General features: G+C 39.9%; 6 protein-coding genes across 6 annotated transcripts in view; all 6 read left to right on the top strand.

Annotated features, from left to right (window-relative positions):
- The window catches only part of LOC148113658 (vomeronasal type-2 receptor 26-like), a 5,234-nt gene extending 3,124 nt beyond the window's left edge, over positions 1 to 2,110 (top strand). The window contains exons 3-4 of the mRNA XM_087893246.1: positions 936 to 1,062; positions 1,196 to 2,110. Of these exons, the coding sequence (XP_087749372.1) occupies positions 936 to 1,062; positions 1,196 to 2,094 (1,026 nt within the window). The 3' untranslated portion in view covers positions 2,095 to 2,110. The remainder of the gene's footprint in view (positions 1 to 935; positions 1,063 to 1,195) is intronic.
- Positions 2,111 to 12,598: 10,488 nt separating this feature from the next.
- On the top strand, positions 12,599 to 18,026 carry LOC148113657 (vomeronasal type-2 receptor 26-like). The gene is made up of 5 exons (XM_087893245.1): positions 12,599 to 12,795; positions 13,392 to 13,683; positions 14,132 to 14,171; positions 16,614 to 16,784; positions 16,921 to 18,026. Exons 1-5 carry the CDS (start codon positions 12,599 to 12,601, stop codon positions 17,817 to 17,819), a joined length of 1,599 nt encoding a protein of 532 aa, XP_087749371.1. The 3' UTR covers positions 17,820 to 18,026.
- A 7,043-nt stretch (positions 18,027 to 25,069) lies between these two features.
- LOC148113656 (vomeronasal type-2 receptor 26-like) lies at positions 25,070 to 30,378 on the top strand. The gene is made up of 4 exons (XM_087893244.1): positions 25,070 to 25,266; positions 25,864 to 26,155; positions 29,130 to 29,256; positions 29,393 to 30,378. Exons 1-4 carry the CDS (start codon positions 25,070 to 25,072, stop codon positions 30,289 to 30,291), a joined length of 1,515 nt encoding a protein of 504 aa, XP_087749370.1. The 3' UTR covers positions 30,292 to 30,378.
- A 5,223-nt stretch (positions 30,379 to 35,601) lies between these two features.
- On the top strand, positions 35,602 to 41,028 carry LOC148113655 (vomeronasal type-2 receptor 26-like). Its single transcript, XM_087893243.1, has 5 exons — positions 35,602 to 35,798; positions 36,394 to 36,685; positions 37,134 to 37,173; positions 39,616 to 39,786; positions 39,923 to 41,028. The coding sequence occupies exons 1-5, from the start codon at positions 35,602 to 35,604 to the stop codon at positions 40,819 to 40,821; spliced, it is 1,599 nt and encodes a 532-aa protein (XP_087749369.1). The 3' UTR covers positions 40,822 to 41,028.
- An 11,058-nt stretch (positions 41,029 to 52,086) lies between these two features.
- Positions 52,087 to 53,458, top strand: LOC148113654 (vomeronasal type-2 receptor 26-like). Its single transcript, XM_087894416.1, has 2 exons — positions 52,087 to 52,219; positions 52,353 to 53,458. The coding sequence occupies exons 1-2, from the start codon at positions 52,150 to 52,152 to the stop codon at positions 53,249 to 53,251; spliced, it is 969 nt and encodes a 322-aa protein (XP_087750542.1). The 5' UTR covers positions 52,087 to 52,149; the 3' UTR covers positions 53,252 to 53,458.
- Positions 53,459 to 60,110: 6,652 nt separating this feature from the next.
- Positions 60,111 to 66,203, top strand: LOC132709855 (vomeronasal type-2 receptor 26-like). Its single transcript, XM_060684850.2, has 3 exons — positions 60,111 to 60,212; positions 65,030 to 65,156; positions 65,291 to 66,203. The coding sequence occupies exons 1-3, from the start codon at positions 60,111 to 60,113 to the stop codon at positions 66,187 to 66,189; spliced, it is 1,128 nt and encodes a 375-aa protein (XP_060540833.2). The 3' UTR covers positions 66,190 to 66,203.
- Positions 66,204 to 70,579: the final 4,376 nt, after the last annotated feature.

Raw genomic sequence — 70,579 nt, 5'->3', positions numbered from 1 at the left:
TGTACCAGTGAGGAAAGGATAGATACGTGGATTTATGTGGTTTAAGTAGTGGACATAAAATATAATTGAAGGACCTGACATAATTCCAAAAGCCTATTTTCATTGTGCTTCAATTTATTTCTACCTTTCCTTAAAATAATATCAAATAAATAATGGAGTGGGCATGGAAATATACATGTCCATATTGATTATCAAATTTCTAAGCTTACATATTTATTAAGAGTTATTGGAATATAAAGAATGAGTGAATGAAATTTGAATATGTTGTTCTCTTCTCTGTTATATTGCTTTCAATTGTCTACCTCTTCTCTTTCAAGTAGCTTCATTCACTTCTTCAAGGCATTTCTTTCAACAATTCAGCTGGGGAGAGAGTGTTCCTGAATGAGAAAGGAGAAGCAGCAGGTGGATTCGACATCACCAACTTGATCACTTTTCCAAACAGATCTTTTCAGAGAGTTAGAGTTGGAAAGCTGGATTTAGAGGCTCCAAAAGGGAAGGAATTATTCATTGATGAAGATGTGATTTTCTGGAACCCAACTTTTAACCAGGTTTGAATTATGGTATTAAACATGCTTTAATCCATTATGTTCTGATATTGAAGTTAATCCCGTTAGAAATTCGATTTCTGTTTTTTTAAAATAAAGATTGGCACATTCTTTTCAAATTTTGTTGATGATCCAGCACTCATCAATGTGACAAAACGATATCACAATGCAAAAAGCCATGTTTCTATATTTGGTTTGCATTTCCATTTGAAATCACAAGAGTGGCCATGTTTCCATGAATTTATCATCCTGTGTAATTATCTGCTCTCCCTGCCCTTCAAACAGGACCTTTCCTACATCATTGCAAAACTAATTTCCCTATATAAAGGATAAAAAATACAAACAGTTTTAAATATCTCCCTTTTCAAATCCTTTTATGATTATCACCAGGTTCCTCCACTTTCTCGATGCAATGACCCTTGTTTACCTGGGTCCTGGAAGAAGGGGATTGAGGGGGATCAGTTCTGCTGCTATGACTGTATTCACTGCCCAGAAGGGAAGATTTCAAATCAAAATGGTAGGGTATAAATTCTACCATTTTTCCTTACATTTAAGCAAACATTAATAAGCTACTTAACGCATAAAATTGATAAGGCGATATTCAGTATTATGGAATGCATAGATGAAAAACTTCTTGACTTTTCTTATAGATATGGAAGATTGCTTTGAATGTTCAGAAGACCATCATCCAAATAAAGAAAAGAAAGGATGTATTTCAAAAGTGCTGATGTTTCTAACCTTTAAAGAAACCTTAGGAATTGGTTTATCCTCCATAGCTCTTGCTTTCTTCTTCTTGACATCTTGGGTACTTGGAACTTTTATTAAGTACAGGGATACTCCTATTGTCAAAGCCAACAATCGGTCCCTCACCTACACCCTTCTTGTCTCTCTTCAGCTCTGTTTTCTCTCTTCTTTGCTCTTCCTCAGCCAACCTGGCAAAGTGACCTGCCTTCTCCGACAACCAACTTTTGGCATCACCTTCTCTGTGGCCATTTCTAGTGTATTGGCCAAAACCTTCACTGTGGTTGTGGCTTTCATGGCCACTAAACCAGGTTCTCAGATGAGGAAATGGGTGGGGAAAAGATTGGCCTTTTCTATTGTCCTCTCCTGCTCTCTCTTCCAAGTATGTATTTCCATTCTTTGGTTGTCAACATCTCCCCCATTCCCTGAGTTGGACACACATTCACAGTCCCAAGAAATGATTTTACAGTGCAATGAGGGGTCAGCTTTCTTCTTCTACTGTGTCTTGGGCTACATGGGTATCTTGGCCATCGCCAGCTTTATTGTGGCTTTTTTTGCCCGTAAATTACCCGACAGCTTTAATGAAGCCAAGTTTATCACCTTCAGCATGTTGGCCTTTTGCAGTGTGTGGATCTCCTTCTTTCCAGCCTATCTGAGCACAAAAGGCAAAGCCATGGTAGCTGTGGAGGTCTTCTCCATCTTGTCCTCCGGTGCTGCATTACTGGGATGCATATTCCTGCCCAAATGCTACATCATTGTTTTGCGGCCACAGCTCAACCACAGGGAGCATCTCACAAAAAGAAATTAGTACTCCATGTGATCTTCTTTCCTCGAACAAATTGCTGACAAAAAAAGAAGAGAAGGATTTCTACAAGAATTTGTGGAGGATTATTGTTAACACTGATGTTTATTATAGATACACATTCCAAGAGAAGTACTTGGGTGCTTCCTGGTTGTTGAATATAACATTTTGTCTCTTTCAACACTCTATTTCAGCATGGCCAAGGTGGGCATGGCCAAGGTGGGCATGGCCAAGGTGGGCATGGCCAAGGTGGGCATGGCCAAGGTGCACATGGCTGGGCTGGGCAGGACCAGGGTGGGTGTGGCCAGCTTGATGTCAGTCCTGACAGGGCACCTATAGTGGCCTGTGCAGGGCTGGGGGGGGATACATTGTCTCCAGCGGAGGAAGGCGAGATCAGGGGGAAAGGCTGTGATGGCCTCCTACAGTCCTTTGCCAGCAAAAACAGAGCTTGGTAGGATGTAAATCTGGTGGCCCACGGGCTGGAGGCATCGCACCTAGGCCACGCCCACCCCAGCTCCCTGAATGGGAAAAATGTCGCGAAAGGTCATGTGATGTCAATGTGATGTAGTGATGTTTAACATCCATGGTTTAGAACAGGTGCTTAGATGTGGCCTGCAAGCCCCCCTGGTAACATCAAAGGACCGGCCTGGTGACAGAAGAGATCTGAGGCCACTACAGGTGCCCCCTAACATGAGTGACATCATGCTGGCCATGCCTATCCTGGCCATTCCCCCCCAGACCCTCCCCCAAGGTCAAACACAACTCTGATGCGACCCTCAATGAAATCGAGTTTGACATCCCTGGTTTAGAATAAGAAGTCTGGCATTTTTCACGAAAATCAGCTGAAATTCAGCTCAAATCCTAGAAAGAAACCTGGAGGAAAAATTTTGAGTGTTCACTAGATGGAGGTGACAGAAAGTTGTAAATTTATATAGGTAAACATGTAGATATATAGATGATAAACAGATAGGTAGGTAGGTAGGTAGGTAGGTAGGTAGGTAGGTAGGTAGATAGATAGATAGATAGATAGATAGATAGATAGATAGATAGATAGATACAGTAGACAGACAGACAGACATTTGATAGATGCTATGGATAGGAAAAATGGACCAAATTATAATGATAGTCCAACCCTAATTAAAAAGGAGTTACTCTGGACTTCTCTGCAAGTGATGCTTCTCCTGTTCTTATCATTGGTGACAGGATGTCCCACATAGTTTACCAGTTTTATACATTGAAATTTAAGGAATATCCTTATATAAAACCTTATGACATATCATTGTAAGGAGTATTCTTTTCTACTTATTTAAGAGAATTTATATGTTCACCCATTTACTGTCAGTGTCGCTGAGCTGCTTAAAGAAAAAATAAAAGAAATATACAAAGAATAAAAACACACCGCTGGGGATAACAATCAGTAAATCGATTGAGCCACTTCATAGGTTCCAACCCATTCTGGGTTCCACAAGCCAATTGACAAAACCAGATGCTCAGGGCTTTGCAAAAGAGGGTGAAAGTAGGGACCAATCTAGTATCAGTGTAGATGATGTTCCAGAGGGAGGGAGCCATCATGAAGAAGAGACTTCTTCTGGGTCCCCACAGATTTCCTTACTTAAGAGGGAGGACTCACATCGTTCGCTGCCTCCCTGCTCCACTGGATCACATGGATGTGATCAGGAAAAGTCAATTCTTCAAATAACCTGGTCCCAAGCCATGTAGCATTGAAAGGGGACAACCAGAACCTTGAATTGTACCTAGAAGCACATTGTCAGAAAATGCAACTCCCACAGCAAAGGTGACATCTGTGCCAAAGGTGCTTTATTTTTAACAGGCAAGGGGACTTTCTTGGGGTTTTTTTTTTGAAGATGTTCACCAGCCACCATCCCTTTCGGATCATCTTGGGATCAAAGAGCCTGAAACTTCAAATCCTATTATAAATTGGAAACCGGAACTCTGTCTTTTACAGCTTCAACTGATCAACTTGTCCAAGTACAAGCAGCAGACCAGAAGATCCATTGCAGTAACTGGCAGAAAACCCCAAAGGGGGAATTACCAAGTTACTGGTTAAATACACAGATTTTCCAGATTTTTTTGTTGGGGAAGAAGAAGCAGTCCTTCTCCCATGTAGAGACCACAACTTTTCTTTTGACCTAGTCCTGTGGGATGGAGCAGGGGTGAAATCCAGCAGGCTCTGACAGATTCTGGAGAACTGGTAGTGGTAATTTTGAATAGTTCAGAGAACCAGTAGCGGAAATTTTGAGTAGTTCAGAGAACTAGCAAATACCACCTATGGCTGGTCCCAGAGTGGGGTGGAAATGGAGATTTTGCAGTATCCTACCCCTGCCATGCCCACCAAGCCACACCCACAGAACTGGTAATAAAAAAAATTGAATTTCACCACTGGTAAAATAATAAAATAAAAAATAAAGTTAAAGAAAAATAAAGTAAAATAAAAATAAAGTAAAATTAATCTGAAGGATTAGAAGATGAAATGAGCAATGACATGATATAAATTCAATCTAATTTTTAACTGAATAGTGAGCTGCACAAAAGGATGTCATTTCAATGCCATCAATGATAAGTTTACTAATCAGCCTAAATTCTTTGGAGTGGATTCAGACAGCTGGATTAATTTGGCAGAAGTTGTCTATTTTTCAACCTCTCCTTGACTTGACTTCTACGTGTGTCTAGGTTCACTCTTTCCGATGTTCTTCTGGGAGATATATTCCTCTAGGAGTTTACTGATTTCATTCTCTGAATTTTGATTTGCTGGATGGAACAAAAATGCCCTGTCAGAATCAGCTTCCTGGTTTTGCTCAGAAGATCAGGCAAAGCTAGTCAGTGTGGTTCTCTGACACAATAATAGAATAGAATAACAGAGTTGGAAGGGACCTTGGTGGTCTTCTATTCCCTCTTGTTTGTGGCAACCCCTGAGATATTGGAACACGGCTATCATGTCTCCCCTAGTCCTTCTCTTCATTAAACTAGACATACCCAGTTCCTGCAGTTCATATGTTTTAGACTCCAGTCCCCTAATCATTTTTGTTGCTCTTTGTCAGGGCATTTATTAATCCCATGTTTGGCTCTGGGACTAATTACCCTGGTTTAGAGGAGGAGATGAATCGAGGCTTATTCCAAGTTGCACTATTCTGATAAAGAAACGCGAAGAAGGTTTCTAATAAAACTCAATTATTTGTTATAAAGAAAATAAAACACCTCACTAACTAAGAAAAGTTAATTGTTACATTTTTGAAGTAATTCGGGCCGGCTATCTTTCAGCCGGACCTTGCTGGAAAAAAGAACAAAGGAAAGAGTGTGAGAAGGAATGTGGGTGGATACGGAAACACGTAGCTTACTGATAAGAAGTTGGCAAAGCTACGGAGAGTCTGATAGTCCAGAAATAATGAGCTCAGCTGGTAAATAAAATAACGCAGTGACATTCCCCTTCTTTGCCAGTTGAGCGAATATCAGTTCATCATCAAATAAGGCACATCTTTTCACGCAGATACTCATGTTGAGCTGCTGGAAGTGGTTTGTTGAGCATATCAGCAATTTGATCATGTGTAGATACATATTGCATTTTGACAAAACCTTTTTTCACTAAATGTTTTATGTTTTGGTAACGGATGTCAATGTGTCTGGACCTAGAACCTGTGAAATGAGATTCAGAAATATAAACCACCGATTCATTGTCTTCCATCACTGTGATCGGTCGGATCGGCTGTGTCCAGATATCTGTGACTAAAGCATCAAACCAAGTTAGAGAATTACATGCATCTGAAACACAAGCATATTCAGCTTCAGTAGATGAACAAGAAACAAAATTCTGTTTACGTACTTGCCAATAAACAGGACATCCATTTAAGAACATCATATAACCTGAAGTACTTTTACGTGATTTCTTATCACTTGCCCAATCAGAATCTGCATAACAACATAATTCTGCATAATCAGTATGTGTTGGTTCTAACAATAATTTCATGTGTTTAGTGTATTTTAGATATCTCAATAATTTCTTAATACATGTCCAATGAAACTGTTTTGCTTTCCCTACGTGTCGTGATAAGAGGTTAACACTAAGTGCAATGTCGGGTCTGGTCCAACTACTAATGTATAACAGTGACCCTATGACTGAACGATAAAGTGTTTGATCCTCGAACTCAGGACTTTCTTCTTGTGTCAAGTTGTGAAAATCTGTTTGCATGGGTGTCTTTGTTGTGTTAGCATCTTTCATGTTGCAATGATGCAAAACTTGTTCAATTTTATCTTCTTGTGAAAGACTAAACCCCTTCTGTGTTTTTTCAATCTGAACACCTAAATAAGTGCTAATGTGACCTAATGATTTCAATGTGAAGTATCTCTGCAAAGCTTTGGCAAAAATTTCACTCATTTGCTTATTTGGACCAATATAAACAATATCATCAACATAAACAAGAACTATCTCATATGCATTGTTAGATCTTTTTGTGAACACGCACTCATCAGTTTCGGACTTAATAAAGCCCATTGAATTTAGTTTGTCAGTAAGACATAAGTACCACATCAAACCAGATTGTTTCAGACCATAGAGACTTTTGTTTAGGAACCAGGTATCCCCTTCTTGCTGTCGGAATCCTGGGGGACTTTTCACATAGATCTCTTCGTCTAGGTCTGCATGTAGATAAGCCGTGTCAACATCAAACTGGAAAACTTCTAAACCAAGGATAGTTGCAGTTGCTAAAGCAATTTTTACACTCTCAGTTCTGACTGTCGGTGAGTAAGTATTTGTGTAGTCCTCAGGATAACGTTGAGCGAAACCCTGAGCTACAAGTCTGGCTTTGTACAATGACTCACCATTTGGTTTCTTTTTGATTCTGTAGACCCATCGAGTGCCAATGACCTTTTTGTTTGCTGGAGGTTTTGCAGGTGTAAATACTTTAAGTTTCTTTAGACTGTCCATTTCAATCTGCATTGCATCATACCATTTGTCTTGCTCTGAATCAGGGAGCTGCTTGATTTGTGTGAAATTATCAGGTGGAAGTGTAACATTGCAAATCAAAGGCAAGGGTGCTTTTGTCAGTTGCCAAGAATATCATTGTGGAGGGATCCCTTTTGTGGCCCTCTTGGAACGTCTCGGGACAACTGTCCAGTCTTCTTCTTCTTCGTCCTCGTCCTCACTTTTGTCGCTAGCGTCAGCATCCGCGGCTTGCGAAGACGGAACATCGGGTTGAGAAGAATCAGTGGAATCTTGATCATCAATCCGCGTAACATCAGCAGTATCATCTCTGGGAAAATAAACTCCAGGATCATTGGAATGAATCCTGGACCAGTCAATATCTTCTTCAAAATTAGCAGATTGGGAAATCACAATTACATGTTTAGAGTCAATAAATTTGCTCCACTTTGAGTTATCATCAATACCCATAAATCTCAGTCTCTTTGCTGCTGGACCTCCTTTTCTTCTTTGAGCTAAGGGAATGTTCACCATAGCATATGAACCAAAAATATGGATGTTTTTAAGATCGGGCTTGTAGCCATACAACATGAAGAAAGGAGTCTGATTTGTTACACTGCTCCAAGTACGGTTGACAATGTAATTTGCATACTTGATAGCTTCACCCCAGTATATCATATCAAGATTGGCGTCTTCTAGGAGACAACGCATCATGGTTTGCAGTACCTCTCCGTTGTGAGCCGGTATGTCAGGGGGTGAAGTCTGATGAATAATTCTATTCTTACGCATCCAGTCCTGGAAACGCTGAGACATGAACTCGGCACCACGATCACTCTGGATTCTGGCGATGCGAACTTGGTATTGGGTAGAAACAAGGGTTGCAAAGTCTTTAAAGATCTGAAAAGTCTCTGATTTTTCTTTCATAGGATATACATATCCATATCTAGAGTAATTATCAACAATTGTTAGAAAATATTTTCTACCACCAAATGATGGCGGGAAAGGACCAACTATGTCAATGTGAACCAAATCAAAAATGCGTGTTGACAGGCGTGTAGCGCGTTTGGGAATGGCTGCTGCTTTGGATTTGGCCTTTTTGCATACAGCACAATCCAAAAACACCTTACACCCCTTTAGATCCAAACCTTTTGCGAACTCCGGCATCTTCCTAAGAACACGGAAACTGGCATGCCCCAATCTTCTATGCCATTTGTGGATACACCTGGAATGCAAAGGTTTACCAGTTAGTGAATTCTCAACATTGACATTTTTATGCGGAACCTCAGGCTTGTTCTGAGCAACCTGTTTACCAATTCTCTTTTTGTTGGCTTTAGGAGCCTTAGGGGTAGCAACAGGATCTCTCTCTGGAGCATCTCTCTCTGGGCCTGTGCTCTGCCCTTTTGGAGTTTGCATACTTGCCTGTGTTTGTGTTTTAGGCTTTGGCTTTAAGTAATAAACACCACCAATTAATATGGTTTCAGCAACAATATCTCCATCTTTAACTATGTAACTTGCTTTTTCAAGGTGGTGAACTTGGAACTTTAACATTCTAGACAAGTGACACTGACTAAGCAAATTACTGGTTGCTGTTGGTATGTAATAAACATCAGGAATGAATGCATCGAGCTCTTCAACATAAACAGTTCCTTTTCCTTTGACCTGACAAGGATGATTTGAAAAAGAATAAAGTTCACGTAGTTCTGGTTCAGGCTCGTGCATCTCTGTGAAAAGTTCCTTTCTGTAGGTAACATGCAATGCTGCACCACTGTCCAAAGTCCACAGGAGTCGTCTGTCGTACTCTGGTTGAGGTTGTGGATCATTGGTTAAAGCCAGTGTGGCGAGTGGAGTTTGTGGATCACACCGGGGACCACGACGACCTTGTCTTCCGCCTCTGCCTCTGCCTTTGGAATCTGTTCCTCTGGGCTGGTACGTGACGGTAGCTGGAACTCGTTGGGGACAATCCCGGGTGGTATGTCCCACACGATCGCAGGTGTTGCATCTTGGCATCCTTGGAGCGTAGGTCCTTCCTCGGAAGGGGCGTCTAGCTGGAGCTCTTGATGCGGGTGGTCCTCTCAAGTGTGGAGTAGCTAGCATGAATGCCTCTTCTTCAATTAAAAGTCTACAAACATTGTCCACTGTGCGTTGAGCAATAGGGACTTGGTTAATTTTTGTAACAGCATCTTTCCATTCATAATTCAAAGAGTTAATAATGATGCTGATCATTTGAATATCTTCAATGTTATGGCCTCTTTCTCTCAATTCTGTTCTCAGACCTTTCAGTTTGGTCAAATGTCCTCCAATTTGTTCACCAGGTTTCAATCTCGAACCGTGGAGTTCAGACATTTTTAGTTTTGACTCACCAGTTAGTGGAGAGACAGAAAATGCGTGGTAAGGGGCCTGCACTTGGTATGCTGGCTGTGCTGGCAGAAATGCCTGTGGTATTTGCTGTGCCTGTTGTGGACCTAAAAATGGTCTTGGTTGTGCCATTGGAGGTGGGCCAGGAGGTGGCCCTATTTGCACTTGTGGCTGGGGCACATATGCAGGCATTTGTAGCTGCTGTGGCTGATGCACTGGAATCTGCTGTATTCCAGTTGCCATTTGTGCTTCATCTGCAATATTGGCATGACCTGCTGGAGATGCAGTCATTTGCCTTTGCTGCATAAAGTTTAATTGTGTTCCATCTAAAAGGACACCAACACCACCAGGGGGTGTTTGAGTTTGGGCCTGTGGAAACACTTGTGGCATTTCAGCTTCCTGTAGTAAATTACTTTCGCCAGCAGATGGTGCTGCACCTTTGGGCAGCTTTGCATACGGGGCATTGTATGCTTTAGAGTAGGAGTGGTTATGTAAGACATGTGTAACTTGATCAGGGAGACTTTCATGTGACGTATGCAGTGCTCTTTGCCTTAATTGGCCTGACACAGAATCCACCAGGGGGAGTGTCTTTGGCTCTGAGCAAGAAGACAAGATGGCCTCTTTTGAAAATCTTAAGTTATCTCCCATATCTTGCTCAAGCATAGATATAGCCATTTTTGCCTGGGATAGCTGCTGTTCATAGAGTTTTATACGGTCACGATAGGCTTTCATGGCCAGCTGATCCAGGGTGAGCTTAGAGCTTCGAGGAGAATAATGAATTGTTTCTCTCTCTGCGTGGGAGGAATTTTGCTCAGCAGTGCTTGCACCGAGCTTTACAAATTCAGAAGGTTCTGGGGAGACTTTTTCAGAGCTTGGAAGATCAGAAGAAAATGTTACTGACCTCAGTCGTAAATCATCATCTTCAAAAACAGCTTCTGTCTTATCTCCGTCCATTTCTGTTCCCACGGCTTTTTCTTGTTCCAGGCGTGTGGCTGTAGTAAGGGGCTGGAAATCTGGAAACCTCCTGTCTGCCACCTCTTCGTTGGAAAGATCAATCAAATCATTTACGAAGAGTGGTCTTGGTTTCACTTTGCCTTTTTTCTTCTGTTTCGGCATCTCAGCAATATAATTAGCGTACCTCAGTAGCTAAAAACTAATTGCCTATGCGCTCTTATCAGAAGTAACAAAAACAAGGAAAAGCCATAAATCAGACCATCCTCGTGCTACCAGAATGTCAGGGCATTTATTAATCCCATGTTTGGCTCTGGGACTAATTACCCTGGTTTAGAGGAGGAGATGAATCGAGGCTTATTCCAAGTTGCACTATTCTGATAAAGAAACGCGAAGAAGGTTTCTAATAAAACTCATTTATTTGTTATAAAGAAAATAAAACACCTCACTAACTAAGAAAAGTTAATTGTTACATTTTTGAAGTAATTCGGGCCGGCTATCTTTCAGCCGGACCTTGCTGGAAAAAAGAACAAAGGAAAGAGTGTGAGAAGGAATGTGGGTGGATACGGAAACACGTAGCTTACTGATAAGAAGTTGGCAAAGCTACGGAGAGTCTGACAGTCCAGAAATAATGAGCTCAGCTGGTAAATAAAATAACGCAGTGACACTCTTTCTAGAGCCTCCGCATCTTTTTTACATCGTGGTGACCAAAACTGGATGCAGTATTCCAAGTGTAGCCTTACCAAGGCATTATAAAGTAGTATTAAGACTTCACGTGATCTTGGTTCTATCCCTCTGTTTATGCAGCCCAGAACTTTGTTGGCTTTTTTGGCAGCTGCTGCACACTGCTGGCTCATATCTAAATGGTTCCCCACTAGAACTCCAAGATTCCTCCCACAGTTACTACTATTGAGCAAGGTACCACATATATGGTACCTGTGCATTTTGTTTTTCGTTCCTAAATGTAGAACCTTACTTTTTTCACTGTTGAATTTCATTTTGTTAGATAGTGCCAAATGTTCAAGTCTGTCAAGATCCTTCTGTATCTTGAGCCTATCTTCTGGAGTGTTGGCTATTCCTGCCAGCTTGGTGTCATCTTTAAATCTGATGAGTTCCCCATCTATCCCCTCGTCCAAGTCATTGATGAAGATGTTGAAGAGCACTGGGCGTAAAACAGATACTATTAGTGATGGAGACAACTGTAACTTTATGGAGCAAATTGAGATTTTGCCCATGCCTTGCCCATGAGCTTCCTATTCCTGTGCAAGAAATGTGTTCTATTGGTTTTTGTCGGACTCCCAGGGGACTATGCAGGGGTCATAGCTCACTTTGTAGGCAGTCAGAATCAAGTTTGGTTGAACCTTGGACTGATATAATGTTCCTTGGTGCCATGTGGTTAGCTCTGCTGCAAGATGGATAGAGGGCTAATCCTATTATGTCCTGGGGAGGGATGGTCTTTTGTCTTGTAGATAGGCTGGACCAGTCTTTTTTCTTGTAGATAGGCTGGCACCAAAATATATGCTGGGGGCAGTGAGCTGAGGCTGAGTTTCTGTTTTAATGGAAATATTCTGCCTTTTTAATATTTCCTAAAATATTTCATTCTTCTAGTAAAGGGGAGGCTGTTAACTTTCTACAGTACATTGTGAAAGACATTCTAGGGAGATCTAGAAATAATGGAAAACTCCTTAAAATGAGGAAATGCCAAAACATCTATGCATGTTAATACTATAAAAGGAAGGTGAAATGCATTTAGCATTCATTGTAAAAACAACATAAATTTCAAAAGAAGAAGTCTATTTTGTGTGGCAAATTCCCCTTTGTACACTTTATTAGCAATTCTGCATTTCAAAAAGCATTTGAACAACAGACACTTATTCTTTCATCAAAATCTAAGTAATTATGTCCTACAGGAATCACCTTATTTTCTTCCCTAGGCAAAAACATCAAAGACTGCACAGAAGGTTATTTCAATTCAACAACAATCAACGTATCTTGAACCCCAGAGAGATTGGCACAAAAATAATAATGGCTGTGTGTCAGAGTCATTGCAATGAGTTTCCTCCCTCTATTCTCTTCTTCCAGTGTATCTGTTCAAACGCTGATTCTATTGAACACACAAATTTTCCCTCTCATGGATATCCAAATACCTATTGGTGAATTCTCTGATTAGGTCGACTCTCAGATATAAACCTTGAATAAATCACTGTATTAGCTATTGGAATAATGCAACCTTTATTGTAGGATGAGATGAAAGACAGAGACATTATCAAAATGTGGCTCCTTCTAGTGTTTGTGGTGAACAAAATAGTGACTCTGAGCTGCCCAGCAAGTGATGCTTTCCTTGTTCCACATGAGTGGTACCAACCTGGTGACCTCATCGTTGGTGGGATCATGTCCCACACCTATTACAACCTTCATGAAATTAATTTTAATGAACATCCTTATGAAACATCTTATGACACACCAAGGTAAGGATTCTTTTTTTCTTTTTCTAATGTTAATTAGTTTCCCAAAAATTGCTTTTGAGAGTAAAAGGTTCTCAGTAAAAATGTAGCCTTTATATCTAATCCAAGTCTATTTTTCAAATGTTTTTAGTTATGGAATAAACCTTTTTCTTTACTTTATGGTGAAGTGTTTGTCATATAATGTATGAAAATTTGGTTGAAATCATCTTTTGAAGAACATTTAGTAAGCTTAAGATAATGTGTTTTTTTTTTAAAAAAAATCGGTATTGTCACTCTTAACAAAAGATGCATACAATAAATGACTGATACATGCTGGAATTATTCATATTCCATTCCTTGGGGGAAATTAGACACTAAATGAAGTTTCATGAAAAAGCACTATTTTTTATATTATTGTAGAGGATATTCGTTGCAAATCGTGCAATTACTGTAGAAAAGCAAATTTGAACTGTGTACAAATTATTCAGTATTTTAGAAAATCTACTACTTTCCTACCTTCATTAGAGAATGAAATGTTTGCTTTTTCATATAGAAATGATGCCACAATATGAGAATTTGCCAACTTCCTTTTTCAACTGAGGTATTTAAATCATTTGCAGTGTATTAATCAAATTCTACCAGCACATCCTTGCCTTGGCCTTTGCTGTGAAAGAGATCAATGAGGATTTTCAGATCTTACCTAATGTCACTCTTGGGTTCCACATCTATGACAGTTACTACGTTTCAAGGAAGACCTATCGCAGCATTCTGGACCTACTTTTTAAGTCCCAGGAATTTGTCCCTAACTACAAATGTGACACCCAGAAGAATCTAATGGCTATCATTGGGGGATTGAATTTTGTCACATCATCTTATATAGCTGAAATTACAGGATTGTTTAAGATTCCACAAGTAAGTTCTGAAAGGGTTGAGCAGAAAATTCTTAATTTTATGGTTGTTAACAGAATAATTAATGGGAATCAAACATTAGGCTTGGATTTCTGTTAAGATGTTCTACATGGCTTAAGTTCTACTACTTAGCCTTCTTTTCTGAAACTACAATGCCAGATACAGGAAATGAGTATCAAGGATCAATATCTGAGAGAAGATTTGAATGGCTTCTTTTAAAACAGTTGATCGAGTACATGTGTTTGAAATATTTTCACGCAATGAGAACATCCTCAGAATAACAGAGTTGGAAAGGACCTTGGAGGTCTTCTAGTCCAAGAAATTTATTATTAGATTCTTAGAAGAATGTTTGGGGGGGGAATACTCCTTGGATATATTTTATATGAAAACAAGATAGGAAAATTAAATTTAAACTAAAGACTCTAAAGAATGCTCCTGGAATTTCTTTCAGCTGACATATGGCTCATTAGCCCAAGAGGAATTTCAGACCAGTAAGCTCTCTTCACTATATTTCATGGTCCCCAAAGAGGACCATCAATACATTGGGATCATCCAACTGCTTCACCATTTCAGGTGGACGTGGATTGGGATATTTTCAATTGATAACAGCAATGGAGAAAATTTCTTACAGAAAATGCAGCCCTTACTTTCACAGAACGGAATCTGCTCAGCGTTTATAGAAAGGCTTGCTCAACAACTCCACTTGGAAAGATTCTTAGAACTTTCTCAAATGATCTCCATTATTTCCAATAATATGAGGAATAGCAAAGCCAATGTGTTTCTTGTCTACGGAGAAGCCTATATAATTATATGGCTAAGATTTGTCACATTTCTGGTAGATCCTGAAAGCAAGGAAACTGCATTATTAAAGAAGGTGTGGATCATGACTGCACAGATTGATTTTGTATTACCAGGCACTCATATCAAATGGGATCTGAAGATGTACAATGGGGCTATTTCCTTCACTGTTCACTCAACAGCAGTTGTAGGTTTCAAGGAGTTTCTTCAGACCATAAATCTTCTTTCAGACTACAGAGATGGGTTTCGGCAGAATGTTTGGGAACAATCATTTGATTGTTCATTTCCAAAACCAGAATTACAAGGAATGGACAATGCTCAGTGCACTGGCGAGATGAAGCTGGAGGATCTTCCTTCACCTGTGTTTGAAATGCAAATGACTGGCCACAGCTACAGTGTCTACAATGCTGTTTATGCTGTGGCTCATGCTTTGCAGGCTCTACACATGTTGGGGTACAATTGGAAGAAAAGTATGAGTAAAAACAATGATCTTCCAAATCTGCAGCCTTGGCAGGTATTCTCTTTGAATTGGACTCTTCTTTCATTTCAGTGAGCAGTTTGATGTAGAATTATGCTTTGAACCCATTCTGGAAAGTCTTAATATTTTCTGCATGTAGAATTATCTTAAGTATGAGAAAAACATAGAAATAAGGAAGAATGTCTTGATAGAACAATGAATTAATGCAAAAACTTGTCTTTGCTACATAACTGGAGATTTTAATGAAGTGATTGGAGAGTCATTTGTCTAAATTGTTGTAGGGTCTTCTCCTTGAGCAGAGTTGTGTACTAGAAGACCTCCAAGGTCCCTTCCAATGTTGTGTTGTATAAAACAGATACAGAAAAAGTGGTTTGTGTTCTTATTTTATCATTCAGGTATTCTGCTATTCTGATCACCCAGAAGCTACTATAAGAATCATGATTTAGGTATTAGTAGGAGTTATTTAATAAATCACCATAGATTGCACAATAAGCATTAGTTAAGATGATAATTGACATTACATTTCATTGTCTCTTCTAAAAAAAATAATCAATTCTCCAAGAACTTTTTGAGTGGCTCATGAACTTTTCATGAGTGACAAGCTGAGATTTCTGTCTCTATCAGAGATTTAGGGGAATGAAGTGGTCCTTCTTAGATGTGGCTTGCATAGTTTCAAACAACTCTATCTTTGCAATAGTCAAATAATGCCTAAGTCTCTGATTCTAAAATCTGGCTAAAAGAAATGAATCAGACTCCCAAATAGCTTTGTACCAGTGAGGAAAGGATAGATATGTGGATTTATGTGGTTTAAGTAGTGGACATAAAATATAATTGAAGGACCTGACATAATTCCAAAAGCCTATTTTCATTGTGCTTCAATTTATTTCTACCTTTCCTGAAAATAATATCAAAGAAATAATGGAGTGGGCATGGAAATATACATGTCCATATTGATTATCAAATTTCTAAGCTTACATATTTATTAAGAGTTATTGGAATATAAAGAATGAGTGAATGAAATTTGAATATGTTGTTCTCTTCTCTGTTATATTGCTTTCAATTGTCTACCTCTTCTCTTTCAAGCAGCTTCATTCATTTCTTCAAGGCATTTCTTTCAACAATTCAGCTGGGGAGAGAGTGTTCCTGAATGAGAAAGGAGAAGCAGCAGGTGGATTCGACATCACCAACTTGATCACTTTTCCAAACAGATCTTTTCAGAGAGTTAGAGTTGGAAAGCTGGATTTAGAGGCTCCAAAAGGGAAGGAATTATTCATTGATGAAGATGTGATTTTCTGGAACCCAACTTTTAACCAGGTTTGAATTATTGTATCAAACATGCTTTAATCCATGATGTTCCGATATTGAAGGTAATCCCTTTAGAAATTCGATTTCTGTTTTTTTAAAATAAAGATTGGCACATTCTTTTCAAATTTTGTTGATGATCCAGCACTCATCAATGTGACAAAATGATATCACAATGCAAAAAGCCATGTTTCTATATTTGGTTTGCATTTCCATTTGAAATCACAAGAGTGGCCATGTTTCCATGAATTTATCATCCTGTGTAATTATCTGCTCTCCCTGCCCTTCAAACAGGACCTTTCCTACATCATTGCAAAACTAATTTCCCTATATAAAGGATAAAAAATACAAACAGTTTTAAATATCTCCCTTTTCAAATCCTTTTATGATTATCACCAGGTTCCTCCACTTTCTCGATGCAATGACCCTTGTTTCCCTGGGTCCTGGAAGAAGGGGATTGAGGGGGATCAGTTCTGCTGCTATGACTGTATTCACTGCCCAGAAGGGAAGATTTCAAATCAAAATGGTAGGGTATAAATTCTACCATTTTTCCTTAGACTTAAGCAAGCACTAAAAAACTACTTGATGGATAAAATTAATGAGGTGATTTTCAGTATTATGGAATGCATACATGATGAAGAACTCCTTGACTTTTCTTATAGATATGGAAGATTGCTTTGAATGTTCAGAAGACCATCATCCAAATAAAGAAAAGAAAGGATGCATTTCAAAAGTGCTGATGTTTCTAACCTTTGAAGAAACCTTAGGAATTGGTTTGTCCTCAGTAGCTCTTGCTTTCTTCTTCTTGACATCTTGGGTACTTGGAACTTTTATTAAGTACAGGGATACTCCTATTGTCAAAGCCAACAATCGGTCCCTCACCTACACCCTTCTTGTCTCTCTTCAGCTCTGTTTTCTCTCTTCTTTGCTCTTCCTCAGCCAACCTGGCAAAGTGACCTGCCTTCTCCGACAACCAACTTTTGGCATCACCTTCTCTGTGGCCGTTTCTAGTGTACTGGCTAAAACCATCACTGTGGTTGTGGCTTTCATGGCCACTAAACCAGGATCTCAGATGAGGAAATGGGTGGGGAAAAGATTGGCCTTTTCTATTGTCCTCTCCTGCTCTCTCTTCCAAGTATGTATTTCCATTCTTTGGTTGTCAGCATCTCCCCCATTCCCTGAGTTGGACACACATTCACAGTCCCAAGAAATGATTTTACAATGCAATGAGGGGTCAGCTTTCTTCTTCTATTGTGTCTTGGGCTACATGGGTATCTTGGCCATTGCCAGCTTTATTGTGGCTTTTTTTGCCCGTAAATTACCCGACAGCTTTAATGAAGCCAAGTTCATCACCTTCAGCATGTTGGCCTTTTGCAGTGTGTGGATCTCCTTCTTTCCAGCCTATCTGAGCACAAAAGGCAAAGCCATGGTAGCTGTGGAGGTCTTCTCCATCTTGTCCTCCGGTGCTGCATTACTGGGATGCATATTCTTGCCAAAGTGCTACATCATTGTTTTCCGGCCACAGCTCAACCACAGGGAGCAATTCACAAAAAGAAATTAGTACTCCATGTGATCTTCTTTCCTCAAACAAATTGCTGACAAAAAAAGAAGAGAAAGTTTTCTACAAGAAAAATATATAAAAATATTTCTTTCAAAAGAGGATTTGTGGAAGATTATTGTTAACACTGATGTTTATTATAGGTGCACATTCCAAGAGAACTACTTGGGTGCTTCCTGGTTGTTGAATATAACATTTTGTCTCTTTCAACACTCTATTTCAGCAGTGTCAAACCTTATTTCATTGAGGGCCGCATCAGGGTTGCATTTGAGTTCGGGGGAGGGGCAGTAGTCATGGCCAAGGTGGGCGTGACTGGGCTTGTCATGGCCAGGGTGGATGTGGCCAGCTCAATGTCAGTCATGAGGTGGCCTGGGCAGGGCTGGGGGGGATCCATTGTCTCCAGCGGAGGAAGGCGAGATCAGGGGGAGAGGCTGTGATGGCCCGCTACAGTCCTTTGCCAGCAAAAACAGAGCTTGGTAGGATGTAAATCTGGTGGCCCACGGGCTGGAGGCATCACACCTAGGCCACGCCCACCCCAGCTCCCTGAATGGGAAAAATGTCCTAAAAGGTCATGTGATGTCAATGTGATGCAGCAATGTTTAACGTCCATGGTTTACAACCATGGTGCTTAGATGTGGCCTGCTAGCCCCCCTGGTAACATCAAAGGACCGGCCTGGTGACAGAAGAGATCTGAGGCCACTACAGGTGCCCCCTAACATGAGTGACATCATGCTGGCCATGCCTACCCTGGCCATTCCCCCCCAAGCCCCCCCCAAGGTCAAACACAACTCTGATGCGACCCTCAATGAAATCGAGTTTGACATCCCTGGTTTAGAATAAGAAGTCTGGCAAATCAGCTGAAATTCAGCTCAAATCCTAGAAAGAAACCTGGAGGAAAAATTTTGAGTGTTCACTAGATGGAGGTGACAGAAAGTTGTAAATTTATATAGGTAAACATGTAGATATATAGATGATAAACATATAGGTAGGTATTTAGGTAGGTAGGTAGGTAGGTAGGTAGGTCGGTAGGTAGGTAGGTAGGTAGATAGGTAGGTAGGTAGGTAGGTAGGTAGGTAGGTAGGTAGGTAGGTAGGTAGATAGGTAGATAGATAGATAGATAGATAGATAGATAGATAGATAGATAGATAGATAGATAGATAGATAGATGATAGATAGATACAGTAGACAGACAGACAGACATTTCATAGATGCTATGGATAGGAAAAATGGACCAAATTATAATGATAGTCCAACCCTAATTAAAAAGGAGTTACTCTGGACTTCTCTGCAAGTGATGCTTCTCCTGTTCTTATCATTGGTGACAGGATGTCCCACATAGTTTACCAGTTTTATACATTGAAATTTAAGGAATATCCTCATATAAAACCTTATGACATATCATTGTAAGGAGTATTCTTTTCTACTTATTTAAGAGAATTTATATGTTCACCCATTTACTGTCAGTGTCGCTGAGCTGCTTAAAAAAATAAATAAAAGAAATATACAAAGAATAAAAACACACCGCTGGGGATAACAATCAGTAAATCGGTTGAGCCACTTCATAGTTTAGTTTAGTTTAGTTTATTTGATTTGTATACCGCCCTACTCCCAAAGGACTCAGGGCGGTGAACAGCCAACAATAAAATACATAAATGCACAAAATTTAAAAACCTGATAAAATCAAATTAAACTTTTTGGCCCAGACAAATTAAAATACCCCAATAATTTAAAAACAGATTAAAATTTACATATTTAAAAAGGGAAGAGATCAGGCCAAGCCCGCTTGATGGAATAAAAAGGTCTTCACAGCACGGCGGAAGGAGCGCAGATACGGGATCCTCCGTATCTCCGGGGGGAGCTCATTCCAGATGGTAGGTGCCCCCACAGAGAAGGCTCTCCCCCTAGGGCCGCCAGTCGACACTGTTTGGCTGACGGCACCCGGAGGAGTCCCTTTCTATGAGAGCGTACTGGCCGGTGGGAGGCTATTGGTGGTAGTAGGCAGTCCCGTAAATAACCAGGCCCTAAGCCATGGAGTGCTTTAAAGGTGGTAACCAAAACCTTGAAGCGCACCCGGAAGACCACCGGGAGCCAGTGCAGCTCGCGCAGGAGAGGTGTTACATGGGAGCGCCATGTCGCTCCAATTACCACCCGCGCGGCCGCACTCTGCGCCAGTTGGAGCCTCCGGGTGCTCCTCAAGGGGAGCCCCATGTAGAGAGCATTACAATAGTCCAGGCGGGAGGTGACGAGGGCATGAGTGACCGTGCGTAACGAGTCCCGATCCAGAAAGGGACGCAACTGGCGAATCAGGCGGACCTGATAAAAAATCCTCCCGGTCACGGCCATCAAGTGCTCTTCTAAAGACAGCCGTGAATCCAGGAGGACGCCCAAGTTGCGAGCCCTCTCCGTGGGGGCCAATGATTCCCCCAATAGTCAGTGATGGCGTCAACTGGCTATATCGGGATGTCGGAAACCACAGCCACTCGGTCTTGGATGGGTTGAGCCTGAGCCTGTTCCTCCCCATCCAGATCCGTACGGCCTCCAGGCACTGGGACATCACTTCAAGGGCATCGTTGGGGTGATCCGGGGTGGAGATGTACAGCTGTTTGTCATCAGCGTACTGATGGTACTCCACCCCGAAACCACGGATGATCTCGCCCAGCGGCTTCACATAAATGTTGAACAGGAGAGGTGAGAGGACCGACCCTTGCGGCACCCCACATGTGAGGGGCCTCGGGGTCGACCTCTGTCCCCCTGTCAACACAGACTGCGACCGGTCAGAGAGAAAGGAGGAGAACCACCACAACACAGTGCCTCCCACCCCTAACTCTTCCAACCGGTGCAGCATGATACCATGGTCGATGGTATCAAAAGCCGCTGAGAGATCTAACAGGACCAGGACAGAGGAGCACCCCCTGTCCCGAGCCCTCCAGAGATCATCAACCAACGCGACCAATGCCGTTTCCGTGCTGTACCCGGGCCTGAAGTCCGACTGGAACGGATCCAGATACGTCGTTTCATCCAGGTGCTGGGGGAGCTGTTGCGCAACCACACTCTCAACAACCTTCGCCACAAAACGAAGGTTGGAGACCAGACGATAATTTACCAACATTGCCGGGTCCAGGGAAGGCTTCTTGAGGAGAGGCCTCACCACCGCCTCTTTCAAGGCGGCAGGAAAGACACCCTCACCCCGCGAAGCATTTATAATCCCGTGGAACCAGCCTCGTGTCACCTCCCGAGAAGCCAGCACTAACCAGGAGGGACACGGGTCCAATAAACAAGTGGTCGCGTTCAGTCTACCCAGAATCCTGTCCACGTCCTCAGGGGTCACAGGATCAAACTCATCCCAGATTCTCAAGACCTGCCCCAGTCCCTCCCCCTGAGACTATCCAGTCGGAGTCCAGATCTTCCCGAATCTGAGCGATTTTGTCATACAGATATTGAACAAAATCCTCGGCTCTACCCTCCAAGGGGTCCTCCCGCGCTTCCTGGTGGAGCAAGGAGCGGGTCACCCTAAACAGGGCGGCCGGGCGATTATCTGATGATGCAATAAGAGCAGCAAAATAGCTACATTTTGCTGCTTTTATCGCCACTAGGTAATTCCTAATATGAGCTCTTACCAATGTCCAGTCAGATTCAGAAAGACTGGCCCTCCAACTACTCTCTAGGCGTCTTTTCCAGCGCTTCAACTCCCTCAGCTCCTCAGTGAACCAAGGAGCTAAATGAGATCGGCGCCGGGTCAGAGGCCGTAAAGGCACGACCCGATCCAGAGCTCCAGCAGCCACCCTATCCCAGGCGGCCACTAGGTCTCCAGTCGAGGTGTGTGCCAGAGCCTCAGGGAATGGCCCAAGCTCCATCTGGAACCTATCCGGTTCCATCAGGCGGGTGGGGCGGAACCATCTTACCGGCTCCGCCTCCCTGCGGTGGGGTGTAGCGGTTCGAAGGTCGAGACGAAGGAGAGAGTGATTAGACCATGACAAGGGCTCGGTGACTATATCCCCTATCTCGAGATCACTCAACCACTGTCCAGAGACAAAAATCAGATCCAACACATTCTGGGTTCCACAAGCCAATTGACAAAACCAGATGCTCAGGGCTTTGCAAAAGAGGGTGAAAGTAGGGACCAATCTAGTATCAGTGTAGATTATGTTCCAGAGGGAGGGAGCCATCATGAAGAAGAGACTTCTTCTGGGTCCCCACAAATTTCCTTACTTAAGAGAGAGGACTCACATCGTTCACTGCCTCCCTGCTCCACTGGATCACATGGATGTGATCAGGAAGAGTCAATTCTTCAAATAACCTGGTCCCAAGCCATGTAGCATTGAAAGGGGACAACCAGCACCTTGAATTGTACCTAGAAGCACATTGTCAGAAAATGTAACTCCCACAACAAAGGTGACATCTGTGCCAAAGGTGCTTTATTTTTAACAGGCAATGGGACTTTCTTGGGGTTTTTTTTTTGAAGATGTTCACCAGCCACCATCCCTTTCGGATCATCTTGGGATCAAAGAGCCTGAAACTTCAAATCCTATTATAAATTGGAAACCGGAACTCTGTCTTTTACAGCTTCAACTGATCAACTTGTCCAAGTACAAGCAGCAGACCAGAAGATCCATTGCAGTAACTGGCAGAAAACCCCAAAGGGGGAATTACCAAGTTACTGGTTAAATACACAGATTTTCCAGATTTTTTTGTTGGGGAAGAAGAAGCAGTCCTTCTCCCATGTAGAGACCACAACTTTTCTTTTGACCTAGTCCTGTGGGATGGAGCAGGGGTGAAATCCAGCAGGCTCTGACAGATTCTGGAGAACTGGTAGTGGTAATTTTGAATAGTTCAGAGAACCAGTAGCGGAAATTTTGAGTAGTTCAGAGAACTAGCAAATACCACCTATGGCTGGTCCCAGAGTGGGGTGGAAATGGAGATTTTGCAGTATCCTACCCCTGCCATGCCCACCAAGCCACACCCACAGAACTGGTAATAAAAAAAATTGAATTCCACCACTGGTAAAATAATAAAATAAAAAATAAAGTTAAAGAAAAATAAAGTAAAATAAAAATAAAGTAAAATTAATCTGAAGGATTAGAAGATGAAATGAGCAATGACATGATATAAATTCAATCGAATTTTTAACTGAATAGTGAGCTGCACAAAAGGATGTCATTTCAATGCCATCAATGATACGTTTACTAATCAGCCTAAATTCTTTGGAGTGGACTCAGACAGCTGGATTAATTTGGCAGAAGTTGTCTATTTTTCAACCTCTCCTTGACTTGACTTCTACGTCTGTCTAGGTTCACTCTTTCAGATGTTCTTCTGGGAGATATATTCCTCTAGGAGTTTACTGATTTCATTCTCTGAATTTTGATTTGCTGGATGGAACAAAAATGCCCTGTCAGAATCAGCTTCCTGGTTTTGCTCAGAAGATCAGGCAAAGCTAGTGAGTGTGGTTCTCTGACACAATAATAGAATAGAATAACAGAGTTGGTAGGGACCTTGGTGGTCTTCTATTCCCTCTTCTTTGTGGCAACCCCTGAGATATTGGAATACGGCTATTATGTCTCCCCTAGTCCTTCTCTTCATTAAAATAGACATACACAGTTCCTGCAACCTCTTCATATGTTTTAGACTCCAGTCCCCTAATCATCTTTGTTGCTCTTTCTAGAGCCTCTGCATCTTTTTTACATCGTGGCGCCCAAAACTGGATGCAGGATTCCAAGTGTGGCCTTACCAAGGCATTATAAAGTAGTATTAACACTTCACGTGATCTTGGTTCTATCCCTCTGTTTATGCAGCCCAGAACTGTGTTGGCTTTTTTGGCAGCTGCTGTGCACTGCTGGCTCGTATCTAAATGGTTCCCCACTAGGACTCCAAGATCCCTCCCACAGTTACTACTATTGAGCAAGGTACCACATATATGGTACCTGTGCATTTTGTTTTTCATTCCTAAATGTAGAACCTTACTTTTTTCACTGTTGAATTTCATTTTGTTAGATAGTGCCAAATGTTCAAGTCTGTCAAGATCCTTCTGTATCTTGAGCCTATCTTCTGGAGTGTTGGCTATTCCTGCCAGCTTGGTGTCATCTTTAAATCTGATGAGTTCCCCATCTATCCCCTCGTCCAAGTCATTGATGAAGATGTTGAAGAGCACTAGGCGTAAAACAGATACTATTAGTGATGGAGACAACTGTAACTTTATGGAGCAAATTGAGATTTTGCCCATGCCTTGCCCATGAGCTTCCTATTCCTGTGCAAGAACTGTGTTCTATTGGTTTTTGTCGGACTCCCAAAGGACTATGCAGGGGTCATAGCTCACTTTGTAGGCAGTCAGAATCAAGTTTGGTTGAACCTTGGACTGATATAATGTTCCTTGGTGCCATGTGGTTAGCTCTGCTGCAAGATGGATAGAGGGCTAATCCTATTATGTCCTGGGGAGGGATGGTCTTTTGCCTTGTAGATAGGCTGGACCAGTCTTTTTTCTTGTAGATAGGCTGGCACCAAAATATATGCTGGGGGCAGTGAGCTGACGCTGAGTTTCTGTTTTAATGGAAATATTCTGCCTTTTTAATATTTCCTAAAATATTTCATTCTTCTAGTAAAGGGGAGGCTGTTAACTTTCTACAGTACATTGTGAAAGACATTCTAGGGAGATCTAGAAATAATGGAAAACTCCTTAAAATGAGGAAATGCCAAAACATCTATGCATGTTAATACTATAAAAGGAAGGTGAAATGCATTTAGCATTCATAGTAAAAACAACATAAATTTCAAAAGAAGAAGTCTATTTTGTGTGGCAAATTCCCCCTTGTACACTTTATTAGCAATTCTGCATTTCAAAAAGCATTTGAACAACAGACACTTATTCTTTCATCAAAATCTAAGTAATTATGTCCTACAGGAATCACCTTATTTTCTTCCCTAGGCAAAAACATCAAAGACTGCACAGAAGGTTATTTCAATTCAACAACAATCAACGTATCTTGAACCCCAGAGAGATTGGCACAAAAATAATAATGGCTGTGTGTCAGAGTCATTGCAATGAGTTTCCTCCCTCTATTCTCTTCTTCCAGTGTATCTGTTCAAATGATGATTCTATTGAACACACAAATTTTCCCTCTCATGGATATCCAAATACCTATTGGTGAATTCTCTGATTAGGTGGACTCTCAGATATAAACCTTGAATAAATCACTGTATTAGCTATTGGAATAATGCAACCTTTATTGTAGGATGAGATGAAAGACAGAGACATTATCAAAATGTGGCTCCTTCTAGTGTTTGTGGTGAACAAAATAGTGACTCTGAGCTGCCCAGCAAGTGATGCTTTCCTTGTTCCACATGAGTGGTACCAACCTGGTGACCTCATCGTTGGTGGGATCATGTCCCACACCTATTACAACCTTCATGAAATTAATTTTAATGAACATCCTTATGAAACATCTTATGACACACCAAAGTAAAGATTCTTTTTTTCTTTTTCTAATGTTAATTAGTTTCCCAAAAATTGCTTTTGAGAGTAAAAGGTTCTCAGTAAAAATGTAGCCTTTATATCTAATCCAAGTCTATTTTTCAAATGTTTTTAGTTATGGAATAAACCTTTATCTTTACTTTATGGTGAAGTGTTTGTCATATAATGTATGAAAATTTGGTTGAAAACATCTTTTGAAGAACATTTAGTAAGCTTAAGATAATGTTGTTGTTTTTTGAAAAAAAATCGGTATTGTCACTCCTAACAAAAGATGCATACAATAAATGACTGATACATGCTAGAATTATTCATATTCCATTCCTTGGGGGAAATTAGACACTAAATGAAGTTTCATGAAAAAGCACTATTTTTTATATTATTGTAGAGGATATTCGTTGCAAATCGTGCAATTAGTGTAGAAAAGCAAATTTGAACTGTGTACAAATTATTCAGTATTTTAGAAAATCTACTACTTTCCTACCTTCATTAGAGAATGAAATGTTTGCTTTTTCATATAGAAATGATGCCACAATATGAGAATTTGCCAACTTCCTTTTTCAACTGAGGTATTTAAATCATTTGCAGTGTATTAATCAAATTCTACCAGCACATCCTTGCCTTGGCCTTTGCTGTGAAAGAGATCAATGAGGATTTTCAGATCTTACCTAATGTCACTCTTGGGTTCCACATCTATGACAGTTACTACGTTTCAAGGAAGACCTATCGCAGCATTCTGGACCTACTTTTTAAGTCCCAGGAATTTGTCCCTAACTACAAATGTGACACCCAGAAGAATCTAATGGCTATCATTGGGGGATTGAATTTTGTCACATCATTTTATATAGCTGAAATTACAGGATTGTTTAAGATTCCACAAGTAAGTTCTGAAAGGGTTGAGCAGAAAATTCTTAATTTTATGGTTGTTAACAGAATAATTAATGGGAATCAAACATTAGGCTTGGATTTCTGTTAAGATGTTCTACATGGCTTAAGTTCTACTACTTAGCCTTCTTTTCTGAAACTACAATGCCAGATACAGGAAATGAGTATCAAGGATCAATATCTGAGAGAAGATTTGAATGGCTTCTTTTAAAACAGTTGATCTAGTACATGTGTTTGAAATATTTTCACGCAATGAGAACATCCTCAGAATAACAGAGTTGGAAAGGACCTTGGAGGTCTTCTAGTCCAAGAAATTTATTATTAGATTCTTAGAAGAATGTTTGGGGGGGGAATACTCCTTGGATATATTTTATATGAAAACAAGATAGGAAAATTAAATTTAAACTAAAGACTCTAAAGAATACTAATGGAATTTCTTTCAGCTGACATATGGCTCATTAGCCCAAGAGGAATTTCAGACCAGAAAGCTCTCTTCACTATATTTCATGGTCCCCAAAGAGGACCATCAATACATTGGGATCATCCAACTGCTTCACCATTTCAGGTGGACGTGGATTGGGATATTTTCAATTGATAACAGCAATGGAGAAAATTTCTTACAGAAAATGCAGCCCTTACTTTCACAGAACGGAATCTGCTCAGCGTTTATAGAAAGGCTTGCTCAACAACTCCACTTGGAAAGATTCTTAGAACTTTCTCAAATGATCTCCATTATTTCCAATAATATGAGGAATAGCAAAGCCAATGTGTTTCTTGTCTACGGAGAAGCCTATATAATTATATGGCTAAGATTTGTCACATTTCTGGTAGATCCTGAAAGCAAGGAAACTGCATTATTAAAGAAGGTGTGGATCATGACTGCACAGATTGATTTTGTATTACCAGGCACTCATATCAAATGGGATCTGAAGATGTACAATGGGGCTATTTCCTTCACTGTTCACTCAACAGCAGTTGTAGGTTTCAAGGAGTTTCTTCAGACCATAAATCTTCTTTCAGACTACAGAGATGGGTTTCGGCAGAATGTTTGGGAACAATCATTTGATTGTTCATTTCCAAAACCAGAATTACAAGGAATGGACAATGCTCAGTGCACTGGCGAGATGAAACTGGAGGATCTTCCTGGGCCTGTATTTGAAATGGAAATGACTGGCCACAGCTACAGTGTCTACAATGCTGTTTATGCTGTGGCTCATGCTTTGCAGGCTCTACACATGTTGGGGTTCAATTGGAAGAAAAGTATGAGTAAAAACAATGATCTTCCAAATCTGCAGCCTTGGCAGGTATTCTCTTTGAATTGGACTCTTCTTTCATTTCAGTGAGCAGTTTGATGTAGAATTATGCTTTGAACCCATTCTGGAAAGTCTTAATATTTTCTGCATGCAGAATTATCTTAAGTATGAGAAAAACATAGAAATAAGGAAGAATGTCTTGATAGAACAATGAATTAATGCAAAAACTTGTCTTTGCTACATAACTGGAGATTTTAATGAAGTGATTGGAGAGTCATTTGTCTAAATTGTTGTAGGGTCTTCTCCTTGAGCAGAGTTGTGTACTAGAAGACCTCCAAGGTCCCTTCCAATGTTGTGTTGTATAAAACAGATGCAGAAAAAGTGGTTTGTGTTCTTATTTTATCATTCAGGTATTCTGCTATTCTGATCACCCAGAAGCTACTATAAGAATCATGATTTAGGTATTAGTAGGAGTTATTTAATAAATCACCATAGATTGCACAATAAGCATTAGTTAAGATGATAATTGACATTACATTTCATTGTCTCTTCTAAAAAAAATAATCAATTCTCCAAGAACTTTTTGAGTGGCTCATGAACTTTTCATGAGTGACAAGCTGAGATTTCTGTCTCTATCAGAGATTTAGGGGAATGAAGTGGTCCTTCTTAGATGTGGCTTGCATAGTTTCAAACAACTCTATCTTTGCAATAGTCAAATAATGCCTAAGTCTCTGATTCTAAAATCTGGCTAAAAGAAATGAATCAGATTCCCAAATATCTTTGTACCAGTGAGGAAAGGATAGATACGTGGATTTATGTGGTTTAAGTAGTGGACATAAAATATAATTGAAGGACCTGACATAATTCCAAAAGCCTATTTTCATTGTGCTTCAATTTATTTCTACCTTTCCTTAAAATAATATCAAAGAAATAATGGAGTGGGCATGGAAATATACATGTCCATATTGATTATCAAATTTCTAAGCTTACATATTTATTAAGAGTTATTGGAATATAAAGAATGAGTGAATGAAATTTGAATATGTTGTTCTCTTCTCTGATATATTGCTTTCAATTGTCTACCTCTTCTCTTTCATGTAGCTTCATTCATTTCTTCAAGGCATTTCTTTCAACAATTCAGCTGGGGAGAGAGTGTTCCTGAATGAGAAAGGAGAAGCAGCAGGTGGATTCGACATCACCAACTTGATCACTTTTCCAAACAGATCTTTTCAGAGAGTTAGAGTTGGAAAGCTGGATTTAGAGGCTCCAAAAGGGAAGGAATTATTCATTGATGAAGATGTGATTTTCTGGAACCCAACTTTTAACCAGGTTTGAATTATTGTATTAAACATGCTTTAATCCATTATGTTCTGATATTGAAGTTAATCCCGTTAGAAATTCGATTTCTGTTTTTTTTAAATAAAGATTGGCACATTCTTTTCAAATTTTGTTGATGATCCAGCACTCATCAATGTGACAAAACGATATCACAATGCAAAAAGCCATGTTTCTATATTTGGTTTGCATTTCCATTTGAAATCACAAGAGTGGCCATGTTTCCATGAATTTATCATCCTGTGTAATTATTTGCTTACCGTGCCCTTCAAACAGGACCTTTCCTACATCATTGCAAAACTAATTTCCCTATATAAAGGATAAAAAATACAAACAGTTTTAAATATCTCCGTTTGCAAATCCTTTTATGATTATCACCAGGTTCCTCCACTTTCTCGATGCAATGACCCTTGTTTCCCTGGATCCTGGAAGAAGGGGATTGAGGGGGATCATTTCTGCTGCTATGACTGTGTTCCCTGCCCAGAAGGGAAGATTTCAAATCAAAATGGTAGGGTATAAATTATATCATTTTTCCTTAGACTTAAGCAAGCACTAAAAAACTACTTGATGGATAAAATTAATGAGGTGATTTTCAGTATTATGGAATGCATACATGATGAAGAACTCCTTGACTTTTCTTATAGATATGGAAGATTGCTTTGAATGTTCAGAAGACCATCATCCAAATAAAGAAAAGAAAGGATGCATTTCAAAAGTGCTGATGTTTCTAACCTTTGAAGAAACCTTAGGAATTGGTTTGTCCTCAGTAGCTCTTGCTTTCTTCTTCTTGACATCTTGGGTACTTGGAACTTTTATTAAGTACAGGGATACTCCTATTGTCAAAGCCAACAATCGGTCCCTCACCTACACCCTTCTTGTCTCTCTTCAGCTCTGTTTTCTCTCCTCTTTGCTCTTCCTCAGCCAACCTGGCAAAGTGACCTTCCTTCTCCGACAACCAACTTTTGGCATCACCTTCTCTGTGGCCATTTCTAGTGTATTGGCCAAAACCTTCACTGTGGTTGTGGCTTTCATGGCCACTAAACCAGGTTCTCAGATGAGAAAATGGGTGGGGAAAAGATTGGCCTTTTCTATTGTCCTCTCCTGCTCCCTCTTCCAAGTATGTATTTCCATTCTTTGGTTGTCAACATCTCCCCCATTCCCTGAGTTGGACACACATTCACAGTCCCAAGAAATGATTTTACAATGCAATGAGGGGTCCGCTTTCTTCTTCTATTGTGTCTTGGGCTACATGGGTATCTTGGCCATTGCCAGCTTTATTGTGGCTTTTTTTGCCCGTAAATTACCCGACAGCTTTAATGAAGCCAAGTTTATCACCTTCAGCATGTTGGCCTTTTGCAGTGTGTGGATCTCCTTCTTTCCAGCCTATCTGAGCACAAAAGGAAAAGCCATGGTAGCTGTGGAGGTCTTCTCCATCTTGTCCTCCGGTGCTGCATTACTGGGATGCATATTCCTGCCAAAATGCTACATCATTGTTTTCCGGCCACAGCTCAACCACAGGGAGCATCTCACAAAAAGAAATTAGTGCCCCATGTGATCTTCTTTCCTCAAACAAATTGCTGACAAAAAAAGAAGAGAAAGATTTCTACAAGAAATATATATAAAAATATTTCTTTCAAAAGAGGATTTGTGGAGGATTATTGTTAACACTGATGTTTATTATAGATACACATTCCAAGAGAAGTACTTGTGTGCTTCCTGGTTGTTGAATATAACATTTTGTCTCTTTCAACAGTCTATTTCAGCAGTGTCAAACCTTATTTCATTGAGGGCCGCATCAGGGTTGCATTTGAGCTCGGGGGAGGGGCAGAAGTCATGGCCAAGGTGGGCGTGACTGGGCTGGGCATGGCCAAGGTGGGCATGGCCAAGGTGGGCATGGCCAAGGTGCACATGGCTGGGCTGGGCATGACCAGGGTGTGTGTGGCCAACTCAATGTCAGTCATGACACAGCACCTACGGTGGCCTGTGCAGGGCTGGGGGGGAATCCATTGTTTCCAGCAGAGGAAGGCGAGATCAGGGGGAGAGGCTGTGATGGCCTCCTACAGTCCTTTGCCAGCAAAAACAGAGCTTGGTAGGATGTAAATCTGGTGGCCCATGGGCTGGAGGCATTGCACCTACGCCACGCCCACCCCAGCTCCCTGAATGGGAAAAATGTCGCAAAAGGTCATGTGATGTCAATGTGATGCAGTGATGTTTAACATCCATGGTTTAGAACAGGTGCTTAGATGTGGCCTGCAAGCCCCCCTGGTATGAGTGACATCATGCTGGCCATGCCTACCCTGGCCATTCCCCCCCAAGCCCCCCCCAAGGTCAAACACAACTCTGATGCGACCCTCAATGAAATCGAGTTTGACATCCCTGGTTTAGAATAAGAAGTGTGGCATTTTTCACGAAAATCAGCTCAAATTCAGCTCAAATCCTAGAAAGAAACCTGGAGGAAAATTTTGAATGTTCACTAGATGGAGGTGACAGAAAGTTGTAAATTTATATAGGTAAACATGTAGATATATAGATGATAAACATATAGGTAGGTATTTAAGTAGGTAGGTAGGTAGGTAGGTAGGTAGGTAGGTAGGTAGATAGATAGATAGATAGATAGATAGATAGATAGATAGATAGATAGATACAGTAGACAGACAGACAGACATTTCATAGATGCTATGGATAGGAAAAATGGACCAAATTATAATGATAGTCCAACCCTAATTAAAAAGGAGTTACTCTGGACTTCTCTGCAAGTGATGCTTCTCCTGTTCTTATCATTGGTGACAGGATGTCCCACATAGTTTACCAGTTTTATAAATTGAAATTTAAGAAATATCCTCATATAAAACCTTATGACATATCATTGTAAGGAGTATTCTTTTCTACTTATTTAAGAGAATTTATATGTTCACCCATTTACTGTCAGTGTCGCTGAGCTGCTTAAAGAAAAAATAAAAAAAATATACAAAGAATAAAAACACACCGCTGGGGATAACAATCAGTAAATCGGTTGAGCTACTTCATAGGTTCCAACACATTCTGGGTTCCACAAGCCAATTGACAAAACCAGATGCTCATGGCTTTGCAAAAGAGGATGGAAGTAGGGACCAATCTAGTATCAGTGTTGATGATGTTCCAGAGGGAGGGAGCCATCATGAAGAAGAGACTTCTTCTGGGTCCCCACAGATTTCCTTACTTAAGAGAGAGGACTCACATCGTTCGCTGCCTCCCTGCTCCACTGGATCACATGGATGTGATCAGGAAGAGTCAATTCTTCAAATAACCTGGTCCCAAGCCATGTAGCATTGAAAGGGGACAACCAGCACCTTGAATTGTACCTAGAAGCACATTGTCAGAAAATGTAACTCCCACAACAAAGGTGACATCTGTGCCAAAGGTGCTTTATTTTTAACAGGCAATGGGATTTTCTTGGGGTTTTTTTTGAAGATGTTCACCAGCCACCATCCCTTTCGGATCATCTTGGGATCAAAGAGCCTGAAACTTCAAATCCTATTATAAATTGGAAACCGGAACTCTGTCTTTTACAGCTTCAACTTATCAACTTGTCCAAGTACAAGCAGCAGACCAGAAGATCCATTGCAGTAACTGGCAGAAAACCCCAAAGGGGGAATTACCAAGTTACTGGTTAAATACACAGATTTTCCAGATTTTTTTGTTGGGGAAGAAGAAGCAGTCCTTCTCCCATGTAGAGACCACAACTTTTCTTTTGACCCAATCCTGTGGGATGGAGCAGGGGTGAAATCCAGCAGGTTCTGACAGATTCTGGAGAACTGGTAGTGGTAATTTTGAGTAGTTCAGAGAACCAGTAGCGGGAATTTCAGAGAACTAGCAAATACCACCTATGGCTGGTCCCAGAGTGGGGTGGAAATGGAGATTTTGCAGTATCCTACCCCTGCCATGCCCACCAAGCCACAACCACAGAACTGGTAATAAAAAAAATTGAATTCCACCACTGGTAAAATAATAAAATAAAAAATAAAGTTAAAGAAAAATAAAGTAAAATAAAAATAAAGTAAAGTTAATCTGAAGGATTAGAAGATGAAATGAGCAATGACATGATATAAATTCAATCTAATTTTTAACTGAATAGTGAGCTGCACAAAAGGATGTCATTTCAATGCCATCAATGATAAGTTTACTAATCAGCCTAAATTCTTTGGAGTGGACTCAGACAGCTGGATTAATTTGGCAGAAGTTGTCTATTTTTCAACCTCTCCTTGACTTGACTTCTACGTGTGTCTAGGTTCACTCTTTCAGATGTTCTTCTGGGAGATATATTCCTCTAGGAGTTTACTGATTTCATTATCTGAATTTTGATTTGCTGGATGGAACAAAAATGCCCTGTCAGAATCAGCTTCCTGGTTTTGCTCAGAAGATCAGGCAAAGGTAGTCAGTGTGGTTCTCTGACACAATAATAGAATAGAATAACAGAGTTGGAAGGGACCTTGGTGGTCTTCTATTCCCTCTTCTTTGTGGCAACCCCTGAGATATTGGAACACGGCTATCATGTCTCCCCTAGTCCTTCTCTTCATTAAACTAGACATACCCAGTTCCTGCAACCGTTCTTCATATGTTTTAGACTCCAGTCCCCTAATCATCTTTGTTGCTCTTTCTAGAGCCTCCTCATCTTTTTTACATCGTGGCGACCAAAACTATATGCAGGATTCCAAATGTGGCCTTACCAAGGCATTATAAAGTAGTATTAAGACTTCACGTGATCTTGGTTCTATCCCTCTGTTTATGCAGCCCAGAACTGTGTTGGCTTTTTTGGCAGCTGCTGCACACTGCTGGCTCATATCTAAATGGTTCCCCACTAGGACTCCAAGATTCCTCCCACAGTTACTACTATTGAGCAAGGTACCACATATATGGTACCTGTGCATTTTGTTTTTCGTTCCTAAATGTAGAACCTTACTTTTTTCACTGTTGAATTTCATTTTGTTAGATAGTGCCAAATGTTCAAGTCTGTCAAGATCCTTCTGTATCTTGAGCCTATCTTCTGGAGTGTTGGCTATTCCTGCCAGCTTGGTGTCATCTTTAAATCTGATGAGTTCCCCATCTATCCCCTCGTCCAAGTCATTGATGAAGATGTTGAAGAGCATTGGGTGTAAAACAGAGCCCTGGGGTACTCCACTGCATACTTCCCTCCATGTAGATGCAGTTCCATTGGTGACTACATGTTGTGTGTGATTGGTCAGCCAGTTACGAATCCATCTGGTGGTGATGCTGTCTAACGCACATTTTTCTACTTTATCTAGTGGTAGGTTATGGTTTATTTTATCAAATGCTTAACTGAAGTCCAAGTAAATTAAATTGACAGCATTCCTCTTGTCCACTAATTTTGTCACTTTGTCAAAGAATGCAATAAGATTAGTCTGGCATGGCCTGTTTTTGATAAACCCATGTTGGCTTTTGGTTGTTACTTGGTTTGCTTCTAGGTGTTCCGTGATTTGTTGCTTGAATATCTTTTCCAGAATATTCCCTGGTATTGAGGTCAGGCTGATTGTTGTTGATGTTGTCAGCAGCACAGTGTCAGCAGCTGACAAGTTCAACTGAAGGGAAAACTCATTCTTGGCATTGTCTGAAGCAATGGTGGTGCAGCTGTAAAGATAAGCTGAATACGATTTGCTTCCATCATAGGGGTAGATTCCGCCAATCCATTGTAACCATTTTCCTGGAGGCTGACAGATCCAGTCCCAACCATAGATACTATTAGTGATGGAGACAACTGTAACTTTATGGAGCAAATTGAGATTTTGCCCATGCCTTGCCCATGAGCTTCCTATTCCTGTGCAAGAAATGTGTTCTATTGGTTGTTGTCGGACTCCCAGGGGACTATGCAGGGGTCATAGCTCACTTTGTAGGCAGTCAGAATCAAGTTTGGTTGAATCTTGGACTGATATAATGTTCCTTGGTGCCATGTGGTTAGCTCTGCTGCAAGATAGGTAGAGGGCTAATCCTATTATGTCCTGGGGAGTGAAGGTCTTTTGTCTTGTAGATAGGCTGGACCAGTCTTTTGTCTTGTAGATAGGCTGGCACCAAAATATATGCTGGGGGCAGTGAGCTGAGGCTGAGTTTCTGTTTCCTTTTAAAATTTTTATTTCTGTTTTAAGGGAAATATTCTGCCTTTTTAATATTTCCTAAAATATTTCATTCTTCTAGTAAAGGGGAGGCTGTTAACTTTCTACAGTACATTGTGAAAGACATTCTAGGGAGATCTAGAAATAATGGAAAACTCCTTAAAATGAGGAAATGCCAAAACATCTATGCATGTTAATACTATAAAAGGAAGGTGAAATGCATTTAGCATTCATAGTAAAAACAACATAAATTTCAAAAAAAGAAGAAGTCTATTTTGTGTGGCAAATTCCCCCCTTGTACACTTTATTAGCAATTCTGCATTTCAAAAAGCATTTAAACAACAGACACTTATTCTTTCATCAAAATCTAAGTAATTATGTCCTACAGGAATCACCTTATTTTCTTCCCTAGGCAAAAACATCAAAGACTGCACAGAAGGTTATTTCAATTCAACAACAATCAACGTATCTTGAACCCCAGAGAGATTGGCACAAAAATAATAATGGCTGTGTGTCAGAGTCATTGCAATGAGTTTCCTCCCTCTATTCTCTTCTTCCAGTGTATCTGTTCAAACGCTGATTCTATTGAACACACAAATTTTCCCTCTCATGGATATCCAAATACCTATTGGTGAATTCTCTGATTAGGTCGACTCTCAGATATAAACCTTGAATAAATCACTGTATTAGCTATTGGAATAATGCAACCTTTATTGTAGGATGAGATGAAAGACAGAGACATTATCAAAATGTGGCTCCTTCTAGTGTTTGTGGTGAACAAAATAGTGACTCTGAGCTGCCCAGCAAGTGATGCTTTCCTTGTTCCACATGAGTGGTACCAACCTGGTGACCTCATCGTTGGTGGGATCATGTCCCACACCTATTACAACCTTCATGAAATTAATTTTAATGAACATCCTTATGAAACATCTTATGACACACCAAGGTAAAGATTCTTTTTTTCTTTTTCTAATGTTAATTAGTTTCCCAAAAATTGCTTTTGAGAGTAAAAGGTTCTCAGTAAAAATGTAGCCTTTATATCTAATCCAAGTCTATTTTTCAAATGTTTTTAGTTATGGAATAAACCTTTTTCTTTACTTTATGGTGAAGTGTTTGTCATATAATGTATGAAAATTTGGTTGAAATCATCTTTTGAAGAACATTTAGTAAGCTTAAGATAATGTGTTTTTTTTAAAAAAAAATCGGTATTGTCACTCTTAACAAAAGATGCATACAATAAATGACTGATACATGCTGGAATTATTCATATTCCATTCCTTGGGGGAAATTAGACACTAAATGAAGTTTCATGAAAAAGCACTATTTTTTATATTATTGTAGAGGATATTCGTTGCAAATCGTGCAATTACTGTAGAAAAGCAAATTTGAACTGTGTACAAATTATTCAGTATTTTAGAAAATCTACTACTTTCCTACCTTCATTAGAGAATGAAATGTTTGCTTTTTCATATAGAAATGATGCCACAATATGAGAATTTGCCAACTTCCTTTTTCAACTGAGGTATTTAAATCATTTGCAGTGTATTAATCAAATTCTACCAGCACATCCTTGCCTTGGCCTTTGCTGTGAAAGAGATCAATGAGGATTTTCAGATCTTACCTAATGTCACTCTTGGGTTCCACATCTATGACAGTTACTACGTTTCAAGGAAGACCTATCGCAGCATTCTGGACCTACTTTTTAAGTCCCAGGAATTTGTCCCTAACTACAAATGTGACACCCAGAAGAATCTAATGGCTATCATTGGGGGATTGAATTTTGTCACATCATCTTATATAGCTGAAATTACAGGATTGTTTAAGATTCCACAAGTAAGTTCTGAAAGGGTTGAGCAGAAAATTCTTAATTTTATGGTTGTTAACAGAATAATTAATGGGAATCAAACATTAGGCTTGGATTTCTGTTAAGATGTTCTACATGGCTTAAGTTCTACTACTTAGCCTTCTTTTCTGAAACTACAATGCCAGATACAGGAAATGAGTATCAAGGATCAATATCTGAGAGAAGATTTCAATGGCTTCTTTTAAAACAGTTGATCGAGTACATGTGTTTGAAATATTTTCACGCAATGAGAACATCCTCAGAATAACAGAGTTGGAAAGGACCTTGGAGGTCTTCTAGTCCAAGAAATTTATTATTAGATTCTTAGAAGAATGTTTGGGGGGGGAATACTCCTTGGATATATTTTATATGAAAACAAGATAGGAAAATTAAATTTAAACTAAAGACTCTAAAGAATGCTCCTGGAATTTCTTTCAGCTGACATATGGCTCATTAGCCCAAGAGGAATTTCAGACCAGTAAGCTCTCTTCACTATATTTCATGGTCCCCAAAGAGGACCATCAATACATTGGGATCATCCAACTGCTTCACCATTTCAGGTGGACGTGGATTGGGATATTTTCAATTGATAACAGCAATGGAGAAAATTTCTTACAGAAAATGCAGCCCTTACTTTCACAGAACGGAATCTGCTCAGCGTTTATAGAAAGGCTTGCTCAACAACTCCACTTGGAAAGATTCTTAGAACTTTCTCAAATGATCTCCATTATTTCCAATAATATGAGGAATAGCAAAGCCAATGTGTTTCTTGTCTACGGAGAAGCCTATATAATTATATGGCTAAGATTTGTCACATTTCTGGTAGATCCTGAAAGCAAGGAAACTGCATTATTAAAGAAGGTGTGGATCATGACTGCACAGATTGATTTTGTATTACCAGGCACTCATATCAAATGGGATCTGAAGATGTACAATGGGGCTATTTCCTTCACTGTTCACTCAACAGCAGTTGTAGGTTTCAAGGAGTTTCTTCAGACCATAAATCTTCTTTCAGACTACAGAGATGGGTTTCGGCAGAATGTTTGGGAACAATCATTTGATTGTTCATTTCCAAAACCAGAATTACAAGGAATGGACAATGCTCAGTGCACTGGCGAGATGAAGCTGGAGGATCTTCCTTCACCTGTGTTTGAAATGCAAATGACTGGCCACAGCTACAGTGTCTACAATGCTGTTTATGCTGTGGCTCATGCTTTGCAGGCTCTACACATGTTGGGGTACAATTGGAAGAAAAGTATGAGTAAAAACAATGATCTTCCAAATCTGCAGCCTTGGCAGGTATTCTCTTTGAATTGGACTCTTCTTTCATTTCAGTGAGCAGTTTGATGTAGAATTATGCTTTGAACCCATTCTGGAAAGTCTTAATATTTTCTGCATGTAGAATTATCTTAAGTATGAGAAAAACATAGAAATAAGGAAGAATGTCTTGATAGAACAATGAATTAATGCAAAAACTTGTCTTTGCTACATAACTGGAGATTTTAATGAAGTGATTGGAGAGTCATTTGTCTAAATTGTTGTAGGGTCTTCTCCTTGAGCAGAGTTGTGTACTAGAAGACCTCCAAGGTCCCTTCCAATGTTGTGTTGTATAAAACAGATACAGAAAAAGTGGTTTGTGTTCTTATTTTATCATTCAGGTATTCTGCTATTCTGATCACCCAGAAGCTACTATAAGAATCATGATTTAGGTATTAGTAGGAGTTATTTAATAAATCACCATAGATTGCACAATAAGCATTAGTTAAGATGATAATTGACATTACATTTCATTGTCTCTTCTAAAAAAAATAATCAATTCTCCAAGAACTTTTTGAGTGGCTCATGAACTTTTCATGAGTGACAAGCTGAGATTTCTGTCTCTATCAGAGATTTAGGGGAATGAAGTGGTCCTTCTTAGATGTGGCTTGCATAGTTTCAAACAACTCTATCTTTGCAATAGTCAAATAATGCCTAAGTCTCTGATTCTAAAATCTGGCTAAAAGAAATGAATCAGACTCCCAAATAGCTTTGTACCAGTGAGGAAAGGATAGATATGTGGATTTATGTGGTTTAAGTAGTGGACATAAAATATAATTGAAGGACCTGACATAATTCCAAAAGCCTATTTTCATTGTGCTTCAATTTATTTCTACCTTTCCTGAAAATAATATCAAAGAAATAATGGAGTGGGCATGGAAATATACATGTCCATATTGATTATCAAATTTCTAAGCTTACATATTTATTAAGAGTTATTGGAATATAAAGAATGAGTGAATGAAATTTGAATATGTTGTTCTCTTCTCTGTTATATTGCTTTCAATTGTCTACCTCTTCTCTTTCAAGCAGCTTCATTCATTTCTTCAAGGCATTTCTTTCAACAATTCAGCTGGGGAGAGAGTGTTCCTGAATGAGAAAGGAGAAGCAGCAGGTGGATTCGACATCACCAACTTGATCACTTTTCCAAACAGATCTTTTCAGAGAGTTAGAGTTGGAAAGCTGGATTTAGAGGCTCCAAAAGGGAAGGAATTATTCATTGATGAAGATGTGATTTTCTGGAACCCAACTTTTAACCAGGTTTGAATTATTGTATCAAACATGCTTTAATCCATGATGTTCCGATATTGAAGGTAATCCCTTTAGAAATTCGATTTCTGTTTTTTTAAAATAAAGATTGGCACATTCTTTTCAAATTTTGTTGATGATCCAGCACTCATCAATGTGACAAAATGATATCACAATGCAAAAAGCCATGTTTCTATATTTGGTTTGCATTTCCATTTGAAATCACAAGAGTGGCCATGTTTCCATGAATTTATCATCCTGTGTAATTATCTGCTCTCCCTGCCCTTCAAACAGGACCTTTCCTACATCATTGCAAAACTAATTTCCCTATATAAAGGATAAAAAATACAAACAGTTTTAAATATCTCCCTTTTCAAATCCTTTTATGATTATCACCAGGTTCCTCCACTTTCTCGATGCAATGACCCTTGTTTCCCTGGGTCCTGGAAGAAGGGGATTGAGGGGGATCAGTTCTGCTGCTATGACTGTATTCACTGCCCAGAAGGGAAGATTTCAAATCAAAATGGTAGGGTATAAATTCTACCATTTTTCCTTAGACTTAAGCAAGCACTAAAAAACTACTTGATGGATAAAATTAATGAGGTGATTTTCAGTATTATGGAATGCATACATGATGAAGAACTCCTTGACTTTTCTTATAGATATGGAAGATTGCTTTGAATGTTCAGAAGACCATCATCCAAATAAAGAAAAGAAAGGATGCATTTCAAAAGTGCTGATGTTTCTAACCTTTGAAGAAACCTTAGGAATTGGTTTGTCCTCAGTAGCTCTTGCTTTCTTCTTCTTGACATCTTGGGTACTTGGAACTTTTATTAAGTACAGGGATACTCCTATTGTCAAAGCCAACAATCGGTCCCTCACCTACACCCTTCTTGTCTCTCTTCAGCTCTGTTTTCTCTCTTCTTTGCTCTTCCTCAGCCAACCTGGCAAAGTGACCTGCCTTCTCCGACAACCAACTTTTGGCATCACCTTCTCTGTGGCCGTTTCTAGTGTACTGGCTAAAACCATCACTGTGGTTGTGGCTTTCATGGCCACTAAACCAGGATCTCAGATGAGGAAATGGGTGGGGAAAAGATTGGCCTTTTCTATTGTCCTCTCCTGCTCTCTCTTCCAAGTATGTATTTCCATTCTTTGGTTGTCAGCATCTCCCCCATTCCCTGAGTTGGACACACATTCACAGTCCCAAGAAATGATTTTACAATGCAATGAGGGGTCAGCTTTCTTCTTCTATTGTGTCTTGGGCTACATGGGTATCTTGGCCATTGCCAGCTTTATTGTGGCTTTTTTTGCCCGTAAATTACCCGACAGCTTTAATGAAGCCAAGTTCATCACCTTCAGCATGTTGGCCTTTTGCAGTGTGTGGATCTCCTTCTTTCCAGCCTATCTGAGCACAAAAGGCAAAGCCATGGTAGCTGTGGAGGTCTTCTCCATCTTGTCCTCCGGTGCTGCATTACTGGGATGCATATTCTTGCCAAAGTGCTACATCATTGTTTTCCGGCCACAGCTCAACCACAGGGAGCAATTCACAAAAAGAAATTAGTACTCCATGTGATCTTCTTTCCTCAAACAAATTGCTGACAAAAAAAGAAGAGAAAGTTTTCTACAAGAAAAATATATAAAAATATTTCTTTCAAAAGAGGATTTGTGGAAGATTATTGTTAACACTGATGTTTATTATAGGTGCACATTCCAAGAGAACTACTTGGGTGCTTCCTGGTTGTTGAATATAACATTTTGTCTCTTTCAACACTCTATTTCAGCAGTGTCAAACCTTATTTCATTGAGGGCCGCATCAGGGTTGCATTTGAGTTCGGGGGAGGGGCAGTAGTCATGGCCAAGGTGGGCGTGACTGGGCTTGTCATGGCCAGGGTGGATGTGGCCAGCTCAATGTCAGTCATGAGGTGGCCTGGGCAGGGCTGGGGGGGATCCATTGTCTCCAGCGGAGGAAGGCGAGATCAGGGGGAGAGGCTGTGATGGCCCGCTACAGTCCTTTGCCAGCAAAAACAGAGCTTGGTAGGATGTAAATCTGGTGGCCCACGGGCTGGAGGCATCACACCTAGGCCACGCCCACCCCAGCTCCCTGAATGGGAAAAATGTCCTAAAAGGTCATGTGATGTCAATGTGATGCAGCAATGTTTAACGTCCATGGTTTACAACCATGGTGCTTAGATGTGGCCTGCTAGCCCCCCTGGTAACATCAAAGGACCGGCCTGGTGACAGAAGAGATCTGAGGCCACTACAGGTGCCCCCTAACATGAGTGACATCATGCTGGCCATGCCTACCCTGGCCATTCCCCCCCAAGCCCCCCCCAAGGTCAAACACAACTCTGATGCGACCCTCAATGAAATCGAGTTTGACATCCCTGGTTTAGAATAAGAAGTCTGGCAAATCAGCTGAAATTCAGCTCAAATCCTAGAAAGAAACCTGGAGGAAAAATTTTGAGTGTTCACTAGATGGAGGTGACAGAAAGTTGTAAATTTATATAGGTAAACATGTAGATATATAGATGATAAACATATAGGTAGGTATTTAGGTAGGTAGGTAGGTAGGTCGGTAGGTAGGTAGGTAGGTAGATAGGTAGGTAGGTAGGTAGGTAGGTAGGTAGGTAGATAGGTAGATAGATAGATAGATAGATAGATAGATAGATAGATAGATAGATAGATAGATAGATACAGTAGACAGACAGACAGACATTTCATAGATGCTATGGATAGGAAAAATGGACCAAATTATAATGATAGTCCAACCCTAATTAAAAAGGAGTTACTCTGGACTTCTCTGCAAGTGATGCTTCTCCTGTTCTTATCATTGGTGACAGGATGTCCCACATAGTTTACCAGTTTTATACATTGAAATTTAAGGAATATCCCCATATAAAACCTTATGACATATCATTGTAAGGAGTATTCTTTTCTACTTATTTAAGAGAATTTATATGTTCACCCATTTACTGTCAGTGTCGCTGAGCTGCTTAAAAAAATAAATAAAAGAAATATACAAAGAATAAAAACACACCGCTGGGGATAACAATCAGTAAATCGGTTGAGCCACTTCATAGTTTAGTTTAGTTTAGTTTATTTGATTTGTATACCGCCCTACTCCCAAAGGACTCAGGGCGGTGAACAGCCAACAATAAAATACATAAATGCACAAAATTTAAAAACCTGATAAAATCAAATTAAACTTTTTGGCCCAGACAAATTAAAATACCCCAATAATTTAAAAACAGATTAAAATTTACATATTTAAAAAGGGAAGAGATCAGGCCAAGCCCGCTTGATGGAATAAAAAGGTCTTCACAGCACGGCGGAAGGAGCGCAGATACGGGATCCTCCGTATCTCTGGGGGGAGCTCATTCCAGATGGTAGGTGCCCCCACAGAGAAGGCTCTCCCCCTAGGGCCGCCAGTCGACACTGTTTGGCTGACGGCACCCGGAGGAGTCCCTTTCTATGAGAGCGTACTGGCCGGTGGGAGGCTATTGGTGGTAGTAGGCAGTCCCGTAAATAACCAGGCCCTAAGCCATGGAGTGCTTTAAAGGTGGTAACCAAAACCTTGAAGCGCACCCGGAAGACCACCGGGAGCCAGTGCAGCTCGCGCTAGGAGAGGTGTTACATGGGAGCGCCATGTCGCTCCAATTACCACCCGCGCGGCCGCACTCTGCGCCAGTTGGAGCCTCCGGGTGCTCCTCAAGGGGAGCCCCATGTAGAGAGCATTACAATAGTCCAGGCGGGAGGTGACGAGGGCATGAGTGACCGTGCGTAACGAGTCCCGATCCAGAAAGGGACGCAACTGGCGAATCAGGCGGACCTGATAAAAAATCCTCCCGGTCACGGCCATCAAGTGCTCTTCTAAAGACAGCCGTGAATCCAGGAGGACGCCCAAGTTGCGAGCCCTCTCCGTGGGGGCCAATGATTCCCCCAATAGTCAGTGATGGCGTCAACTGGCTATATCGGGATGTCGGAAACCACAGCCACTCGGTCTTGGATGGGTTGAGCCTGAGCCTGTTCCTCCCCATCCAGATCCGTACGGCCTCCAGGCACTGGGACATCACTTCAAGGGCATCGTTGGGGTGATCTGGGGTGGAGATGTACAGCTGTTTGTCATCAGCGTACTGATGGTACTCCACCCCGAAACCACGGATGATCTCGCCCAGCGGCTTCACATAAATGTTGAACAGGAGAGGTGAGAGGACCGACCCTTGCGGCACCCCACATATGAGGGGCCTCGGGGTCGACCTCTGTCCCCCTGTCAACACAGACTGCGACCGGTCAGAGAGAAAGGAGGAGAACCACCACAACACAGTGCCTCCCACCCCTAACTCTTCCAACCGGTGCAGCATGATACCATGGTCGATGGTATCAAAAGCCGCTGAGAGATCTAACAGGACCAGGACAGAGGAGCACCCCCTGTCCCGAGCCCTCCAGAGATCATCAACCAACGCGACCAATGCCGTTTCCGTGCTGTACCCGGGCCTGAAGTCCGACTGGAACGGATCCAGATACGTCGTTTCATCCAGGTGCTGGGGGAGCTGTTGCGCAACCACACTCTCAACAACCTTCGCCACAAAACGAAGGTTGGAGACCAGACGATAATTTACCAACATTGCCGGGTCCAGGGAAGGCTTCTTGAGGAGAGGCCTCACCACCGCCTCTTTCAAGGCGGCAGGAAAGACACCCTCACCCCGCGAAGCATTTATAATCCCCTGGAACCAGCCTCGTGTCACCTCCCGAGAAGCCAGCACTAACCAGGAGGGACACGGGTCCAATAAACAAGTGGTCGCGTTCAGTCTACCCAGAATCCTGTCCACGTCCTCAGGGGTCACAGGATCAAACTCATCCCAGATTCTCAAGACCTGCCCCAGTCCCTCCCCCTGAGACTATCCAGTCGGAGTCCAGATCTTCCCGAATCTGAGCGATTTTGTCATACAGATATTGAACAAAATCCTCGGCTCTACCCTCCAAGGGGTCCTCCCGCGCTTCCTGGTGGAGCAAGGAGCGGGTCACCCTAAACAGGGCGGCCGGGCGATTATCTGATGATGCAATAAGAGCAGCAAAATAGCTACATTTTGCTGCTTTTATCGCCACTAGGTAATTCCTAATATGAGCTCTTACCAATGTCCAGTCAGATTCAGAAAGACTGGCCCTCCAACTACTCTCTAGGCGTCTTTTCCAGCGCTTCAACTCCCTCAGCTCCTCAGTGAACCAAGGAGCTAAATGAGATCGGCGCCGGGTCAGAGGCCGTAAAGGCACGACCCGATCCAGAGCTCCAGCAGCCACCCTATCCCAGGCGGCCACTAGGTCTCCAGTCGAGGTGTGTGCCAGAGCCTCAGGGAATGGCCCAAGCTCCATCTGGAACCTATCCGGTTCCATCAGGCGGGTGGGGCGGAACCATCTTACCGGCTCCGCCTCCCTGCGGTGGGGTGTAGCGGTTCGAAGGTCGAGACGAAGGAGAGAGTGATTAGACCATGACAAGGGCTCGGTGACTATATCCCCTATCTCGAGATCACTCAACCACTGTCCAGAGACAAAAATCAGATCCAACACATCCTGGGTTCAACAAGCCAATTGACAAAACCAGATGCTCAGGGCTTTGCAAAAGAGGGTGAAAGTAGGGACCAATCTAGTATCAGTGTAGATGATGTTCCAGAGGGAGGGAGCCATCATGAAGAAGAGACTTCTTCTGGGTCCCCACAAATTTCCTTACTTAAGAGAGAGGACTCACATCGTTCACTGCCTCCCTGCTCCACTGGATCACATGGATGTGATCAGGAAGAGTCAATTCTTCAAATAACCTGGTCCCAAGCCATGTAGCATTGAAAGGGGACAACCAGCACCTTGAATTGTACCTAGAAGCACATTGTCAGAAAATGTAACTCCCACAACAAAGGTGACATCTGTGCCAAAGGTGCTTTATTTTTAACAGGCAATGGGACTTTCTTGGGGTTTTTTTTTTGAAGATGTTCACCAGCCACCATCCCTTTCGGATCATCTTGGGATCAAAGAGCCTGAAACTTCAAATCCTATTATAAATTGGAAACCGGAACTCTGTCTTTTACAGCTTCAACTGATCAACTTGTCCAAGTACAAGCAGCAGACCAGAAGATCCATTGCAGTAACTGGCAGAAAACCCCAAAGGGGGAATTACCAAGTTACTGGTTAAATACACAGATTTTCCAGATTTTTTTGTTGGGGAAGAAGAAGCAGTCCTTCTCCCATGTAGAGACCACAACTTTTCTTTTGACCTAGTCCTGTGGGATGGAGCAGGGGTGAAATCCAGCAGGCTCTGACAGATTCTGGAGAACTGGTAGTGGTAATTTTGAATAGTTCAGAGAACCAGTAGCGGAAATTTTGAGTAGTTCAGAGAACTAGCAAATACCACCTATGGCTGGTCCCAGAGTGGGGTGGAAATGGAGATTTTGCAGTATCCTACCCCTGCCATGCCCACCAAGCCACACCCACAGAACTGGTAATAAAAAAAATTGAATTCCACCACTGGTAAAATAATAAAATAAAAAATAAAGTTAAAGAAAAATAAAGTAAAATAAAAATAAAGTAAAATTAATCTGAAGGATTAGAAGATGAAATGAGCAATGACATGATATAAATTCAATCTAATTTTTAACTGAATAGTGAGCTGCACAAAAGGATGTCATTTCAATGCCATCAATGATACGTTTACTAATCAGCCTAAATTCTTTGGAGTGGACTCAGACAGCTGGATTAATTTGGCAGAAGTTGTCTATTTTTCAACCTCTCCTTGACTTGACTTCTACGTCTGTCTAGGTTCACTCTTTCAGATGTTCTTCTGGGAGATATATTCCTCTAGGAGTTTACTGATTTCATTCTCTGAATTTTGATTTGCTGGATGGAACAAAAATGCCCTGTCAGAATCAGCTTCCTGGTTTTGCTCAGAAGATCAGGCAAAGCTAGTGAGTGTGGTTCTCTGACACAATAATAGAATAAAATAACAGAGTTGGTAGGGACCTTGGTGGTCTTCTATTCCCTCTTCTTTGTGGCAACCCCTGAGATATTGGAATACGGCTATTATGTCTCCCCTAGTCCTTCTCTTCATTAAAATAGACATACACAGTTCCTGCAACCTCTTCATATGTTTTAGACTCCAGTCCCCTAATCATCTTTGTTGCTCTTTCTAGAGCCTCTGCATCTTTTTTACATCGTGGCGACCAAAACTGGATGCAGGATTCCAAGTGTGGCCTTACCAAGGCATTATAAAGTAGTATTAACACTTCACGTGATCTTGGTTCTATCCCTCTGTTTATGCAGCCCAGAACTGTGTTGGCTTTTTTGGCAGCTGCTGTGCACTGCTGGCTCGTATCTAAATGGTTCCCCACTAGGACTCCAAGATCCCTCCCACAGTTACTACTATTGAGCAAGGTACCACATATATGGTACCTGTGCATTTTGTTTTTCATTCCTAAATGTAGAACCTTACTTTTTTCACTGTTGAATTTCATTTTGTTAGATAGTGCCAAATGTTCAAGTCTGTCAAGATCCTTCTGTATCTTGAGCCTATCTTCTGGAGTGTTGGCTATTCCTGCCAGCTTGGTGTCATCTTTAAATCTGATGAGTTCCCCATCTATCCCCTCGTCCAAGTCATTGATGAAGATGTTGAAGAGCACTAGGCGTAAAACAGATACTATTAGTGATGGAGACAACTGTAACTTTATGGAGCAAATTGAGATTTTGCCCATGCCTTGCCCATGAGCTTCCTATTCCTGTGCAAGAACTGTGTTCTATTGGTTTTTGTCGGACTCCCAGGGGACTATGCAGGGGTCATAGCTCACTTTGTAGGCAGTCAGAATCAAGTTTGGTTGAACCTTGGACTGATATAATGTTCCTTGGTGCCATGTGGTTAGCTCTGCTGCAAGATGGATAGAGGGCTAATCCTATTATGTCCTGGGGAGGGATGGTCTTTTGCCTTGTAGATAGGCTGGACCAGTCTTTTTTCTTGTAGATAGGCTGGCACCAAAATATATGCTGGGGGCAGTGAGCTGACGCTGAGTTTCTGTTTTAATGGAAATATTCTGCCTTTTTAATATTTCCTAAAATATTTCATTCTTCTAGTAAAGGGGAGGCTGTTAACTTTCTACAGTACATTGTGAAAGACATTCTAGGGAGATCTAGAAATAATGGAAAACTCCTTAAAATGAGGAAATGCCAAAACATCTATGCATGTTAATACTATAAAAGGAAGGTGAAATGCATTTAGCATTCATAGTAAAAACAACATAAATTTCAAAAGAAGAAGTCTATTTTGTGTGGCAAATTCCCCCCTTGTACACTTTATTAGCAATTCTGCATTTCAAAAAGCATTTGAACAACAGACACTTATTCTTTCATCAAAATCTAAGTAATTATGTCCTACAGGAATCACCTTATTCTCTTCCCTAGGCAAAAACATCAAAGACTGCACAGAAGGTTATTTCAATTCAACAACAATCAACGTATCTTGAACCCCAGAGAGATTGGCACAAAAATAATAATGGCTGTGTGTCAGAGTCATTGTAATGAGTTTCCTCCCTCTATTCTCTTCTTCCAGTGTATCTGTTCAAACGCTGATTCTATTGAACACACAAATTTTCACTCTCATGGATATCCAAATACCTATTGGTGAATTCTCTGATTAGGTGGACTCTCAGATATAAACCTTGAATAAATCACTGTATTAGCTATTGGAATAATGCAACCTTTATTGTAGGATGAGATGAAAGACAGAGACATTATCAAAATGTGGCTCCTTCTAGTGTTTGTGGTGAACAAAATAGTGACTCTGAGCTGCCCAGCAAGTGATGCTTTCCTTGTTCCACATGAGTGGTACCAACCTGGTGACCTCATCGTTGGTGGGATCATGTCCCACACCTATTACAACCTTCATGAAATTAATTTTAATGAACATCCTTATGAAACATCTTATGACACACCAAAGTAAAGATTCTTTTTTTCTTTTTCTAATGTTAATTAGTTTCCCAAAAATTGCTTTTGAGAGTAAAAGGTTCTCAGTAAAAATGTAGCCTTTATATCTAATCCAAGTCTATTTTTCAAATGTTTTTAGTTATGGAATAAACCTTTTTCTTTACTTTATGGTGAAGTGTTTGTCATATAATGTATGAAAATTTGGTTGAAATCATCTTTTGAAGAACATTTAGTAAGCTTAAGATAATGTTGTTGTTTTTTGAAAAAAAATCGGTATTGTCACTCCTAACAAAAGATGCATACAATAAATGACTGATACATGCTAGAATTATTCATATTCCATTCCTTGGGGGAAATTAGACACTAAATGAAGTTTCATGAAAAAGCACTATTTTTTATATTATTGTAGAGGATATTCGTTGCAAATCGTGCAATTACTGTAGAAAAGCAAATTTGAACTGTGTACAAATTATTCAGTATTTTAGAAAATCTACTACTTTCCTACCTTCATTAGAGAATGAAATGTTTGCTTTTTCATATAGAAATGATGCCACAATATGAGAATTTGCCAACTTCCTTTTTCAACTGAGGTATTTAAATCATTTGCAGTGTATTAATCAAATTCTACCAGCACATCCTTGCCTTGGCCTTTGCTGTGAAAGAGATCAATGAGGATTTTCAGATCTTACCTAATGTCACTCTTGGGTTCCACATCTATGACAGTTACTACGTTTCAAGGAAGACCTATCGCAGCATTCTGGACCTACTTTTTAAGTCCCAGGAATTTGTCCCTAACTACAAATGTGACACCCAGAAGAATCTAATGGCTATCATTGGGGGATTGAATTTTGTCACATCATCTTATATAGCTGAAATTACAGGATTGTTTAAGATTCCACAAGTAAGTTCTGAAAGGGTTGAGCAGAAAATTCTTAATTTTATGGTTGTTAACAGAATAATTAATGGGAATCAAACATTAGGCTTGGATTTCTGTTAAGATGTTCTACATGGCTTAAGTTCTACTACTTAGCCTTCTTTTCTGAAACTACAATGCCAGATACAGGAAATGAGTATCAAGGATCAATATCTGAGAGAAGATTTGAATGGCTTCTTTTAAAACAGTTGATCTAGTAAATGTCCTTGACATATTTTCACGCAATGAGAACATCCTCAGAATAACAGAGTTGGAAAGGACCTTGGAGGTCTTCTAGTCCAAGAAATTTATTATTAGATTCTTAGAAGAATGTTTGGGGGGGGGGAATACTCCTTGGATATATTTTATATGAAAACAAGATAGGAAAATTAAATTTAAACTAAAGACTCTAAAGAATGCTCCTGGAATTTCTTTCAGCTGACATATGGCTCATTAGCCCAAGAGGAATTTCAGACCAGTAAGCTCTCTTCGCTATATTTCATGGTCCCCAAAGAGGACCATCAATACATTGGGATCATCCAACTGCTTCACCATTTCAGGTGGACGTGGATTGGGATATTTTCAATTGATAACAGCAATGGAGAAAATTTCTTCCAGAAAATGCAGCCCTTACTTTCACAGAACGGAATCTGCTCAGCGGTTATAGAAAGGCTTGCTCAACAACTCCACTTGGAAAGATTCTTAGAACTTTCTCAAATGATCTCCATTATTTCCAATAATATGAGGAATAGCAAAGCCAATGTGTTTCTTGTCTACGGAGAAGCCTATATAATTATATGGCTAAGATTTGTCACATTTCTGGTAGATCCTGAAAGCAAGGAAACTGCATTATTAAAGAAGGTGTGGATCATGACTGCACAGATTGATTTTGTATTACCAGGCACTCATATCAAATGGGATCTGAAGATGTACAATGGGGCTATTTCCTTCACTGTTCACTCAACAGCAGTTGTAGGTTTCAAGGAGTTTCTTCAGACCATAAATCTTCTTTCAGACTACAGAGATGGGTTTCGGCAGAATGTTTGGGAACAATCATTTGATTGTTCATTTCCAAAACCAGAATTACAAGGAATGGACAATTCTCAGTGCACTGGCGAGATGAAGCTGGAGGATCTTCCTTCACCTGTGTTTGAAATGGAAATGACTGGCCACAGCTACAGTGTCTACAATGCTGTTTATGCTGTGGCTCATGCTTTGCAGGCTCTACACATGTTGGGGTTCAATTGGAAGAAAAGTATGAGTAAAAACAATGATCTTCCAAATCTGCAGCCTTGGCAGGTATTCTCTTTGAATTGGACTCTTCTTTCATTTCAGTGAGCAGTTTGATGTAGAATTATGCTTTGAACCCATTCTGGAAAGTCTTAATATTTTCTGCATGTAGAATTATCTTAAGTATGAGAAAAACATAGAAATAAGGAAGAATGTCTTGATAGAACAATGAATTAATGCAAAAACTTGTCTTTGCTACATAACTGGAGATTTTAATGAAGTGATTGGAGAGTCATTTGTCTAAATTGTTGTAGGGTCTTCTCCTTGAGCAGAGTTGTGTACTAGAAGACCTCCAAGGTCCCTTCCAATGTTGTGTTGTATAAAACAGATACAGAAAAAGTGGTTTGTGTTCTTATTTTATCATTCAGGTATTCTGCTATTCTGATCACCCAGAAGCTACTATAAGAATCATGATTTAGGTATTAGTAGGAGTTATTTAATAAATCACCATAGATTGCACAATAAGCATTAGTTAAGATGATAATTGACATTACATTTCATTGTCTCTTCTAAAAAAAATAATCAATTCTCCAAGAACTTTTTGAGTGGCTCATGAACTTTTCATGAGTGACAAGCTGAGATTTCTGTCTCTATCAGAGATTTAGGGGAATGAAGTGGTCCTTCTTAGATGTGGCTTGCATAGTTTCAAACAACTCTATCTTTGCAATAGTCAAATAATGCCTAAGTCTCTGATTCTAAAATCTGGCTAAAAGAAATGAATCAGACTCCCAAATAGCTTTGTACCAGTGAGGAAAGGATAGATATGTGGATTTATGTGGTTTAAGTAGTGGACATAAAATATAATTGAAGGACCTGACATAATTCCAAAAGCCTATTTTCATTGTGCTTCAATTTATTTCTACCTTTCCTTAAAATAATATCAAAGAAATAATGGAGTGGGCATGGAAATATACATGTCCATATTGATTATCAAATTTCTAAGCTTACATATTTATTAAGAGTTATTGGAATATAAAGAATGAGTGAATGAAATTTGAATATGTTGTTCTCTTCTCTGTTATATTGCTTTCAATTGTCTACCTCTTCTCTTTCAAGCAGCTTCATTCATTTCTTCAAGGCATTTCTTTCAACAATTCAGCTCGGGAGAGAGTGTTCCTGAATGAGAAAGGAGAAGCAGCAGGTGGATTCGACATCACCAACTTGATCACTTTTCCAAACAGATCTTTTCAGAGAGTTAGAGTTGGAAAGCTGGATTTAGAGGCTCCAAAAGGGAAGGAATTATTCATTGATGAAGATGTGATTTTCTGGAACCCAACTTTTAACCAGGTTTGAATTATGGTATTAAACATGCTTTAATCCATTATGTTCTGATATTGAAGTTAATCCCGTTAGAAATTCGATTTCTGTTTTTTTTAAATAAAGATTGGCACATTCTTTTCAAATTTTGTTGATGATCCAGCACTCATCAATGTGACAAAACGATATCACAATGCAAAAAGCCATGTTTCTATATTTGGTTTGCATTTCCATTTGAAATCACAAGAGTGGCCATGTTTCCATGAATTTATCATCCTGTGTAATTATCTGCTCTCCCTGCCCTTCAAACAGGACCTTTCCTACATCATTGCAAAACTAATTTCCCTCTATAAAGGATAAAAAATACAAACAGTTTTAAATATCTCCCTTTTCAAATCCTTTTATGATTATCACCAGGTTCCTCCACTTTCTCGATGCAATGACCCTTGTTTCCCTGGGTCCTGGAAGAAGGGGATGGAGGGGGATCAGTTCTGCTGCTATGACTGTGTTCCCTGCCCAGAAGGGAAGATTTCAAATCAAAATGGTAGGGTATAAATTATACCATTTTTCCTTACATTTAAGCAAACATTAATAAGCTACTTAACGCATAAAATTGATAAGGCGATATTCAGTATTATGGAATGCATAGATGAAAAACTTCTTGACTTTTCTTATAGATATGGAAGATTGCTTTGAATGTTCAGAAGACCATCATCCAAATAAAGAAAAGAAAGGATGTATTTCAAAAGTGCTGATGTTTCTAACCTTTAAAGAAACCTTAGGAATTGGTTTATCCTCAGTAGCTCTTGCTTTCTTCTTCTTGACATCTTTGGTACTTGGAACTTTTATTAAGTACAGGGATACTCCTATTGTCAAAGCCAACAATCGGTCCCTCACCTACACCCTTCTTGTCTCTCTTCAGCTCTGTTTTCTCTCTTCTTTGCTCTTCCTCAGCCAACCTGGCAAAGTGACCTGCCTTCTCCGACAACCAACTTTTGGCATCACCTTCTCTGTGGCCATTTCTAGTGTACTAGCCAAAACCTTCACTGTGGTTGTGGCTTTCATGGCCACTAAACCAGGTTCTCAGATGAGGAAATGGGTGGGGAAAAGATTGGCCTTTTCTATTGTCCTCTCCTGCTCTCTCTTCCAAGTATGTATTTCCATTCTTTGGTTGTCAACATCTCCCCCATTCCCTGAGTTGGACACACATTCACAGTCCCAAGAAATGATTTTACAATGCAATGAGGGGTCAGCTTTCTTCTTCTATTGTGTCTTGGGCTACATGGGTATCTTGGCCATTGCCAGCTTTATTGTGGCTTTTTTTGCCCGTAAATTACCCGACAGCTTTAATGAAGCCAAGTTCATCACCTTCAGCATGTTGGCCTTTTGCAGTGTGTGGATCTCCTTCTTTCCAGCCTATCTGAGCACAAAAGGCAAAGCCATGGTAGCTGTGGAGGTCTTCTCCATCTTGTCCTCCGGTGCTGCATTACTGGGATGCATATTCCTGCCAAAATGCTACATCATTGTTTTGCGGCCACAGCTCAACCACAGGGAGCATCTCACAAAAAGAAATTAGTACTCCATGTGATCTTCTTTCCTCAAACAAATTGCTGACAAAAAAAGAAGAGAAAGTTTTCTACAAGAAAAATATATAAAAATATTTCTTTCAAAAGAGGATTTGTGGAAGATTATTGTTAACACTGATGTTTATTATAGGTGCACATTCCAAGAGAACTACTTGGGTGCTTCCTGGTTGTTGAATATAACATTTTGTCTCTTTCAACACTCTATTTCAGCAGTGTCAAACCTTATTTCATTGAGGGCCACATCAGGGTTGCATTTGAGCTCGGGGGAGGGGCAGTAGTCATGGCCAAGGTGGGCATGACTGGGCTTGTCATGGCCAGGGTGGATGTGGCCAGCTCAATGTCAGTCATGAGGTGGCCTGGGCAGGGCTGGGGGGGATCCATTGTCTCCAGCGGAGGAAGGCGAGATCAGGGGGAGAGGCTGTGATGGCCTGCTACAGTCCTTTGCCAGCAAAAACAGAGCTTGGTAGGATGTAAATCTGGTGGCCCACGGGCTGGAGGCATCACACCTAGGCCACGCCCACCCCAGCTCCCTGAATGGGAAAAATGTCGTAAAAGGTCATGTGATGTCAATGTGATGCAGCGATGTTTAACGTCCATGGTTTAGAACCATGGTGCTTAGATGTGGCCTGCTAGCCCCCCTGGTAACATCAAAGGACCGGCCTGGTGACAGAAGAGATCTGAGGCCACTACAGGTGCCCCCTAACATGAGTGACATCATGCTGGCCATGCCTACCCTGGCCATTCCCCCCCAAGCCCCCCCCAAGGTCAAACACAGCTCTGATGCGACCCTCAATGAAATTGAGTTTGACATCCCTGATTTAGAATAAGGAGTATGGCATTTTTCACGAAAATCAGCTCAAATTCAGCTCAAATCCTAGAAAGAAACCTGGAGGAAAATTTTGAGTGTTCACTAGATGGAGGTGACAGAAAGTTGTAAATTTATATAGGTAAACATGTAGATATATAGATGATAAACATATAGGTAGGTATTTAGGTAGGTAGGTAGGTAGGTAGGTAGGTAGGTAGGTAGGTAGATAGATAGATAGATAGATAGATAGATAGATAGATAGATAGAAAGATAGATAGATAGAGTAGACAGACAGACAGACATTTCATAGATGCTATGGATAGGAAAAATGGACCAAATTATAATGATAGTCCAACCCTAATTAAAAAGGAGTTACTCTGGACTTCTCTGCAAGTGATGCTTCTCCTGTTCTTATCATTGGTGACAGGATGTCCCACATAGTTTACCAGTTTTATAAATTGAAATATAAGAAATATCCTCATATAAAACCTTATGACATATCATTGTAAGGAGTATTCTTTTCTACTTATTTAAGAGAATTTATATGTTCACCCATTTACTGTCAGTGTTGCTGAGCTGCTTAAAAAAATAAATAAAAGAAATATACAAAGAATAAAAACACACCGCTGGGGATAACAATCAGTAAATCGATTGAGCCACTTCATAGGTTCCAACCCATTCTGGGTTCCACAAGCTAATTGACAAAACCAGATGCTCAGGGCTTTGCAAAAGAGGGTGAAAGTAGGGACCAATCTAGTATCAGTGTAGATGATGTTCCAGAGGGAGGGAGCCATCATGAAGAAGAGACTTCTTCTGGGTCCCCACAGATTTCCTTACTTAAGAGAGAGGACTCACATCGTTCGCTGCCTCCCTGCTCCACTGGATCACATGGATGTGATCAGGAAGAGTCAATTCTTCAAATAACCTGGCCCCAAGCCATGTAGCATTGAAAGGGGACAACCAGCACCTTGAATTGTACCTAGAAGCACATTGTCAGAAAATGCAACTCCCACAGCAAAGGTGACATCTGTGCCAAAGGTGCTTTATTTTTAACAGGCAATGGGATTTTCTTGGGGTTTTTTTTGAAGATGTTCACCAGCCACCATCCCTTTCGGATCATCTTGGGATCAAAGAGCCTGAAACTTCAAATCCTATTATAAATTGGAAACCAGAACTCTGTCTTTTACAGCTTCAACTTATCAACTTGTCCAAGTACAAGCAGCAGACCAGAAGATCCATTGCAGTAACTGGCAGAAAACCCCAAAGGGGGAATTACCAAGTTACTGGTTAAATACACAGATTTTCCAGATTTTTTGTTGGGGAACAAGAAGCAGTCCTTCTCCCACATAGAGACCACAACTTTTCTTTTGACCCAGTCCTGTGGGGTGGAGCAGGGGTGAAATCCAGCATGTTCTGACAGATTCTGGAGAACTGGTAGTGGTAATTTTGAGTAGTTCAGAGAACCAGTAGCGGGAATTTTGAGTAGTTCAGAAAACTAGCAAATACCACCTATGGCTGTGTCAGGAATAAATGCCTCGCCTCTGATCCAGAGTTAGAGGCAGGGGGGCTGGACAAGCCAGCCCCCAAGGTCCACCCTAACCCAATAACCCCTCCTTACCTTAGCCACGCCCAGGGGGTACTTAAGGGTCAGCCATGCGGTCCTGCTCCAGTTCCAGACTTGTACCTGTAAAGACAAGATGCTTAATTAATAAACAATATCTGATTTAATGAATACCTGCTTATGTAGTTATTGGGCACGATCCTCGAACACATTTAACAGGTTGGTCCCAGAGTGGGGTGGAAATGGAGATTTTGCAGTATCCTTCCCCTGCCATGCCCACTAAGCCACACGCACAGAACTGGTAATAAAAAAAAATTGAATTCCACCACTGGTAAAATAATAAAATAAAAAATAAAGTTAAAGAAAAATAAAGTAAAATAAAAATAAAGTAAAATTAATCTGAAGGATTAGAAGATGAAATGAGCAATGACATGATATAAATTCAATCGAATTTTTAACTGAATAGTGAGCTGCACAAAAGGATGTCATTTCAATGCCATCAATGATACGTTTACTAATCAGCCTAAATTCTTTGGAGTGGACTCAGACAGCTGGATTAATTTGGCAGAAGTTGTCTATTTTTCAACCTCTCCTTGACTTGACTTCTACGTCTGTCTAGGTTCACTCTTTCAGATGTTCTTCTGGGAGATATATTCCTCTAGGAGTTTACTGATTTCATTCTCTGAATTTTGATTTGCTGGATGGAACAAAAATGCCCTGTCAGAATCAGCTTCCTGGTTTTGCTCAGAAGATCAGGCAAAGCTAGTCAGTGTGGTTCTCTGACACAATAATAGAATAGAATAACAGAGTTGGAAGGGACCTTGGTGGTCTTCTATTCCCTCTTCTTTGTGGCAACCCCTGAGATATTGGAACACGGCTATCATGTCTCCCCTAGTCCTTCTCTTCATTAAACTAGACATACCCAGTTCCTGCAGTTCATATGTTTTAGACTCCAGTCCCCTAATCATTTTTGTTGCTCTTTCTAGAGCCTCCGCATCTTTTTTACATCGTGGTGACCAAAACTGGATGCAGTATTCCAAGTGTAGCCTTACCAAGGCATTATAAAGTAGTATTAAGACTTCACGTGATCTTGGTTCTATCCCTCTGTTTATGCAGCCCAGAACTTTGTTGGCTTTTTTGGCAGCTGCTGCACACTGCTGGCTCATATCTAAATGGTTCCCCACTAGAACTCCAAGATTCCTCCCACAGTTACTACTATTGAGCAAGGTACCACATATATGGTACCTGTGCATTTTGTTTTTCGTTCCTAAATGTAGAACCTTACTTTTTTCACTGTTGAATTTCATTTTGTTAGATAGTGCCAAATGTTCAAGTCTGTCAAGATCCTTCTGTATCTTGAGCCTATCTTCTGGAGTGTTGGCTATTCCTGCCAGCTTGGTGTCATCTTTAAATCTGATGAGTTCCCCATCTATCCCCTCGTCCAAGTCATTGATGAAGATGTTGAAGAGCACTAGGCGTAAAACAGATACTATTAGTGATGGAGACAACTGTAACTTTATGGAGCAAATTGAGATTTTGCCCATGCCTTGCCCATGAGCTTCCTATTCCTGTGCAAGAAATGTGTTCTATTGGTTTTTGTCGGACTCCCAGGGGACTATGCAGGGGTCATAGCTCACTTTGTAGGCAGTCAGAATCAAGTTTGGTTGAACCTTGGACTGATATAATGTTCCTTGGTGCCATGTGGTTAGCTCTGCTGCAAGATGGGTAGAGGGCTAATCCTATTATGTCCTGGGGAGGGATGGTCTTTTGTCTTGTAGATAGGCTGGACCAGTCTTTTTTCTTGTAGATAGGCTGGCACCAAAATATATGCTGGGGGCAGTGAGCTGAGGCTGAGTTTCTGTTTTAATGGAAATATTCTGCCTTTTTAATATTTCCTAAAATATTTCATTCTTCTAGTAAAGGGGAGGCTGTTAACTTTCTACAGTACATTGTGAAAGACATTCTAGGGAGATCTAGAAATAATGGAAAACTCCTTAAAATGAGGAAATGCCAAAACATCTATGCATGTTAATACTATAAAAGGAAGGTGAAATGCATTTAGCATTCATAGTAAAAACAACATAAATTTCAAAAGAAGAAGTCTATTTTGTGTGGCAAATTCCCCCTTGTATACTTTATTAGCAATTCTGCATTTCAAAAAGCATTTGAACAACAGACACTTATTCTTTCATCAAAATCTAAGTAATTATGTCCTACAGGAATCACCTTATTCTCTTCCCTAGGCAAAAACATCAAAGACTGCACAGAAGGTTATTTCAATTCAACAACAATCAACGTATCTTGAACCCCAGAGAGATTGGCACAAAAATAATAATGGCTGTGTGTCAGAGTCATTGTAATGAGTTTCCTCCCTCTATTCTCTTCTTCCAGTGTATCTGTTCAAACGCTGATTCTATTGAACACACAAATTTTCACTCTCATGGATATCCAAATACCTATTGGTGAATTCTCTGATTAGGTGGACTCTCAGATATAAACCTTGAATAAATCACTGTATTAGCTATTGGAATAATGCAACCTTTATTGTAGGATGAGATGAAAGACAGAGACATTATCAAAATGTGGCTCCTTCTAGTGTTTGTGGTGAACAAAATAGTGACTCTGAGCTGCCCAGCAAGTGATGCTTTCCTTGTTCCACATGAGTGGTACCAACCTGGTGACCTCATCGTTGGTGGGATCGTGTCCCACACCTATTACAACCTTCATGAAATTAATTTTAATGAACATCCTTATGAAACATCTTATGACACACCAAAGTAAAGATTCTTTTTTTCTTTTTCTAATGTTAATTAGTTTCCCAAAAATTGCTTTTGAGAGTAAAAGGTTCTCAGTAAAAATGTAGCCTTTATATCTAATCCATGTCTATTTTTCAAATGTTTTTAGTTATGGAATAAACCTTTTTCTTTACTTTATGGTGAAGTGTTTGTCATATAATGTATGAAAATTTGGTTGAAATCATCTTTTGAAGAACATTTAGTAAGCTTAAGATAATGTTGTTTTTTTTTAAAAAAAATTCGGTATTGTCACTCTTAACAAAAGATGCATACAAGTTTCATGAAAAAGCACTATTTTTTATATTATTGTAGAGGATATTCGTTGCAAATCGTGCAATTACTGTAGAAAAGCAAATTTGAACTGTGTACAAAATATTCAGTATTTTAGAAAACCTATGACTTTCCTACCTTCATTAGAGAAAGAATTTTTTGGTATTTCTTAGAGAAAGGATGCCACCTTATGACAATTTGCCAACTTCTTTTTTCAACTGAGGTATTTAAATCATTTGTAGTGTATTAATCAAATTCTACCAGCACATCCTTGCCTTGGCTTTTGCTGTGAAGGAGATCAATGAGGACTCCCAGATCTTACCTAATGTCACTCTTGGGTTCCACATCTATGACAGTTACTACGATTCAAGGAAGACCTATCGCAGCACTCTGGACCTACTTTTTAAGTCCCAGAAATTTGTCCCTAACTACAAATGTGATAGCCAGAAGAATCTCATGGCTATCATTGGGGGATTGAATTTTGTCACATCATCTTATATAGCTGAAATTATCAGATTCTTCAAGATTCCACAAGTAAGTTCTGAAAGGGTTGAGCAGAAAATTCTTAATTTTATGGTTGTTAACAGAATAATTAATGGGAATCAAACATTAGGCTTGGATTTCTGTTAAGATGTTCTACATGGCTTAAGTTCTACTACTTGGCCTTCTTTTCTGAAACTACAATGCCAGATACAGGAAATGAGTATCAAGGATCAATATCTGAGAGAAGATTTGAATGGCTTCTTTTAAAACAGTTGATCTAGTACATGTCCTTTACATATCTTCACGCAATGAGAACATCCTCAGAATAACAGAGTTGGAAAGGACCTTGGAGGTCTTCTAGTCCAAGAAATTTATTATTAGATTCTTAGAAGAATGTTTGTGGGGGGGAATACTCCTTTGATATATTTTATATGAAAACAAGATAGGAAAATTAAATTTAAACTAAAGACTCGAAAGAATACTACTGGCATTTCTTTCAGCTGACATATGGCTCATTAGCCCAAGAGGAATTTCAGACCAGTAAGCTCTCTTCGCTGTATTTCATGGTCCCCAAAGAGGACCATCAATACATTGGGATCATCCAACTGCTTCACCATTTCAGGTGGACGTGGATTGGGATATTTTCAATTGATAACAACAATGGAGAAAATTTCTTACAGAAAATGCAGCCCTTACTTTCACAGAACGGAATCTGCTCAGAGTTTATAGAAAGGCTTCCTCAAAAACTCCACATGGAAAGATTCTCAGAACTTTCTCAAATGATCTCCATTATTTCCAATAATATGAGGAATAGCAAAGCCAATGTGTTTCTTGTCTACGGAGAAGCCTGTATAATTATATGGCTAAGATTAGTAACATTTCTGGTAGATCCTGAAAGCAAGGAAACTGCATTATTTAGAAAGGTGTGGATCATGACTGCACAGATTGATTTTGCATTACCAGGCACTCATATCAAATCGGATCTGAAGATGTACAATGGGGCTATTTCCTTCACTGTTCACTCAACAGCAGTTGTAGGTTTCATGGAATTTCTTCAGACCATAAATCTTCTTTCAGACTACAGAGATGGGTTTCGGCAGAATGTTTGGGAACAATCATTTGATTGTTCATCTCCAAAACCAGAATTACAAGGAATGGACAATGCTCAGTGCACTGGCGAGATGAAGCTGGAGGATATTCCTGGGCCTGTATTTGAAATGGAAATGACTGGCCACAGCTACAGTGTCTACAATGCTGTTTATGCGGTGGCTCATGCTTTGCAGGCTCTGTACACATTACGTTTCAATAGGAGGAAAACTATGATGGGTAAAAAAAATGATCTTCCAAATTTCCAGGCTTGGCAGGTATTCTCTTTAAATTGGACTCTTTCAAAGTTATTCCTTGTTTTTTCAGGTCTTGTACTGATTTTAATTCTCCTTTTGTTTCTCATAGATCTGCGTATCTCCCCATTATGTCTAGTACTGTGGTATTTGGATATATCATTGTTTCCATTGTAGCTAACCAAACTGGGACCTTCATATAATGGTTCTTTTTAATTTTTTCCCGTACTTTCAATAGTGCACCCCTTAACTTATGCTGTTGAAAGTACGTATGTGATTTGTGTTTCCCGTCCCAAAGAAAACCATGCCAACCAAGTTGGAGTTCATGGCCTTCTATTGTTAATATTCACTTATTTTTGAGTTGTATCCAGTTTTTGACCCATGTTAGGGATGCCGTTTGATAGTAGAGTTCCCATTCTGTTAAACTAAAACCTCCTTTTTTTCTACTGTCTTGCAATAATTTGAATTTGATACATGGTTTTTTTCCCCGAAGATATAAATTTCAATGTCAATTGATTTAACTGTTCAAAGAATTTGTTCCCTAATTTTATTGGTACTGTTTGGAATACATATAGTAATTTGGGCAATATGTTCATTTTGATCGTCAAAATTCTGCCAATTAATAATATTGGTAATTTAGTCCAATTTTCCTAATTTTTTTGTATTTGTAATAGGAGTGTATCATAGTTATCCCTCTACACCTTTCTGATAGCCAAATTCCTAAATATTTAATTTTCTTTGTTCTCAAGATTGCCAGCCCCTCCTCTAGTTCTTCACTCTGTCTATTGCTTAAATTCTTAGTCAATATTTTACTTTTGTCTTTATTCATTTTAAATCCTGCTACTGTGCCAAATTGGTTTATGTCTTGTAGTAAAGTAGGTCCAGATTCTAAAGGTTCCTCAATAATAAATGCCAAATCGTCTGCGAATGCTAGGACTTTATATTCTTGTGACTTAATTTTTAATCCCTTTATTGTCAGTGGCAATCAGCCCCATTTACCGTCCTGGGGTAATTGCCTGGATCGTGGCATTTTCCTTGTGTATACTTTTGAAAAATAAAACCGGAATACATTTTCTAATTAAACTCATATTTATTGTAAAAAGAAAATAAAACATCTTACTGATCTAATCGGTTACATTTTGAAATAAAGTTCATGCCAGCTGCTTCTCAGCAGCCGGAACTTTCTTGGCAAGAGAACAAAGGAAAGTGTGAAGGAATGTGTGTGGAGTACATGCACAGTTTAGCTTATTGATAAGGATTCTTGGCAAGCTACGGAAAGTCTGACAATCCAGAAATAATGAGCTCAGCTGGTAAATAAAAAAAAAACGCAGTGACATTTATTTCCAAATTATCTCTAATTTGAGACATTAGTATCTCCACAGACAGAATGAATAACAGAGGAGACAGCAGGCAACCCTGTCTTACTCCTTTAGTTATCCCAAAGCTTTTTGTTTGTCCCCATTAATTATTATTTTTGCCCTCTGTGTAGTATATATGGCTTTAATCATTTCTATGAATTTTTCTCCAAAATTCGTTCTTATTAATCAGCTGAAGAGGTTGTAGAAAAAATGCTTTTAAAAGCCTCTGACGATCCCAGCGGAGTTGCTTGATTGTCAGAGGCTTTTAAAAGCATTTTTTTACAACCTCAAAATCTGTATCTTCTTTAGGTATGAGTGTCACATATGCCTCTTTCCATGAATCTGGCATTTTAGCCTCTAATAATAATTCAAGGCACAAGACTATGAGGGGCATTTGGTTTACCAAATTGGGAATTATATTATCAAGCATCAGCATTGACATGATTGAAAGAATGGATTGAATTAAGAAATACAAGGTTGTTAACACTGGAAGGGCATGGTTTACAACTGGGATGGCATGCCTTTTTATGGAAAACTTAATAAAAAAAATTTATAACTTTTTGCTGTATATTGAATTGGAGGAGGAGCAAGTAAATGAAACGATGATAGGCTGGGGTAGAAATTTTGGTTATTCAATTGAGTTTGAAAAATAGCAACAACTATGGGAAGGGAACTATAAATTAACAATGTCCACAGCATATAAGGAAAATCAATATAAAATGTTTTATAGATGGCATATGCCACCGGAGAAGTTAGCAAAAATGTTTAAAGATAAATTGGCTACCTGCTGGAAATGTCATAAAACACCAGGATCTTATCACCATATGTGGTGGACATGTCCTGAAGCAAAAAATTACTGGTACAAGATTAAAATCTGGCTGGAAGAAATGATACAGCAACGTATTGAATTTAAACCAGAGTTGTTCCTACTGGGTATCTTTCCAGAAAAAATTAGTAAGGAAAATGTCTATTTGATCATACATGTAATAACAGCTGCAAGAATTGTGTATGCTCAAAATTGGAAATCAGAGAAAATACCTTTGGAAGAAGAAATAATAAAAAAAATTAGATTGTGCAGAAATAAATAGATTAACTCTGATGATTAGAGATAAGGAGGAATCAGAATATTTTAAAACATGGAATTATTTTTATAGTTGGTTGAAAAAGAGATATAAATGACTGATACCATAATTATGTACAAATGATGATTACAATATTGATTTAGCAATGAAATGTTAGAATGGTTTGGATGAAGATGAAGATAGAAGAAACTTACGGAAGATGGAGAAGAAGCCTAGAAGATAACACCGAGATGTCACAGGGAAGGGAGGATTGATGTATTAAATGTTTGTTTCTCTTAAAAAAAAATAACTAAAAATGTTTTTAAAAGAAAAAAAAACCTCTGACGATCAGGCAACTCAGCTGGGATCATCAGAGGCTTTTAAAAGCACTTTTTTTTACAACGTCTTCGGCCGAAGAGGTTGTAGAAAAAATGCTTTTAAAAATAAAATAAAAGCCTCTGATGATTGTGCGGCTCAGCTGGGCATGGGGGGGATGGCCGGGATTTTTGCTACCGGTTCTCCGAACCACGTGCTGCCATTGCTACTGGATCGGGCGATCCGGTCTGAACCGGGAGCATTTCACCCCTGGTTTGATGTAGAATTTCTTTTGAACCCATTCTGGAAAGTCTTAATATTTTCTACAAGTAGAATCATCTTAAATATGAGAAAAACAGAAATAAGAAGGATGTCTTGGTAGAACAATGAATTAATGCAAAATTCCTTTGCTACATAACTGGAGATTTTAATGAAGTGATTGGAGAGTCATTTGTCTAAATAGTATTAGGGTCTTCTCCTTGAGCAGGATGGTGTACTAGGTATTAGTAGGAGTTATTTAATAAATCACCATATATTGCACAATAAGAGTTAGGGTTAGGGTTAGGGTTACATTTCATTGTCTCTTCCAAAAAAATAATCAATTCTCCAAGAACTTTTGTGAGCTTATGAACTTTTCATGAGTGACAAGCTGAGCTTTCTGTCTCTATCAGAGATTTAGGGGAATGAAGTGCTGCTCCTTCTTAGATGTGGCATTCATAGTTTGAAACAACTCTATGTTTGCAATAGTCTCTGATTCTCATTTATCTATCAAAGAATGCTTATGTCTCAGATTCTAAAATCTGGCTAAAAGAAATTAATCAGACTCTCAAATAGCCTTGTACCAGTGAGGAAATATTAGATATGATTCATCTTGAATTAGTTGTTTAAGTAGTGGACATAAAACATAATTGAAGGACCTTACATAATTCCAAAAGCCTAATATCATTGTGTTTCAGTTTATTCCTACCTTTCCTGAAAATAATATCAAATAAATAATGGAGTGGACATGTACATTTCCATGCAATATTGATTATGAAATTTCTAAGCATACATATTTAATAATATTTATTGGAATATGAAGAATGAGTGAATAAAACTTGAATATGTTGTTCTCTTCTCTGTTATATTGCTTTCAATTGTCTACCTCTTCTCTTTCAAGTAGCTTCATTCATTTCTTCAAGGCATTTCTTTCAACAATTCAGCTGGGGAGAGAGTGTTCCTGAATGAGAAAAGAGAAGCAACAGGTGGATTCGACATCACCAACTTGATCATTTTTCCAAACAGATCTTTTCAGAGAGTTAGAGTTGGAAAGCTGGACTTAGAGGCTCTGAAAGGGAAGGAATTATTCATTGATGAAGATGTGATTTTCTGGAACCCAACTTTTAACCAGGTTTGAATTACTGTATCAAACATGCTTTAATCCATTATGTTCTGAATATTGAATGTAATCCCTTTAGAAATCTGATTTCTGGTTTTTTAAAATAAAGAATGGCACATTATTTTCAAATTTTGTTGATGACCCAGCACTCATCAATGTGACAAAATGATATCATAATGCAAAAAGCCATCTTTGCATATTTGGTTTGCATTTCCACTTGAAATCACAAGAGTGGCCATGTTTCCATGAATTTATCACATGGGTAATTATTTGCTTACCCTGCCCTTCAAACAGGACCTTTCCTACATCATTGCAAAACTAATTTCCCTATATAAAGGATAAAAAATACAAACAGTTTTAAATATCTCCCTTTTCAAATCCTTTTATGATTATCACCAGGTTCCTCCACTTTCTCAATGCAATGACCCTTGTTTCCCTGGGTCCTGGAAGAAGGGGATTGAGGGGGATCAGTTCTGCTGCTATGACTGTGTTCCCTGCCCAGAAGGGAAGATTTCAAATCAAAATGGTAGGGTATAAATTATACCATTTTTCCTTAGACTTAAGCAAACACTAAAAAACTACTTGATGGATAAAATTAATGAGGTGATTTTCAGTATTATGGAATGCATACATGATAAAACTCCTTGACTTTTCTTATAGATATGGAAGATTGCTTTGAATGTTCAGAAGATCATTATCCAAATCAAGAAAAGAAAGGATGCATTTCAAAAGTGCTGATGTTTCTAACCTTTGAAGAAACCTTAGGAATTGGTTTATCCTCAGCAGTTCTTTGTTTCTTCTTCTTGACATCTTTGGTACTTGGAACTTTTATTAAGTACAGGGATACTCCTATTGTCAAAGCCAACAATCGGTCCCTCACCTACACCCTTCTTGTCTCTCTTCAGCTCTGTTTTCTCTCCTCTTTGCTCTTCCTCAGCCAACCTGGCAAACTCACCTGCCTTCTCCGACAACCAACTTTTGGCATCACCTTCTCTGTGGCCATTTCTAGTGTATTGGCCAAAACTTTCACTGTGGTTGTGGCTTTCATGGCCACTAAACCAGGTTCTCAGATGAGGAAATGGGTGGGGAAAAGATTGGCCTTTTCTATTGTTCTCTCCTGCTCCCTCTTCCAAGTATGTATTTCCATTCTTTGGTTGTCAACATCTCCCCCATTCCCTGAGTTGGACATGCATTCACAGTCCCAAGAAATGATTTTACAATGCAATGAGGGGTCAGCTCTCTTCTTCTACTGTGTCTTGGGCTACATGGGTATCTTGGCCATTGCCAGCTTTATTGTGGCTTTTCTTGCCCGTAAATTACTTGACAGCTTTAATGAAGCCAAGTTCATCACCTTCAGCATGTTGGCCTTTTGCAGTGTGTGGATCTCCTTCTTTCCAGCCTATCTGAGCACAAAAGGCAAAGCCATGATAGCTGTGGAGGTCTTCTCCATCTTGGCCTCCAGTGCTGCATTACTGGGATGCATATTCCTGCCAAAGTGTTACATCATTGTTTTGCGGCCTGACCTCAACCACAGGGAGCAACTCATAAAGAGGAATTAGTTCATCATGTGATATTTCTGGCTCATCAGAAGGGTTGAAAGAATGCTTATAATAATGCTTATAATAATCTTATAGAAACATTTTTTTATTTCTGTTAAAGAACAGTTTATGTACGATATTTATGATTATTAACTTTTAAAATGATTGCCCATTCCAAAAGAAGTGATCATTTTGCTGCATTTTACCATTTTTCAATATTGATAGACAGACAGGCAGTCTATGAGAGAGAGAGAGAGAGAGAGAGAGAGAGAGAGAGAGAGAGAGAGAGAGAGAGAGAGAAAGAGGGAGGGAGAGAGAAAGAGAGATGATAGATGATAGATGATAGATGATAGATAGGTGGATGGATGGATGGATAGATGATAGATAGATAGATGATAGATAGATGATAGATAGATAGATAGATGATAGATAGATGATAGATAGATAGATAGATAGATGCAGATAGATAGATAGAGGCAGGCAGGCAGACAGGCAGATGATAGATGCTATGGCTAGGGCAAATGGACCAAATTATAATGAAAGTCCAACCCTTATTAAAACTATTAAAAACTAGTTACTCTGTACTTCTCTTCAAGTGATGATGCTTCCCCTGTTCTGATCATTGGTGGCAGGGTGTCCCACATAGTTTACCAGTTTTATAAATTGAAATTTAAGGAAAATCCTTGAATAAAACCTTATGACCGACCATTGTAAGGAATTTTCTTTTCTATTCATTTTAGAGAATTTATATGTTCCCCCTTTTACTGTCAGTGTCTGTGAGATGCTTAAAAAAAACCACACATACAAAGAATAAAAACACACCCTGGGGATAACAACCAATCAGTTGAGCCACTTCATAGGTTCCTGACCACTCTGGGTTCCACAGGCCTAATGTCAGGGCTCCTTCTGTTCATTTCCTGGGAAGGAAGAATCCTTGGCTCCATAGATTTAGAGAAAAGTACTTTTACTAGGAACAAACTGAAAGCAGACAATTTCAAGAAAACCATCAGGCAAAACAGTGCGAGCGCAACACCTTCAAACACAGTATACAGCCCAAGCCCCTTGTGTTGTGACTCTGACCCCCGAGCCCGTCTTATCGGAGGGAGAAGGCTCCAAAAGTGAAGGAGAGGAGTTGGCCAGGCCTCCCTCTCCAGGACCCTCCTCTCTGGCAATGCCTCAGGTGTCTCCCGAAGGAGAAGAGATTGGCCAGGAGCCAGTCGGACAGTGACAAAGATAAGTCTTGGCTGGATCCATGCCAGCATCGGAGAGACGAGCACACGCAGCAGAAAAGGAGGCATGCCAGAGATTAAGTCGACCACACCCCACAGGGGATAAAAGGGGTGGTGGTGGCCATTCAGGCTCTGTGATGGACAAAACTAAACAACTAGCGAGTCTCATTGTATCTCTGAAACTACATTATCTGCCTGCCTTGGATTTAATACGGACTGGACTTGATAATTCTGTGGCTTTGTGTATTTGTTTTGATTCTCTGTGAGTAAAGTTCTTGGCAAGCAGCTGGGTTGCTGCCAATCCTGTTATCGAAGGAATTTATTGTCTGCAAGTTTTATTTAACTCCTGGCTGATTGTTTATGTGCATGTGTGAGACGGGGACAGAACACCTTGTAGCTAGGCAACCGCATACCAGAGCCAAAGGATTTGATCTTGGAAATAGCAGTAGTTGCAAAGCTGTAATATAAGCTTCCCTCTATTCCCTCCCCCGTATTCTATGGCGGCAAGCAACAGGCTGGCTGACACCTATTGACCAAACCAGCTGCTCAGGCCTTTGCAAAAGAGGGTCAAAATGGGGACCAATCTAATTTCAGCAGAGATGATGTTCCAGAGGGAGGGAGCCATGTGTGGGTTCTACTTACTGTATTTTTCGGAGTATAAGATGCACAAGAGTATAAGATGCATCTTAGTTTTTGGGGAGGAAAATAAGAAAAAAGCTGATTGGTGGGTGGATCGGCCTCCTGGAATACCCCCAATAGCTGTTCCCAGAGGTGAATTTTAGCAACAGGTTCATTGTTGTTAGCTCTGTGCCTTGCTTTTCTTTGCTCTTTTTCCTGACTCTGAGAGCCTCCGAAATAAAGCTTCAGAAAAAAAGCCTCTGAAGCTCTGTTTGGGGGCTTCTTTTCTGGAGCTCTGTTTGGGGTTTTTTTGCTGAAGCTTCATTTCTGATGCTTTTTTCAGCCTCTGAAACCTCCGTCTGAGAATTTGGATGGGGCTACATTCAGAGTATAAGACGCACCCAGATTTTCATCCTCTTTTTTTGGGGAAAAAGGTGCATCTTATACTCTGAAAAATACGGTACCTTTACTACCGGTTCGCAACAGGGCCATGGGCATGCTCGCTTCTGCACATGTGCAGAGACTTCCTGATGATGTTGGGTTCAGTGGGCGGAGCCTCCCACCGGTTTTACTACCGGTTCTTGTGAACTGGTCTGAACCAGGGGCAACCCACCACTGGAGGGAGCCCTCACAAAGAAGACACTTCTTCTGGGTCCCACCAGATGTCCTCACTTAAGAGAGAGGGCCTGCAATATTCCCTGTCTCCCTGCTCTACTGGATCGCATGGATGTTATCAGGAAGAGATAATTCTTCAAATAACCTGTGTATTTTGTATTGCAAATTCCCCTCTGTACAATTTATTAGCAAGTGCGCATTTTAAAAAAGCATTTAAACTTCAGCCACTTACTCTCTCATCAGAAACAAAGTAATTATGTCCTACAGGAATCACCATATTTTCTTCACTAGGCAAAAAAAAAAAACATCAAAGGCTGCATAGAAGGTTATTTCAATTCAACAACAATCAACATGTCTTGAATCCTATGGGATTGCCACAAGGATAATAATGGCTGCATGTCAGAGTCATTGCAATGAGTTTCCTCCCTCTATTCTCCTCTGCCAGTGTATTTGTTCAAACCCCTATGATACTCAAGACATGAAGATTCTCATGGATCTTCAAATACCCAATGGTGGATTTTCTGATTAGGTGCACTCTCAAATCTAAATCTTGAATTAATCACTGGGTTACCCATTGAAATAATACAAACTTCCCTCTGTGGTAGGATAAGAGAGGATGCAAGAGAAACATTTCTAAGAATGAAGTTGTTGCTCCTCCTAGTATTCCTGGTGAAGAAAATAGAGACTCTGAGCTGCCCTGCAAGTGATGCTTTCCTTGTTCCACAGGAGTGGTACCAGCCTGGTGACCTCGTCATTGGTGGGATGGTGTCCCACATCATTTACAACCTTTTTCAAATTAATTTTAAGGAACATCCTTCTAAAGCATCTTATGATATAACAAAGTAAGATTTTGTTTTGTAATCTTAATGAATTTCCCCAAAATCGCTTAGGAAAGGAAAAAGTTTTCAGCATAAATGTAGGCTTTATATCTAATCTAAGCCTCTGTCCTTCAAACATTTCTTTATAAAGTCAATTTTCTTGCTTTATGTCAAGTGTTTGTCATATAATGTATGAAACTTTGGTGCTGAACATCTTTTGAATAACATTTAGTAAGCTTAAGATAATATATATATATATATATTAAAAATCTGCCTTCTCACACTTAACAAAACATACATGCAATAAATGGCTGATACAAACTGCAATTGTTTGCATTTTATTTTGTGAAGGATGTATTAGAAAATAAATGCAATACTGTGAAAAAAGCACTATTTTCATTTCTTGTAGCAGATATTGAACTTGGTTCAAATTATTCACTATTTTAGAAAACCTATTTCGTACTTTCATCAGAGAAAGAAATATTCGTTATTCACATAGAAATGATGCCATGTAATGTGATTAGTCAATCTCCTCTTTCAACTGGGATATTTAAATCATTTGCAGTGTAATAACTAAGTTCTACCAGCATGCCCTCGCCTTGGCCTTTGCTGTGAAGGAGATCAATGAGGACTCCCAGATCTTGCCCAATGTCACTCTTGGGTTCCACATCTATGAGAGTTACTATAATTCAAAGATGACCTATCGCACCACTCTGGACCTGCTTTTCAAATCCCAAGAATTTGTCCCTAACTACAAATGTGATAGCCAGAAGAATCTCATGGCTATTATTGGGGGATTGGATTTTGATACATCATCTTATATAGCTGAAATTATAAGTTTCTTCAAGATTCCACAAGTAAGTTCTGAAGCGGTTGAGAAGAAAATTCTTATTCTTATTGTTGTTATGCAATAATTATCATATTTTTTGGAATCTAAGACGCACTGGAGTATAAGACGCACCTTAGTTTTTGGGGAGGAAAATAAGAAAAAGCTGATTGGCAGGTGGATCGGCCTCCTGGAATACCCCCAATCAGCTGTTTCCAGAGGTGAATTTTAGCAATAGGTTCCTTGGTTATGAGCTCTGTGCCTTGCTTCCCCCCCCCCTTTTTTTTCTGCCTCTGAAACTTCTG

Source organism: Pantherophis guttatus, chromosome 4 (genome assembly GCF_059756535.1).
Source record: "Pantherophis guttatus breed Tessera chromosome 4, ASM5975653v1, whole genome shotgun sequence".
Classification (NCBI taxonomy): Eukaryota; Metazoa; Chordata; class Lepidosauria; order Squamata; family Colubridae; genus Pantherophis; species Pantherophis guttatus.
The sequence above is the reverse complement of the archived record's forward strand: the minus strand, read 5'-3'. Positions and strand labels throughout refer to the sequence as shown.

What these genes read in the sequence shown, in the direction of transcription:
- LOC148113656 (XM_087893244.1), top strand. Translation starts at nt 25,070, where the DNA reads ATGTGGCTCCTTCTAGTGTTTGTGGTGAACAAAATAGTGACTCTGAGC. An exon ending in GATTGTTTAAGATTCCACAA is followed by an intron (nt 26,156 to 29,129) that starts GTAAGTTCTGAA and finishes GATTATCACCAG; the next exon opens with GTTCCTCCACTTTCTCGATG. An exon ending in GAAGATTTCAAATCAAAATG is followed by an intron (nt 29,257 to 29,392) that starts GTAGGGTATAAA and finishes CTTTTCTTATAG; the next exon opens with ATATGGAAGATTGCTTTGAA.
- LOC132709855 (XM_060684850.2), top strand. Translation starts at nt 60,111, where the DNA reads ATGACTGCACAGATTGATTTTGCATTACCAGGCACTCATATCAAATCG. An exon ending in CTGTTCACTCAACAGCAGTT is followed by an intron (nt 60,213 to 65,029) that starts GTAGGTTTCATG and finishes GATTATCACCAG; the next exon opens with GTTCCTCCACTTTCTCAATG. An exon ending in GAAGATTTCAAATCAAAATG is followed by an intron (nt 65,157 to 65,290) that starts GTAGGGTATAAA and finishes CTTTTCTTATAG; the next exon opens with ATATGGAAGATTGCTTTGAA.
- LOC148113657 (XM_087893245.1), top strand. Translation starts at nt 12,599, where the DNA reads ATGTGGCTCCTTCTAGTGTTTGTGGTGAACAAAATAGTGACTCTGAGC. An exon ending in ACATCTTATGACACACCAAG is followed by an intron (nt 12,796 to 13,391) that starts GTAAGGATTCTT and finishes AATCATTTGCAG; the next exon opens with TGTATTAATCAAATTCTACC. An exon ending in GATTGTTTAAGATTCCACAA is followed by an intron (nt 13,684 to 14,131) that starts GTAAGTTCTGAA and finishes AATTTCTTTCAG; the next exon opens with CTGACATATGGCTCATTAGC.
- LOC148113655 (XM_087893243.1), top strand. Translation starts at nt 35,602, where the DNA reads ATGTGGCTCCTTCTAGTGTTTGTGGTGAACAAAATAGTGACTCTGAGC. An exon ending in ACATCTTATGACACACCAAG is followed by an intron (nt 35,799 to 36,393) that starts GTAAAGATTCTT and finishes AATCATTTGCAG; the next exon opens with TGTATTAATCAAATTCTACC. An exon ending in GAAGATTTCAAATCAAAATG is followed by an intron (nt 39,787 to 39,922) that starts GTAGGGTATAAA and finishes CTTTTCTTATAG; the next exon opens with ATATGGAAGATTGCTTTGAA.
- LOC148113654 (XM_087894416.1), top strand. Translation starts at nt 52,150, where the DNA reads ATGGAGGGGGATCAGTTCTGCTGCTATGACTGTGTTCCCTGCCCAGAA. An exon ending in GAAGATTTCAAATCAAAATG is followed by an intron (nt 52,220 to 52,352) that starts GTAGGGTATAAA and finishes CTTTTCTTATAG; the next exon opens with ATATGGAAGATTGCTTTGAA.